Genomic DNA, 63,281 nt, shown 5'->3' with positions numbered 1-63,281 from the left:
GTTTTTGGGACTTACACTCTATTAGAGGCCCAGTACTTTACAGTACTGGTGTAAAAGTAATTTAAAAAAATGATCTGGAATGATACAAGGTTTTGTTGTTTGAAAACCTTAATCATCCGTTTAATCGGAGACTGATAACAGCTTTGAAAATTGACAAAAGTCAACTTAATTAAGATAAAAATAAAGATTTTTACTTAATTAAGACCTAAACAATTAGGGTTTTATCTTAAAATTATTCACAAAGTAATTAGGTTAAAACAAAATGAAAATATATATATATATAAGTATTTAAGAAAACATTTAAAATATACTATTTTAAACCTAATTAAAATACATGAAATAAATAATATTTTTTATAATTTTTTGATTATTCACAAAGTAGGTATATTAAATAGCAAGTGTGTGAAAAATGAAGTGAAAATGATTTAATTTGATAGGTTTATTAATTGTGTGAAGTTTGTAAAAAAAAGAAATGAAAATGGGTGTTAAAAAATTGGTTTGGCCCTAGAGAGGTTCGAACCCACGCCCTTCATGATCACATTTCAAAACTTAACCAACTGAGCTGCGCGCGCAGCTTGTCAACTATATACACTCAATATATTATATTTTCAAATAAGCCAGGAAATTCAAATTTTACGCGCGCCATGTTCATCTTCTTCCTCGAGCTTCAGATTTTCAAATTCCTAACTCTCTGGTTTCTCAACTAAATGGCATGATGTAAACATCAATCTCACTCGTTTTTGGACAAGGAACATGATTATGGGCTCAGAATTCATTTATTATAAGTGTAACTAACGAATTTCATCATGAACACGAAGAACACATAAACCCTAATTTTAAAATTAAATGATGCACAAGATGAATAAATGAACAATGATAGAGGGTTTTCAATCCTCTGGTGATGCTGAACAAGATAGAATCGAGCTTTAACACAAAGAGTACTTAAATTAGAGAGGTGAAGTTCAGAAACTTACCTCTGAAAATGGAGGTCGTGAGGATGATTGAGAGCACCTGGGCTTGAATGAATGATCTCAATAGCTTCCCTGAGACTCAATGATGCTAACTGGATGCTTGTTGTAGCCTGAATCCTTCTGAATTGTTCTATGGACCTCCCTCGATTTCAGCTTCAAGTGAACATGGAGGTTGTTGAATTTGGAGTTACAGATGAGCTGCAGCCATCTGGTTAGCTTCACTAGGACCTGAGGAGTGTGCCTGGATGATTGGCTTGGCTCAGAACCTCCTGAATTACTCCATGGACCTCCAACTGCAGATGCTCCAAAGTGAGAGCAACAATGGTGTTCCTCCACCTACAGAAGTGATCCAGGTGCTTGGATCACCTCAAATGACCTCCCTTGAGATGTTAGAATGCTCACTTCCCAAAGATAAGCTCTGGTTTGAAGAAATCGATTCTTCTTGCCAAAGAACTTTGAAAAACAATGAACAAGAGAAGAGAAAGAGAAAGCAAGTAATATGGTTGCTTTGGTGTCTTTTTGAATGAGGAATGCATCTGTATTTATAGGCAAATGGATCAGTATAGCTGCAGAGGAGTGAGCTTCCTTAGTGAAGTTGATTTGCTTTCTTAGCCATGAAGGAATTTTGCAAATATCTCTTATGCAATGATGAGAATTTTGATTCCATTTGATCAATCCCCTAGCCCTCGATTTTGCTTGATCTTAGGGGACAATTCTGAGCCAGAAATGAGCTCTAATTGGTTGGTGAGAAGATTCCTTGGGTGATTCATCAATTTGCCATAAATTCACAAATGTAATCATTACATAATCACATGTTCTTGTTTTTAGAATCTTCTTCAATCCTTATGGCATGGTAAAAATGAATGCATGGCATGGTTTCAGATGTGTTATGGGTCGTGTAGCATCCATAAGAGAGGTTATTTGCACAAAATTTGCAAAGTCCAAAAGTGTCCATGACCTATAATTTTACTTCATGAGGCCAACTTTGAACAAGCATAACTCCTAGCTCAAATTGAATTTGGAGAAGGTTGAACACAATTTGGAAAGCCCTAAACATCTACTTCAAATCATTAGTTTATATCTTCTTCAGAATCATTTAGGAAATTTGTGAAAAATGAGCCCAAAGTTGGATGAAAACTAGGTTAAAACACTTAGAAAAATTTCTAAGTGTTTATGACCTAAACTTCAAAATTTCCAAAACTTCATAAATGGTTGATCTTTTGAAAAAAGTTCCTTTGTAAGATGTTGTTTTATTTTGCAAGATCTACAACTTTCATGTTGGAAGTTTTTTGAGTTGTGTAGGTGAAATTTTGAGATCTCACCATGCCTTCAAAAACCCTAATTCCCGACTTTTCGCTCCTTGATGAATTTCTTTGAATTTCTTTGGCCAAATGACTTTGACATCCATATATTGATGATATTGATCTTTGAAAGTCATTTTTTGACCAAAAACCTTAAAAGTCAATGATGATCCTTCACAGTTGACTTTTTCCTGACAAAGTGAATTTTTGGGCTTTTGTGTAGAAATAAGATCTTCTCCCCAAATGGATGATATAAATGGATTATATGGAGGTAATAGAGATCCTTGAATCATGTCTTGAGTTTTGGATTCATGCCCTGATCAGAAGTCAACTATCTTGGTGAATTAGGTCAAAACCCTAATTTGTCGACCATGTGAAAGTAATGACTGTAGACTTTGAATTGAAGTGTGATGTCCAGTAGACCTTGTAATATGGGTTATTTGAAGATGATTGATGTCTTTGAATGACCCTCTGAGGTTTTTTAGGGTTTCCCAAATGTGATCCCTGATTTTAGTCCTTGATAGGTTCAAAACCCTAGTCTGGTAACCTGAGTAAACCTGTACTCATATGACTGGATGTCTAATCAATCATAGATGAGAAAAGTGAAGTTTTTGAGCCCCATGATTGTATTAGAGACTAGTCTTTGTATTGATTGATCCTTTGCCTGAGCTTTCTTGTCTTTGAGCATCCTCGATTAGGTACCAGATGGAGAAATGACTGCTCTGGGTACTTGTCTTGACCTGATGAACAATCCTGAAGATATGTCATCTCAGGGGGGTCAAAAATTAGGGTATGACACCAGGCGCATAACATCGATCCGAGGAATGTCATTCCAATGATTTATCCTAATCATGGAAGAGAGTGTGGCTAGTGCATCAGCCAAGTTGTTTTCTTCACGAGGAATGTGATGAAAATCTACCCTGTCGAAGAATGGTAATAATCTTCTCGCGTAGTCTTTGTAAGGAATTAGCCCTGGTTGGCGTGTTTCCCATTCTCCTTTGATTTGATTGATGACCAAAGCAGAATCTCCGTACACATCCAAGTGTTTGATTCTTAGATCCATGGCTTCTTCGAGACCCATGATGCAAGCTTCATATTCGGCCTCATTGTTTGTGCATTTGAAAGTTAATCTGGCAGTAAATGGAATATGGGTACCCTGAGGTGTAACAATGATTGCCCCAATTCCTCGTCCATAAGCATTGACAGCTCCGTCAAAGATTAAGCCCTACTGGGATCCTATCTCAGGTCCTTCGTCTGGTAGTGGCTCATCGCAATCTTTCATCTTGAGGTACATGACGTCCTCGTCCGGAAAGTCGAAACTGGTTGATTCATGACCATTGAGTGGGTGGTGAGCCAGATGCTCAGCTAGAATGCTTCCTTTCACGGCTTTCTGTGCGTGATACTCAATGTCATATTCTGATAACAACATCTGCCAACGGGCAATTCTCCCGGTTAAAGCAGGCTTCTCAAAGATGTACTTGATTGGATCCATATGAGAGATCAAACAAGTAGTATGTCGAATCATGTACTGGCGGAGACGCTTGGCAGCCCAGGTCAAAGCACAACACGTCTTCTCGAGCATGGAGTAGCGGGATTCACAGTCAGTGAATTTCTTGCTCAGGTAGTATATGGCATGCTCTTTTCTCTTTGTCTCGTCTTGCTGTCCAAGGACACAACCCATGGAATCTTCTAAGACGGTTAAGTACATTATCAAAGGTCTTCCTTCCACTGGAGGAGATAAGATGGGTGGTTCGAGCAGATATTCCTTAATGCTGTCGAACGCTTTCTGACAATCGTCTGTCCAGACGCAACTTTGATTTTTCCGTAGAAGTTTGAAAATAGGAGCACAAGTTGCTGTCATGAGATATATGAATCTCGAGATGTAATTCAGACGTCCAAGAAATCCTCTAACTTGTTTCTCGGTTTTGGGTGAAGGCATTTCTTGAATTGCCTTGACTTTGTCTGGATCTACTTCAATTCCTCGTTTGCTGACAATGAAACCAAGGAGTTTTCCTGAATAGACACCAAAGGTACACTTGTTGGGGTTCAGACGAAGCTGAAACTTTCGTAAGCGTTGAAATAACTTTGTCAGATTCTGTATGTGATCTTCTTCATTTTCTGATTTGGCAATCATGTCGTCCACATAGACTTCCACTTCCTTATGCATCATGTCGTGGAAAAGCGTAGTCATGGCTCTTTGATAAGTTGCCCCTGCGTTTTTTAGTCCAAAAGGCATAACGCGATAGCAGAACGTGCCCCAGGGGGTAATGAAAGCTGTTTTTTCCATGTCTTCAGGTGCCATTTTGATCTGGTTGTATCCTGAAAATCCGTCCATGAATGAGAAAACTTTGGATTTTGCTGTACTGTCTACCAACATATCAATATGTGGTAAAGGAAAATCATCCTTAGGGCTAGCTTTGTTCAAATCTCTGTAGTCGACGCACATGCGGACTTTTCCGTCTTTCTTAGGAACGGGAACAATGTTAGCTAACCACTGAGGGTATTCTGAAGTGACGAGGAAACCTGCGTTAATCTGCTTTTGAACTTCCTCTTTGATTTTCATGGCCATCTCCGGATGAGTTCTTCTCAATTTTTGCTTGACCGGAGGGCATTCGGCTTTTAACGGCAAGTGATGCTCCACTATACTGGTATCCAACCCTGGCATATCTTGATAAGACCAAGCGAAGACATCTGAGAATTCTTTGAGTAGCTGTATCAAACTCTCTCTGATTTCTGAACTGAGCGAAGCTCCAATCTTAACCTCCTTCCTGTTTCCATTGGAACCAAGGTTAATGATCTCTAGAGGCTCATTGTATGGCTGAATGGCCTCTTCCTTTTGTTGAAGTAATCGTGAAATTTCCTTTGATATTTCTTCGTCTTCTTCTTCCTCTGCCTCGAATACAGGAAACTCAAAGCTTGGAGAAGTCATACGGTCGTACGTTTCAACGGGGTATTTTATGATTAATCTGCATATGTGTGATAAGTTTTATTTAGACAACGAGGGAAGACTCGGTGTATGCAGTTAATGAAAATTTGATGTTTTTTAGGGTGTTTTTTAGGATTACCAATTTCCGAAAAACGAAAAGGGAAAACTAAACGAAGGAACAGAATGACATTTTTATTTATGGACAGTCATTTCTTGAAACAAAGACCCTATAAAACAAAACTCTGTTGCTTTGGGCGAAGCAAAGAGGGACATTTAACTAAGAAATAGTAAAACGCAAAGCCCTATGAAACATCTCTTCACCCTGGGCTATGGTGAGCGGACAAAATAACGGTGAAAGTTCCTACTTAGGAGTGCGAACAACAGTTGAAACTTCAACAGCTGTCCAATAGTGGCGAACCCCATTGTGCACTAAGTAATCTGGAACCTTAGGCTTAAGCTGGCCTGTGGTAGGTCTTGATTTACCAACCACTGTCTTTGCAACACTCAGACGATCTTCTTCTACTTCAGCAGACTGAGCGGTGTGAGCATACCCATTTCCAAGTGGAGTATGTCGAACTTTCTTTTGAGGAAACTTCCAATCTTCTGAATGGAGAGACTCGTTGTCGGAGACACTTTCGAGATCATCCTCTTCTGTATTTTGGTCTTGCTCTTCTCCCAAGATGGCATTGACTAGATATGTGAACTCTAGATCCTTAGCCTCGGAAGGTGACTTGGGGATATAATCCTCAATGATGACTTCACCAGTAGGTGATGCTGAATAGCAAGGGTTATACATCTCTTTTGGCTGAGAGAGGTACTCAAAAATCACTGTTCCATCCAGTTGGAACAATATCTTCAAGAGAGATTCTTGAACTTTCAGGAGCGGAGTATTTCACCATGTAGTCGAATTTTCCGCTTGGTTCTCCTAATGTATCCCAAGTTTCTTCGGGGATAGGAGGAACTTCTTCTGATGGACCATGACTTCTGGTGGTGAAGCTGTCAGTAACTTCATCACTGCTTGGTTGAGTCTTACTTTCAGATCCTTCATTTGGATAACAGCAAAGTGGTTCTGATTCTGGTAGGGAGATATATCCTGCTTTGTGAAGATAGGATAACCATTCCTCTTCATCGGTGTTTTCCGTACCGATGGTATTGACTGTTTGTTGAACAGGTTGAAGGAAACCTCCACTGCAGAAAGTTTCTTGAATAAGGAGAACTACTTCAACCCCTGGGATAGCTCTTGATGATGTCGGAAAGAATCCAATTCCTGTTCTGTTCTTGTTGTTGGTAGGAATATTAATGTGACCCCAACCACTGGTAGTGCCATCTTTTACAACTTGGATTGCATCTTTGTATGAAGAAATAGACGCTGCTTTCTCCTTTCCTTTGTCTAAGGAAAGTGCTTGGAATTTAGTTCCAACAACTTCTTTTGGTTCTATGTCGGAGAATGATGACAGGTTGCTGACGATTAGAGCTCGTTCTCCACATACGGTTACCAATTTGTCATTCCTTATGAACTTCAATTTCTGATGAAGAGTTGAAGTAATTGCCCCAGCCTCATGAATCCATGGGCGACCTAGCAAACAGCTGTATTGTGCTGGAATGTCCATAACCTGGAAAGTGATTTTGAACGTCTGAGGTCCAATAGTTATGGGAAGATCCACTTCTCCGAAAACTGACTTTCTTGATCCATCAAACGCTTTGACGATGACATGACTTTTTCTTAGAGGGTAATCTTCGAAAGATAATCTTGATAATGTTGATTTAGGCATGACGTTGAGCGAGGATCCATTGTCTATTAGGACTCCTGTGAGTGTATCACCCATGCAGCCAACTGAGATGTGAAGTGGAAGATTGTGGTCCACCCCTTCTTCAGGAAGATCTTCGTCACAGAAACTTAGGCTAGTTCCCGCGGAGATGTTGGCAACGATGTTGTTGAATTGACTTATAGTAACACTTGGTTCTACGAAAGCTTGTTCCAAAACTTTCTGTAGAGCTTCCCTATGAGCTTCGGAACTCAATAGCAGGGAAAGAACAGAAATCCTAGACGGAGTATGTAGTAATTGATCTACAATGTTGTATTCACTCCTCTGGATTAACTTCAAGATCTCATCATTTTCTTTCGCTTGAATAGCATTGGTCGGAAGATTGTCTTGCCTATGTGGTACTTCCTCCGAAGGTTTCTCCACATTTTCTGTCGTTCTGTTGAAGACTCGTCCACTTCTGGTGACTCGACTAACATCAGCAATGTTGACAACAGACGGTAATGGTATTTCCTTACCATTTTCAATGAATGTAGCGTTGTACTTGTATGGTATAGCCTTGCTGGACTCATACGGTACAGGACCTGGTAAGTAGATGACTAGTGGTGCAACTGCTGTCTTCCTGCTGTCGTACTTGACTTGCATAGGTTCAACTTGATTAATTTGAGGAGATACGGTAAAGACTTCGTCATCTTCTCTGTTGGCAAGAACAGTAATGGTATTGTCATCCATCAGCTTTTGAATGTCGTTGCGAACACGCAAACATCCTTGTGAATCTCTTCGGCAGATTCTGCATCTACTGTAAGCGTGGAAATCTGTTCCAAAGTAGGCAAGTCCATTTAAAGTTTTGTGGAACCTGACTACCGATCCTTCAAGGTCTTCAACTTTGTAGATTTTGTATTCTCCTGGACATCCTTGAACCATGTTGATGTCATGTTCAGTTCTGACTCGGATATGTTGAATCCATCCCAAGTCCATTTGTTCTTGTAATGCAGCTTGAACTACGGCACATCCTTGATTATTCTTTGGACAAATTTCGCATGTGAAGTAGTTGTGAGGTGGTACATGACCGTACCCAGCTTGTCTAGCGTGCATTTTAACAAGATTTTCCCCTATCTGACGAATGTCGTAGATTTGAATGACATTGGGGTGTTGGTCTACCAGATTTACTGAAGCTTCTTTGTGCTGCGGCAAAGGATTTGCTTGGACGTTTGGATTAGTATCTTTGAAAGATAGCATTCCGCTCTTCACTAATCGTTGGACGTCAATCTTGAAAGGGAAACAGTTCTCAATATTGTGACCTGGTGCCCCCTGATGATAGGGACAAGATTGGTCAGCCTTATACCATGGTGAGGAACTGTTTGTAGGATTTGGAGGACTTCTTGTCTGAATGAGTCCTTTTGCCAGTAATGTTGGAAACAATTCTGCATACAGCATTGGTACAGGGTCAAAGGCAGGATACCTTGGAGCCCGATTGTTGTAATTTGGAGGTCGAACCTGCTGCTGAGGTTGCTGCGACCTTTGTTGAATTTGTTGTTGCGAAACCTGAGGTTGATAAGCTGGCGCTGAGTTAACAACCGGAGTTATTGTTGCAACTTGAGGTTGGAATTTCTTCTTGATTTTGTGCAAGACATTGCTGACATCTTGATCCTTTTTCTTCTGGAAAGAACTTCCATACTTCCTTGGACCAACAGAGGATTCTGGTTCTTTGTTCAAGCGTCCTTCCCGAACTGCTTCTTCTAAACGCACACCCATGTTTACCATCTCGGTAAAGTCACTTGGTGCACTTGCAACCATTCGTCCGTAGTAAAATGGACTCAAAGTTTTGAGATAGATTTTTGTCATTTCTTTCTCTTCAAGTGGTGGACAAATTTGAGCAGCAACTTCACGCCATCTCTGAGCGTATTCCTTGAAGCTTTCTCTATCCTTTTGAGTCATGGCCCGGAGTTGATCTCTGTCGGGAGCCATGTCCAGATTGTACTTATACTGTTTGACGAAGGCCTCTCCGAGGTCTCGAAAAGTACGAATCTCTGAACTGTCCAAGTTCATGTACCATTTGAGTGCAGCACCAGTCAGGCTGTCTTGAAAATAATGAATGAGCAATTGTTGATTATCAGTCTGAGTTGACATTCTTCGAGCGTACATCACAAGATGACTTTGTGGGCATGAATTCCCTTTATACTTCTCGAATTCTGGTACTTTGAATTTGTGAGGAATCTTAACATTTGGAACCAGACAGAGGTCTGCAGCATTCTTTCCAAATAGATCTTGTCCTCGGAGAGTCTTGAGTTCCTTCTGCATTTGCAGAAACTGTTCTTGGAACTCGTCCAATCTTTCATACACGCCAGCGTCCTCACTTGGAGCGTGATGATATACTTGTCCGCCATGCGGGGGAAAAGTATGCATAATGGGCTGTGGAGAAGCCATGACAGCAGATCTTGGTATCTCAGCGTTCTGTTGTGCGAAACCCCTTGCCGTTGCTCTTGGAACTTCAATTTCCAGAGGTTTGTAACCCTCCGGTGGACGCATATCCATGGTGACTTTTGGAGCTTCAGAAGCTGGAGGTATGTACCCTTCTGGAGTAAAGTTATACGGCATGCCCCAAGGTCGATCAGGCGGCATGGTATACTGAGGAACAGGAGTAGAAACAATCTCGGAAACCACAGTCCTTTGTGGTTCTTCTGGCGTTGGTCGATTCTGCGCAACTACCAGGGCTTCTACCATACTATTGAGTCTTTCAACAGTACCTTTGAGAGTATTAATCTCTTCTCTGAGTTCTTCATTCTCTTGCTCAAAGTCTTCCATTCTTTTCTTGCGACTTGAACGAGTGTTGTATGGATGAGACAGCTTGAAAGTCTTGGTTCACCTCCTTCTCCTCCTCTCTTTCTGGAGAAAGGAAAGTGACTATTAGATCCGCGACAATTCTCGTGTCAGTGCGTACGACTAAAGCGATGCATGATATGCAATTAAGTTATTATTTTTCAAGGAAACACCATAATTACGTTATGAAACATCAAACTTTTATTAATTAAGCGAAAACGCCGTTTTACACACTTTGAAAAGGGAAATACAGAGAAACTGAGAGAAAGGACTCTAAAACTTTGATGAAGAGCCGACTTCACGTTCTAACATCTTCTTCTGTTTCTTGAGCTGAGCGTTCTCTGACGTGAGCTGATCGATGATCCAGGAAGCAGGAGGGATATGATGAGAAAGTGACGTTTGTGTCACTTGTCGATCGAGTACTTCAAGTAACTCATCCTTCCTTCTTAGGATGTTCTGAATTTCAACATTTTCCGTGTTGACAATTCGATACTTGTTCCTCCAAGCATTCCTTTCTTGGCATACCTTGTTTAATGCCGTTTGCAGCTTTTCAACATCGGTGGAGAAAGGGTAAATTGGTTCCCTTAGGGGAATAGGTTCTTGATGTTGATATGGCATCCTGAGCTTGAATGCCCTGACGCGTACCCATTGAAGGTAAGGATCCAGGGAGATGCAAAGATGTTTTCCTAACAATCTTCTCCCTTTGCTGTGAACAAGACGCCAGGCTTGGACAATTTCTTTCTTCAGCATGTTGCCATGATCGTCAATGTTCTTGAAGAACAGACCCTCCAATTGAATATTACTTGGAATGTTTTTCATGGGATAGCCGTATTGACGACGGGCTAAAGCTGGATTGTAACTGATTCCTCCCTTAGTTCCAATAAGGGGTACGTTGGGGAAATTTCCGCAACTGAAGATGATCTTGGTTTCGTCGTTGTCAGGACTACACCAATCAATGTCTGTATGAGTGAGAGACATGATTTTCTGTGACCAGTAAAGGCCATCCCTCATGTTCCAGAAAGTGCTAGACTTTGGCAGGTGCGAAACGAACCATTCGTATAACAACGGTACGCAGCATGTGATTGATCCTCCTCGCTGCAGGTTTCTTGAATGCACAGAGTGATAAGCATCCGCAAGCAAGGTTGGAACTGGATTTCCAATTAAGAAGATCTTAATTGCGTTGATGTCGACGAAATCGTTAATGTTAGGGAACAAAAACAATCCGTAGATAAGCAAAGCCAAGACTTCCTCAAAAGCGCTCATATCTTGGATGCTGACGAAGTACCGAGCTTGATCAAACAGGAATTTGGAGGGCAATCCTTGAATTCCTCCTCTACTCACCATATGAGTTCTGATGTCGACTACGTTCAAAGGAGTAGTTGCAGCAATGATAACGTCGTCAGGATTCTTTTCCAAACCGGAGTACGGATCTTGCGCGTACACGGGTATTCCAATCAGACGAGAGTACTCCTCTAACGTAGGCATGAGTTGATAATCTGGAAAGGTGAAGCAGTGATACGTTGGATCGTAAAACTGTACCAATGTGGGAAGGATCCCATCCACAATGTTGGTATTGAGCAAAGGCAGAAGTTTTCCATACTTCTCCTTGAAAGCCTGGGGGTTGACCACCAGTTTTCCGAGCTTTCCCAGTTCCTCGACCTGGGGAATCTTGAAGGCGTATTTCCTAGCTCTCTTTCTTCCGTAATCCATGGTATAGATCCTTAAGTCCTTTCTCCGTTTCTCTCTTTCTATGAAGTTCAAAAACGTTCGTTATTCAGTTTCCTTGAAAAATGACTCGAAAAAGACTCTCTTTTTTTTTGTTTTTAGTTGTTTATTAATGAATGATGCATGAATGCATGAATGCACACACAAGAGTTTTAAACAAACATGGCGTTGAAGGGTATAGTGGTCATGAAGTCCAAACGCAATCCCCCGCCCCAATGGTAAACTAAGGATAAGGATTTTTGTACCTGTAGAACGGGTTCTAGGGGTCTCAGAGTTTTTGCTCAACCTTAAAGATACGTTGACTGGTATCTATAAGAGAGTTTTCTCTGAGTGTAGTATCTGCGTGACAATTACTTCCGTAATCACCGCTCTACATCCTAAAAAAAAGGCTTTAAGTGGGGTTAATGTGTTTCTAGGTCCTCCTGGTACAAATCAGTCTCGGAATGCAGTGGCGCAGTTAATCACAACCAGCCAGGCAAATCCCAAGAGTAGAATTGTGAACCAAGATTAGAGGGCCTTCACCGGGAAGACATCCTCCATCCTATCTTATGTTGCACTCAAATCCGGGTATAGGATTTCTCACCACAAGGGGGAATCAAGCCCTTTCCCGATACCGAATAAACAAAATAAACAAATATATATGCAACAAACACATGATATGACACAGAGGTTAGGCAGGACCTCTCTTGTTTGAGGGGGAATTTGGCATCCCTAATTCCTCATTGGGGCTGGACCAGCAACAGGTCAACCATTGGTTTGGATGAAAAACCAAGGTTTTTAACACTTATATCCCCAGCAGAGTCGCCATTTTTCTGTGGTGGTCGTTTTCTTTACCTCCCCGTTTCACTTGGGAGGACGGCACGCTAAACCCTTCACGCGAAATTTGGAAGGAGAATGCGCCCGTGGTGGGATGAATTTTGTTTCAGTTCTTCCTACGATATCACACGAACTTTCTTATTTGTCCTACGAGTAGGAAAGGGGAAAAAAGATCTCAACTAAACCCTAAGAGTTTGCTAAGTGTGGGGATTTCACCTAGACTAGAAATTCTGGAGTCCGGGAGGTCGGTTATACATAGGGAAGTGTTTAAACACCCTACATATCTGTAGTACTCTACAGGAACCTTCTCTGTGTCATTGTGTTTGTGCTTATTGCTAATGATTGGGAAAGTTTCTCCTTTGTATTAGGAGAGAGAATTGAATTGATTTTAAAAGACAGACAGACAGACAAACTGACTATTTTTGGTATTTTATTAGCTCGCTGAGATTCCTTGTGAACCTCATGCCTACATATCCCTAGTGGAAGTCAGAGCTTAATGTAGTTCGGGGAACTAACTAGGGAAATTAATTATTTTTGGTGCCTTGTTTGAAGCTCAAGGTTGAAGCTTGGAATTAAATCTCTGTTTACAGTAAAGAGACATGAAATTATCTCTACAGAGAGGTATTAATACTATTCTACCACAAACATTTTAAAGGAGTGACAGAATAACTGAATTCATTTCATTCAAGAGGGGGACCTTACTTGTGTATGTGCAAGTATACCAGTCAAATGCCTCTTAAATGAAAGAAAGATGCTCATTCAAATTAGGGAAAGTTACCACATGTCTGGGTTTTACTGCCAGCTCATGCCTTTCAAAATCCTAAATGGGAGACTTGATTAAAATTGAAATGAAATGTTTGTTTGTTTGAATGTGGTAGAGTAGTAAAAATATCTCTCTATGGAGATAAGCTATGTCTATCTACTGTATAAAAGATTTGACTTTAGCTGGCTTGTATGAGGCCCAAGCTTGAGGCTTTTTGATTGATTTATTAATGATTATTTGACTCTGAGAGATGACTCCACTGGGGGGTTAATTACAGGGTATTTTTGTGTTCTGTACAAAGCCCAGAATTGAGGCTGACTCTGTTTAGGGAAAGTCTATTTGATGGATTTTATTTGGTGTTCTGTACAAAGCCCAGAATTGAGGCTGACTCTACTTAGGGAGACTTTATTTGTGTGCCTTGTACAAAGCCCAAGGTTGTGGCTGACTGCTGAGAAAATTGGGTTTTTTATACTATGACTCTAGTTAGGGAAAACATTATTTTCTGCCTTGTACAAAGCCCAAGGTTGTGGCGGACTCTTTTTTAATGAATTGAGTATGGATGACTCTATGGGGAAAAGATCCTAAGTGTTAGGAATCTTTGACACATGAAAAATATGGTTTATCTGCCTTGTACAAAGCCCAAGGTTGTGGCTACTGAGTGGTGAAGGACTCACTGGGGAGACTCTATTATCTGCCTTGTACAATGCCCAAGGTTGAGGCTGACTCTTGACAGGGGAGTTTTATTGTTTGGGTGCCTTGTATGAAGCCCAAGGTTGAGGCTAACTGTTTTTGTTGGTTTTGACTCTACTGAGGAGGTTTTATTTATTAAAAGACTGTTTTTCTTTGGAAGCTAACCCTTTCCAGGGATTTTGACTCAGCTGGTGAATTTGTCTGTTAGAAGACTGACTTTTATCATGTTTTTTGGAGGCTGACCCTTTCCAGGGGTTTTGACTCTTTTGGGGAAATTATCTCCTAAGAGAAATGAATCTTTATTTATTTTGACATTTAATAATTGACTTTGGAGGCTAACCCTTTCCAGGGATTTTAAAAGAATAAAAGAATGTGTTGGAGGCTAACCCTTTCCAGGGGTTTTGACTCTTTTGGGGAAATTATCTCCTAAGAGAAATGAATCTTTATTTATTTTGACATTTAATAATTGACTTTGGAGGCTAACCCTTTCCAGGGGTTTTAAAAGAATAAAAGAATGTGTTGGAGGCTAACCCTTTCCAGGGGTTTTTATTAAAAGTGATTGATTTGGGTAGCACTCCATTTATTATTTAAAGGATGAAAAAAAATGGCAGGAAGATTATCTAGTGGAGACTTCTTGTTTAAAGCCTAAGATGAAGGCTGACTCAATGCTGAGGATGACCAAACATGGATCCTAGACTCTACTAAGGAAGATTGATGAAGATAAGGGTGACAGAGACTGTCCATGTCTCTCATTCCAAAAAGTGTACTCAATGCAAAATTGAGACAAACTTAGCTTGTTTAAAGTCTGGTTTAAATTGGAAGAAACTCACCAGGGTAGGCTAAAAGGTGACTAAAGACCTGTTCCTATGTTTATAAGAAACCTGATGGGTCCTTGTATACAAGCTCAAGAGAAAGCTGGAAATGCTTTTAAGAAGCATGTGGGTCCTTGTACAAAGCCCAAGAGGAGGCTAATCGAGGGTCCTTGTTATAGCACAAGAGAAAGCTATGTAGTTTTGAACTTATTTTGGCTCTAAGCAAATGGGTAAGAGGTTTCACCGGGAATAATTCCTCTTTGGGTGGATGTGTCCTATTTATTTGGATTCTAAGGTATTTGCCAAGATGTTTCACCGGGAATAATTCATCTTGGGGGTTTGAACTACAGATCTCTAATTAGGAAAGAGCCTTCACCGGGAAGACATTCTCAATCCTAGGCCATATTCCTATAATATATATATAGTTTCACTGTCCTAAGGTTTATACTCAAACGTAGTTCTAAACTAATATATGCACAATTTATATTTGACAGTAATTTAAATAAAGACTGTAAATTGAAAGCTTGTAAAGCCTAACCTGGATGGAGTGGAGGCCATTGAAGAAGTATGTACAGAGCCTCAACAGTATTTTTATTGTTTTTTGTTGATAACAGTTGAATGTATATGATAAACAGTTAATGGTTTTTGAAAACAGAAGAAGTGAAGATGGACAAAGGTCACATAGGTATCTGAAGAGTTTCACCGGGAATAATGCCCTTCAAATACCAGAAGAATGTTTTTGAAAACAGAAAGAAGATTTTGAAAATACAGTTTTGAAAACAAGCTAAGAAGAGAAGGTTTTTGGGACTTACACTCTATTAGAGGCCCAGTACTTTACAGTACTGGTGTAAAAGTAATTTAAAAAAATGATCTGGAATGATACAAGGTTTTGTTGTTTGAAAACCTTAATCATCCGTTTAATCGGAGACTGATAACAGCTTTGAAAATTGACAAAAGTCAACTTAATTAAGATAAAAATAAAGATTTTTACTTAATTAAGACCTAAACAATTAGGGTTTTATCATAAAATTATTCACAAAGTAATTAGGTTAAAACAAAATGAAAATATATATATATAAGTATTTAAGAAAACATTTAAAATATACTATTTTAAACCTAATTAAAATACATGAAATAAATAATATTTTTTATAATTTTTTGATTATTCACAAAGTAGGTATATTAAATAGCAAGTGTGTGAAAAATGAAGTGAAAATGATTTAATTTGATAGGTTTATTAATTGTGTGAAGTTTGTAAAAAAAAGAAATGAAAATGGGTGTTAAAAAATTGGTTTGGCCCTAGAGAGGTTCGAACCCACGCCCTTCATGATCACATTTCAAAACTTAACCAACTGAGCTGCGCGCGCAGCTTGTCAACTATATACACTCAATATATTATATTTTCAAATAAGCCAGGAAATTCAAATTTTACGCGCGCCATGTTCATCTTCTTCCTCGAGCTTCAGATTTTCAAATTCCTAACTCTCTGGTTTCTCAACTAAATGGCATGATGTAAACATCAATCTCACTCGTTTTTGGACAAGGAACATGATTATGGGCTCAGAATTCATTTATTATAAGTGTAACTAACGAATTTCATCATGAACACGAAGAACACATAAACCCTAATTTTAAAATTAAATGATGCACAAGATGAATAAATGAACAATGATAGAGGGTTTTCAATCCTCTGATGATGCTGAACAAGATAGAATCGAGCTTTAACACAAAGAGTACTTAAATTAGAGAGGTGAAGTTCAGAAACTTACCTCTGAAAATGGAGGTCGTGAGGATGATTGAGAGCACCTGGGCTTGAATGAATGATCTCAATAGCTTCCCTGAGACTCAATGATGCTAACTGGATGCTCGTTGTAGCCTGAATCCTTCTGAATTGTTCTATGGACCTCCCTCGATTTCAGCTTCAAGTGAACATGGAGGTTGTTGAATTTGGAGTTACAGATGAGCTGCAGCCATCTGGTTAGCTTCACTAGGACCTGAGGAGTGTGCCTGGATGATTGGCTTGGCTCAGAACCTCCTGAATTACTCCATGGACCTCCAACTGCAGATGCTCCAAAGTGAGAGCAACAATGGTGTTCCTCCACCTACAGAAGTGATCCAGGTGCTTGGATCACCTCAAATGACCTCCCTTGAGATGTTAGAATGCTCACTTCCCAAAGATAAGCTCTGGTTTGAAGAAATCGATTCTTCTTGCCAAAGAACTTTGAAAAACAATGAACAAGAGAAGAGAAAGAGAAAGCAAGTAATATGGTTGCTTTGGTGTGTTTTTGAATGAGGAATGCATCTGTATTTATAGGCAAATGGATCAGTATAGCTGCAGAGGAGTGAGCTTCCTTAGTGAAGTTGATTTGCTTTCTTAGCCATGAAGGAATTTTGCAAATATCTCTTATGCAATGATGAGAATTTTGATTCCATTTGATCAATCCCCTAGCCCTCGATTTTGCTTGATCTTAGGGGACAATTCTGAGCCAGAAATGAGCTCTAATTGGTTGGTGAGAAGATTCCTTGGGTGATTCATCAATTTGCCATAAATTCACAAATGTAATCATTACATAATCACATGTTCTTGTTTTTAGAATCTTCTTCAATCCTTATGGCATGGTAAAAATGAATGCATGGCATGGTTTCAGATGTGTTATGGGTCGTGTAGCATCCATAAGAGAGGTTATTTGCACAAAATTTGCAAAGTCCAAAAGTGTCCATGACCTATAATTTTACTTCATGAGGCCAACTTTGAACAAGCATAACTCCTAGCTCAAATTGAATTTGGAGAAGGTTGAACACAATTTGGAAAGCCCTAAACATCTACTTCAAATCATTAGTTTATATCTTCTTCAGAATCATTTAGGAAATTTGTGAAAAATGAGCCCAAAGTTGGATGAAAACTAGGTTAAAACACTTAGAAAAATTTCTAAGTGTTTATGACCTAAACTTCAAAATTTCCAAAACTTCATAAATGGTTGATCTTTTGAAAAAAGTTCCTTTGTAAGATGTTGTTTTATTTTGCAAGATCTACAACTTTCATGTTGGAAGTTTTTTGAGTTGTGTAGGTGAAATTTTGAGATCTCACCATGCCTTCAAAAACCCTAATTCCCGACTTTTCGCTCCTTGATGAATTTCTTTGAATTTCTTTGGCCAAATGACTTTGACATCCATATATTGATGATATTGATCTTTGAAAGTCATTTTTTGACCAAAAACCTTAAAAGTCAATGATGATCCTTCACAGTTGACTTTTTCCTGACAAAGTGAATTTTTGGGCTTTTGTGTAGAAATAAGATCTTCTCCCCAAATGGATGATATAAATGGATTATATGGAGGTAATAGAGATCCTTGAATCATGTCTTGAGTTTTGGATTCATGCCCTGATCAGAAGTCAACTATCTTGGTGAATTAGGTCAAAACCCTAATTTGTCGACCATGTGAAAGTAATGACTGTAGACTTTGAATTGAAGTGTGATGTCCAGTAGACCTTGTAATATGGGTTATTTGAAGATGATTGATGTCTTTGAATGACCCTCTGAGGTTTTTTAGGGTTTCCCAAATGTGATCCCTGATTTTAGTCCTTGATAGGTTCAAAACCCTAGTCTGGTAACCTGAGTAAACCTGTACTCATATGACTGGATGTCTAATCAATCATAGATGAGAAAAGTGAAGTTTTTGAGCCCCATGATTGTATTAGAGACTAGTCTTTGTATTGATTGATCCTTTGCCTGAGCTTTCTTGTCTTTGAGCATCCTCGATTAGGTACCAGATGGAGAAATGACTGCTCTGGGTACTTGTCTTGACCTGATGAACAATCCTGAAGATATGTCATCTCAGGGGGGTCAAAAATTAGGGTATGACACTTAGAACCGGCGCTCTGATGCCAATTGAAGGATAGAAAAACACTTAGAAAGGGGGGGTTTGAATAAGTGTAGTCTTAAAAACTTGAACTATAAAAACAAATTGCACAGTTATTTTTATCCTGGTTCGTTGTTAACTAAACTACTCCAGTCCACCCCCACGGAGTGATTTACCTCACCTGAGGATTTAATCCACTAATCGCAACAGATTACAATGGTTTTCCACTTAGCCCACGACTAAGTCTTCTAGAGTATCCTGATCACAACCTGATCACTCTAGGAACAAATGCTTAGACACAAGCTAAGACTTCCTTAGAGTATCCTGACCACCACGTGATCACTCTAATTACAACTGCTTAGACACAAGCTAAGACTTCCTAGAGTATCCTGATCAACACTTGATCACTCTAGTTACTTACAAATTAATGTAATCAAATAAGAGTTTTACAATGCTTCTGAAAAGCTATAATCACAACAGTGATATTTCTCTTAACGTTTAAGCTTAATCTCACTAATATATTACAACAGCAATGTAGTGAGCTTTGATGAAGATGAAGTTTCTGAGCTTTGAATTTGAACAGCGTTTCAGCAAGTTAATTGTTAGCGAAATCGTCAACCTTGCTTCTCATCAGAACTTCATATTTATAGGCACTTGAGAAGATGACCGTTGGGAGCATTTAATGCTTTGCGTGTTCCGTACAGCATTGCATTTAATGTTTCACGCTTTTGTCAACTACCTCGAGCCTTGTTCACGCTGTGTCTACTGACGTTACCTTTAATAGCTTCCAACGTTCCTTTTGTCAGTCAGCGTAGCCTGCCACCTGTACTTTCTTCTGATCTGATGTTTGTGAATAAAATATTTGAATATCATCAGAGTCAAACAGCTTGGTGCCTAGCATCTTCTTGTCTTCTGACCTTGAAGTGCTTCTGAGCGTGATACCATGAGAACTTCAGTGCTTCTGCTTCTGACCTCAAGTTCTTCTGATGCTTCCATAGACCCATGTTCTGATTCTGCCTTGACCATCTTCTGATGTCTTGCCAGACCATGTTCTGATGTTGCATGTTGAACCTTCTGAGACAAAGCTTCTGAGCGCTGATTTGTGCATACTCTTTATATATTTCCTGAAAGGGAAATTGCAATGTATTAGAGTACCACATTATCTCACACAAAATTCATATCCTTGTTATCATCAAAACTAAGAATATTGATCAGAACAAATCTTGTTCTAACAACATCGTCGAAAGAGCAATATAGTTGAAATCTGTCGGTGTTGCAGAAATGGACATTGATGTGAGGGATATGTGGTGATTCTGATGAGTATTGTAGATTGAGTACGGCGGAGTGATAAATCTAAGTTTGTGAGGAGTAGTTTAGATTCAAGCTAGATAAGCTATTCTCTATCAAGAATGAATTTAGTTTATGTTCAAATGTTATATTTTTACTTGTTTGCTTAAAACCCATTTTAACCCAAACTTAAGAACTAAGAATCCGTCGAACGGCAGTTCAGTAGCACCGATCTCTGTGGACACGATAAATTCCCGGATAAATACTTCCAAAACTTTTGTTGCTTGCCGCTTTACCGCTCCAACAGCTCTTCCAAAGAGACTTCATTCAGATTCTTTGCTTTCTTGAATGCAGTCACCAATGGGCCCCATCTTCTGGGCAAGTTTTTGATGATCTTCTTGACGTGATCAGCCTTTGTATATCCCTTGTCAAGTACTCTTAATCCAGCAGTTAGAGTTTGAAATCTTGAGAACATTGTTTCAATGTTTTCATCATCCTCCATCTTGAAGGCTTCATACTTCTGGATTAGTGCAAGAGCTTTAGTCTCCTTGACTTGGGCATTTCCTTTGTGAGTCATCTTCAAGGATTCAAAGATGTCATGGGCAGTTTCTCTGTTTGATATCTTCTCATATTCAGCATGAGAAATAGCATTCAGCAGAATAGTCCTAGACTTGTGATGATTTTTGAATTGTTTCTTTTGATCATCACTCATTTCTTGTCTTAACATCTTTACTCTTCTAGCATTTAGAGGATGTCTGTAACCATCCACAAGAAGATCCCATAAGTCACCATCAAGACCAAGGAAGTAACTTTCCAATCTATCTTTCCAGTATTCAAAGTTTTCGCCATCAAATACTGGTGGTCTAGAATATCCATTTCCATTGTTGTGTTGATCATTTGAAGTAGAAGTGGATGTAACAATATCAGCCATAGCGTTTTTCTCTTCTTGAATATTTTTCTAACACGGTTAAATGCTTGCACCAAGAACCGATGCTCTGATGCCAATTGAAGGATAGAAAAACACTTAGAAAGGGGGGTTTGAATAAGTGTGGCTTTAAAAACTCTTAAGATAAAAACAATGAACACAATATTTTTATCCCGGTTCGTTGTTAACGAAACTACTCCAGTCCACCCCCTTAGAGTGATTTACCTCAACTAAGGATTTAATCCACTAATCAATCTTGATTACAATGGTTATCCACTTAGAAACACTCTAAGTCTTCTAGAGTATACTGATCACACCTTGATCACTCTAGGAACACACCACTTAGAAACTTCTAAGTCTTCTAGAGTCTACTGATCACACCTTGATCACTCTAGGAACATTTTATAAATCAATGTAAAATAAATGTTTACAAGAGTATTCAAATGCTTCTTAGAAAGCTATAATCACAACTGTGATATTTCTCTTAAGTTCTAAGCTTAATTCTCACTAAGATATTACAAGGGAAGTGAGGTTAAAGATGAAGTTCATATGTAATGAATTCAGCAGCGTTTCAGTATTTTGCAAGAGTTGTTCATTTTTTTTGTGCTTCTGATCAGAACTTCATATTTATATGCGTTTTGAGATGATGACCGTTGGGAGCATTTAATGCGTTGCGTGTTCCGTACAGCTCTGCATTTAATGTTTCACTCTTTTGTCAACTACCTCGAGCCTTGCTTTTGCTGCTTCTACTGACTTTGCCTTTTGTAGCTTCTAACGTTCCTTTTGTCAGTCAGCGTAGCCTGTCATCTTGTACTTGCTTCTAATTCTGATGTTTGTAGATACAACGTTTGAATAATCAGAGTCAAACAACTTGGTGCAGAGCATCTTCTTGTCTTCTGACTTTGTAGAGCTTGAGCGTGATACCATAAGAACTTCAGTGCTTCTGCTTCTGATCTCATGTTCTTCTGATGCTTCGTAGACCATGTTCTGATTCTGCTTGATCATCTTCTGATGTCTTGCGAGAGCATGTTCTGATGTTGCAATCTTGAACCTTCTGAGTCAGTGCTTCTGACGCTGAATTGTGCGTACTCCTTATATAATTCCTGAATTGGAAAATGTAAAGGATTAGAGTACCACATTATCTTATACAAAATTCATATACATTATTATCATCAAAACAAGAATATTGATCAGAACAAATCTTGTTCTAACAGATGGGTTTCGGGCTACTCGGCCCTAAACGGGCTTTTTTAATTAAAAAGATTAAAATAAAATCTTCATAATATTTATTATAAATAAAATTAAAAATTATAATATTTTAAACATAATACATTTTTAAGTACTATATTATCTCTTATAAATACTATAATGTGCTTTTAAATACAATATATGTCCAAATTGTATAAAATAATACTTGAACATTTAAAATAACGGGAAAACTAACATAATACAATCTAAGGATATTGATTATATTAATGTATTATATTTAAAAGTGAAAGATCGAATAGGAAAGAGATAAAATTTAGTGAGGAGAGAAAAATCAATATGATATTTTGGAGTAAACATTATAAATATTAATATATATTTTTTAATTTTATAATTATGCGGGCCTAATGGGCTACCCACAATGTGTCATACCCCAATTTTTGCCCCATACATTTTATTCACTTAGACGTGTCGCATTTTAATTCATCATTTCATATTCCATTAAAAAAAAATCATAAGAAATGTAAAGTTTGCATCTTGATACTTTAGTCGCATTTCTTATCACTTTAATACAAGAATCTCAAAAAATATTACTCAAGTCTTTTTTAGTCTTTTACATTTTTATTGTTAGTTTGTTTTAATTCAAAAAAAAGTGTAAAAAAAATTGGTTTTATTGTCTATTTTGTACTTTTAATATTTTTATTTTTATTGTAATTATTATTATTATTTAGTTATTATTATTATAGTCTATTTTTTTTATATTTTATTCTATAGTTATTATTATTTTCTTTGTTAATATTAATTTTATTGTTATTATTATTGTTATTACTTTTATTTTATGTCCAAATGGTCCATTAATCCACTTCCAAAAAGCCCACAAAGTTTAAAAATTATGCTGCTCCAATGTGCTGCAAAAGAAAACGTCCAAAAACTGCAATCAGGCCCTGCACCTTGCTGTCCCTGCACATCACCATAACAGTCCAAAAACACCTGCTCCTTGCTGCACATAATTGTCCAAAAATTTCACTAATTCAGCCATACCATAACCTGCATCAAGAAATAACAAAAACAGAGCATCAAAAGTGTTCAAATTCACCAAGTTTCCCCCTCAAAGTCTCATAAAAAACCCTAATCTCCTCCCTATATAAACAGCCTCATTCTTCAGCAACGGGGAGACAACCAACAATCTGCATAACAAAACCTTGTTGAAATCTAAACACAAATTCCCCCAAAAAAACCTCTGCATAAATCCCAACTCCCCTAGAATCACTCCACAACCAAACCTACCAACACTCAACCTTCAAACAGCCAAACTCACCCTCAAAACAGAGTTATTCAACTCACAAACATACAACTTCATATCACAACCGAAAATACATACACAGCAGTCCCAGCACAACAGAAAAACACACACAAGCAGTAGCAAAAGCAGAGAGCGACGAAGAAGAAAAAAGACGAAGGAAGTCCCAACACAACAGAAAAACACACACAAGCAGTAGCAAAAGCAGAGAGCTACGAAGAAGAAAAAAGACGAAGGAGAAATCGAGAAGCAAGGTAAGTGAGAAAACAAAGCATGTACCATGATATTTCTTGATTTCGTCCATATCTCCATACCAATTTCTGCTTTAATTGTGCTTGTGTAACTTGTAAATACTGAATCGTTAAAGATTGGGGTTAATATTGGGATTGCAAGGGATTGAAGGTTTCTGTGTTGATTTACTTCGATTATGTTTGGGCTCAACCACGATTCATGAGTAAGTGATTGAGAGCGAGATCGAGAGAGGCCGAAACTGAGAGAGAATCGTAAGATTCGGTTTGAACTTTAAAGCTCCGTCCATGGTGATTCGAATGAGAAATCGAGAGAAGAGAAAGCTTGAGTTGTTATTGTTGTAGCCATGGCAGAGAGAGAGAGAGAGATCGAGAGAGAGAGAGAGAGAACAAAGAGAAACCGAGAGAGTTGATTGAGAGAGGAAGAGATTTTGCGTTTTTTTCTGGAAAAAGAGGAACTGGGTTTCACGTTTTGTTTTTGTCCTCTCCACTTGGAATCCGAGTTGGGCCTCTGATATGGGCCCAAGCTTGTTTTAATTCACCACCAATCTATTTCAGCACCCCATAAGCACACCATTGGGGCTTTCACCTCTTCTAGCCCATATTTTAATTCAGTCTTTTTATTTTTTTTTAGTTAAACCTTCATTTTGTTTGATTATTTGATTAGAAAGTATTTAGTTAATTAATTTTATCAATTATATCTTAGCTACATCTTTTGGTTAATTAAGTTGACATAAATGATTAATTTTCCTAGTTAATTTAAAAAAAAAAAAACAAAATTTTATTTCCATTCAATAAACACTCGATCCAATGTCGAGCCCATTTCATATTCTCACAAAAAACTTCAAAAAACAATTCAAACTCGCTATTTCATTTTTTTTCGCCCAAGCGCGAAGTCTTTTCATTGCCCAAGTGCAAATCTCGCCCAAGTGCGAGTTTCATTTCAAAAATTGTCTTTTTCGCCCAAGTGCGATTAGACCCGTTTCATAAACCCTAAAATGCTTGATCCAACGTCAAGTTGTTAATCTTTTTTTAATCAAAGTGATTGAGTGACAAGAAGTGAACACCTCTTGAATACCTTTGATCCTTTGAATCAAACATTAAAAGTTTCGTAAGTACATCAAAGTGATTAAGTGACAAGAAGTGAACACCTCTTGAATACCTTTGGTCCTTTGAATCTCTAAAACCTTTTTAAATCAAAATCAAGAGAACAAGTGACAAGAAGTGAACACCTCTTGAATACCTTGATCTTTTGAATTAAAATACATCAATCAAATTAAGAGAACAAGTGACAAGAAGTGAACACCTCTTGAATACCTTGATCTTTTGAATTAAAACACACTAAATAAAAAAATATAATTTCGTAGCCTTGAACTACGATTGCTCTGACTTTCCCCATTGGGAATACGTAGGCACAAGACACAAATGTCTTGGCGAGCATAATAATAAAAATCTTTTCTTTTTCTCCATATTAAAAAACCTAAAACATGTCCTTTCTCTTGAATAAAATAAACGTAGACTTAAGCTAACACTCGATTGCAAAATAACTAAATGGGTCCCATCGAGTACGATGGAGGTAAGGGGTGCTAATACCTTCCCCTTGCTTAACCGACTCCCGAACCCGAATTTGGTTGCAAAGATCATCTTTGTCCATTTCATTTCATTTGTGGGTTTTATCAATATTTTCCCATTCCCACTGGAATAAATAAAATTTGGTGGCGACCTTTGTTCAATTTCGTGGCGATTATTTTTTGACCCACGACAATATGGGCTAGCCCTAATGGGTAGCGGGCTTTTTAGGGCTGGGCTAAAAAAGGCCTGAACAATATGAGCTGTAATTTTAAGGCCCAAACCCTATAATTTTTCGGGCCTGGCGGACAGGCCCATATGTGCTAGTCCATTTTGACAGCTCTAGGTACCTCAATACTCATATTTGTGTCCGTTTACCTGCGTTTGTAGTAAAATTAAATCAGTTAATTAAAAAAATTTCTTATAATTTAATTTTTTTTAACAATATTAAAAAAATTATGGATGTTATTGTTGAGTTAAAAAATAAATAAACATTTTTATTAAAATGTGTAACAATTTAATAGCGGTATACATTTTTTTAAATTGATAAATATTTCATATATTAATATAAATGATATTATATAAATATGTACCCGCTTATTTTAATGGTTAATTGCCCATGCCTATACCCGACTCATTTTACTGGTTTTTACTCTACTTATTATGGACATTTTTTATGAGTACCTATAGAGTATGAGCCAAATTGTCATCCTAACATTAAATCTTTACTGCGTGCCATACTTTTTACATTCCATTCCCAAATAAAATTAATTGTTATTATTGATATTATACAAATTATACAAGAGTCATATTAGTAATAAAAATGTATGAAATAAATATAAATAAATTTTGTTTTTTTTTGTTTATTTTGGGTAAAACTTATTTGTTTCTCATTATTAATATTAATTATGCCAATACAAAAAATTCTCAAGGATAGTCACAACATTTGTCTTGTTTTGAACAAAAAAATTTGTAATGAATTTATTACAACTTTTTTCAATTATATAAATTCTATTTAAGAGAAATATTAGTAATTTATAATAAGATTTAATGATAATTTTAGTCCTTCTAGTTTTATCTATTCACGAAATTGTCTCCTCATTTTAAAATCAATCAGTATTGGTCCATTACCCAAATTCTTAGACTAAAAAATTGTGAAGGTAAAATATTTAAATTGCTCAAAATACATCCTCGTGATATAAAATTAATCAAATGGATTAATTAGGTACTTATTATCAATTATGAAGTGGAAACTAGAGTTTTTAAGGGAATCAGATTCTCTAACTTCCTTTCTTCTAACTTCTTCTAACTTTAGGCTTATTTCATGAGAGAGAAATAAAAAAGAGGTAAAAAAATGGAGGGAGAATTGACAAGAGAGACTTGTTATTAGAGAGAGATAGAGTGAAAGGTAGGGTGCAGTTCCCTCAATAAAGTCAGAGGATCCACACCAGAGGATCCACACCAGTTTTTAAGGGGTTATCTTACCATTTTATGAGTGTTGGATCATTCAAAATTTTATGTCAGGTCATTTAAAATGTGTCGTGTTGCCATTTTTCAATGCAAAAATTTGAATGAGAGGTCAAATCGATCGGATTTTAAAATGAGATAACCAATTCTTTGTGTTGTGCAAAGTCTAACAAATCTAGTAAATTTGTTAAATTTGTTGATAGTTTTAAGCACATCGATAAACTTGATATGTGAACGAATATGGCAGTCAATGTAAATGACTACAAATAATACAATAACCAGGTAATTTGTCAGAAGTGAAGGCAAATCCACGACATCAAGAATATAAAAGACAAGAATATTAGGAAATTTGAAATTCTTCAAGAAGAGTTTCAATTCTTTTCTTCTGCCTATCAATTAATTGAGATTCTTCAATCCACTTAAAATAATTTTTTTATAGAATACAACAAGGGCATCGTCTAATAACTCATCTTCATCACTTATATTTCCATTATCATTAGAAAATACATTAGCACTAACTAACTCAGTGTTAGAAATCTATTTGATGCAAGTGATAAATGGCACGACACACCTTGTATGATTGGATTCACTTCCTTCGTCATATACACATCATCCAAAAAGTTGGCTTTGTAGCCTTTTCTTTGTTTTCTCACAAAATTAGAACATTTAGCTTGGATCCAAACAATTCATCAACTTTCATTGTGGGGACATTTTGTACTTTCTTAATGGAAGTAACCTTCATGTTAAACATCTTCGGTAGAGATCTCAAAATCTTTTTCACAAGTTTCTCTTTTAATATCCTATCACCAAAAGAAAATGAGTTATTGGTGAGTCACGAAGACTAACATTGAACTCAACAATAATTTCTTGTTGAGTAGTACAACAAAACTAAGTGTTATCGTATTTACAGGAATTGATGTGATATTAAAGTCTTTCAATAATCTTTATGATTATATAATTTGTGTTTGAAACGATGTTTGTTTATATAACTATATTAAATGGATGTAATTAAAAATAAGGTTAACAAATGAGATGAGATTGTTGAGGTTAGAGTTTGTTATCATATCCTTATGTATTATCGTGATTAATTATACATATTCTAGTCAACGAATAATATAATTACATATCGCTATGCATATGTTGTCTATGTCTAAACAACAACGTGAAATTAATCGTATTGCCTAACTGCGATCTCAATCAGCTAACAAATGTGATAACATTTAGTGTAAACAATGTATGTGAATGTTAAACTTAAATCTGTCTCCAAAGTTTAGTATTTAACCGATAAAAATCATATATCTAGTAATTAAAACTATTTTTCAATATCAATTCAAAACCACATATCAAGTTATAATTAGCTAGGTTATAAAAATCATTAAGAACGAGGATACACAACAATATTAATGAATAACTAGAACATATGTAATGTCACGATCAAGATGAATACATGACTATTTGAATAATTACATATAACTCTAACAAAAGAGATTTTAGCTTTTCTTACTCATAGTAGGTTTACAATGATGATCAAGAAAGAGATGAAAAATCATTAGCCACGATTTCTTTGACCGGGCGAATACACCACCTTGGATCTCTCTCTGTCGCTGTCTCTCTCTCTCTGTCTCTCTCTCTCTCTCTCTCTCTCTCTCTCTCTCTATATATATATATATATATATATATATATATATATATATTAATTCGATATTTTGTAAAAAAAATAGTGTTGATTGTGTCGAAATAGCTAGTTAAAGTAGTAGGATTCAGTTGTATTCGACAAGGTTGAATACAATATTTAACTGTTGTGTCGAAGCCAAAATATAATTTGTAATTGGGCTTGGGTTGTAAGTTTAGGCATGGATATTGATACCCTATAAATAGGTATGACTTGTATAGTTTTATATAACTACACACTTGACATAAATAACAAATTTTCAAATACATTTTCTCTCTTCTTCTCTCATCTTTCTTGAAAATCATTTTGTCCCAACAAATTGGAATCACAGAGCCTAGGTTGCGATTTAGAGAGAATTTGTAATGGCAAACAAAATTACAATATCAACGCAGTTTCCACCGAATCTACCGGTTTTCAAAGGTGAGAACTACGTGAGGTGGGTTGTGCATATGAAGGTCATCTTCTGATTTCAAGATGTGTCTGAAATCGTGAACGGTGGAGTACCAAAATTGGAAGCGAATGCGGATGATGAACAAAAGGTTATGCACAAGGATAAAAGGAAGAAAGATGGGAAAGTTCTGTTCTTGATTCACTAATGTGTGGATCCTAACGTGTTTGATAACATTATTGAAGAAGAAACAACTAAATGAGCATGGGACAAGTTAAACAATTTGTACGACGGAGATGAAAAACTAAATAGGGTGAAGTTGCAGACATTGAGAAAGAAAATCGAGATGACTCAGATGAAGGAAGATGAATCTGTCTTAGAATACTTTTCACATGTGGTGCTTTTAATGAACCAGATGAAGCCGTGTGGTGAATCAATCAACGATTTACAAAAGATTGAGAAAGTGTTTAGATCTTTGACTGTAAATTTTGATTATATTGTCGTGTCCATTAAAGAGTCCAAAAACCTAGCTTAGATGAAGTTAGAAGAACTTCAAGCTTTACTATAAGATCATGAGATGGTGCTGAAGCAGAGAAACTCACAAAAGGAGTAGGTGGTTGAATAGACACTATAATAAAGATTCACCAAGAAATCTGGAAAAGAGAAGGTGAAGCAGGGAAAGAATCTTGCTAATGATGAGAAGTCAAGAAAGAATTCAAAGAATCACTTTGATTCCACCAAGAAAGGCATGGGCAACAATTATTCTAAGCAGAAAGTTGACATGACTAGTAATAAAAATTGGTTCATCAAGTTAGATGAGTCAGTTAAAAGGTGATAAAGTTTGGAGATGGAAAACACATCACATCAGTTGGAAAAGGAATCATATTTGTGGTGAGAAAGGATGGTCGAAGGTCCAACATCACTGGTGTGTTATTTTTACATTCGATGACAAGTAACTTTATAAGCATAGGTCAATTATTTGCCAAAGGGTACAACCTGAAGCTTGAAAAGTATCAGATGAAGGTTATGATGGTGATGAGAGGTTGATTATGAAGGCACTGTTGGCATACAACAAAACTTTCAAGGTAGAGATCAACACGGTTGATCACAAATTTATTGCTTTAACTACAAAAGAAGACAATAATTGGCTACGAAATCACATGTATGAACATCTAAAATTCAGAATTTTAGGAATGCTCAACCAGAAGAAGATGGTGTATGGTTTACCTAAGGTGAAGGAACCAAGTCAGGAGTGTTGCAAAGAAAAGCAGGCTAGGAAAGCATTCATGCATGACTTTCCTATAAGGTCGGAGAAAAAAGGTGGAGCTAGTTCATTGTGATGTGTGTGGACCTTTGGAAGTAAGGTTGAATGGAGGTAATTGTTATTTGATAACTTTCATAGATGAATTCACCAAATATATATGGATTTACCTTATTGAAAGGAAGAGTGAGGTATTCACACAGTTTAAGAAGTTTAAATTGCATGTCAAGAGACAAAGTGGATACAAGTTGAAGAAACTGAGAACTAATGGTGGTGGTGAATACACTTCTCGAGAATTTTCCATATTTTGCAAGGAGGAAGGTATAGAGCACGAGGTTATTACACCTTATACACCTCAGCACAATGGTATAGCTGAACGAAAGAACATAAGTATACTGAATATGAAAAGGAACATGTTGAAAGATAAAGATATGCCAAAGAGATTTTGGGGTGAAGCAGCTTCATTAATAGTATACATTCTAAACAGATGTCCAACAAAGAAGATAGTCAAGAAGACGCCTTATGAGGCTTGGAAGACATACGCCAAATGTTAATCATCCTAGAATTTTTGGATCAATGTGTTTCAGGCATGCATGAATAGTTGAGGATGAAGCTAGATGATCCAAGTTAGACCATGGTGTTCATAGGTTATCATTCGATTGGTGCATATAAGTTATATTCGCCAGATGATGATAAGCTAGTGATCAATATAAATGTTCTGGTAGACGAAAGCAAAGGTTGGGATTGGAGTCATGGGTCAGTTTGATAGGAGTCAAATACAGTCACAATTTTGTTTGAAGAAGACCATTAAATTGAAGTCACAACCAATCAAAATGAAAAACCTTCTGAGCAGAATGTCAAAAGATCCATTAGAATGATAATTGAGTCGACAAGGCTAGCTAGATATGAGAGATTTCCAGATCAAGCATTCGATGCAGATGCTCACTTAATAGAAAAAGTGATGATGATAGCTGAAGCAGAACCAATTAATTCGGATCAAGCCATGAATGATTCAAATTGATGTGAAGCCATCAAAGAAGAACTCAAGGCAATCAAGAAGAAGAAGAAAAAGAAGAAGAAGAATACTTGGGAACTTGTTGAAAGAGCTAACAAGAAGCCAATTGATGTGAAGTGGGTTTACAATTTGAAACGAAGGCTAAATGTTGAAATTGCCAAGCATAAGACAAGACTATTGGAGAGAGATTTTCTGCAAAAACCTAGTATTGATTTCAACTAAGTTTACACACCTGTTACAAGGTTGGAGACAATCAGGATTATGGTATTGACGCCACCATACAGAGGGTGGAAGATACATCAGTTGGACGTAAAATCATCATTTCATAATGGAACTTTGGAATAAGAAGTCTTTTTCAATCAATCATTGGGATTCGAAATCAAAGGGCATGATTCAAAGGTGTACAGATTGAGGAAAAGTCTATTTGTCTTGAAGCATGCCCCAAGGACTTGGAATAAGAAAATAGATGGCTTCCTGATCGAAGCAGGTTTTACAAAGTGTGTCTTTGAACATGGAGTATATGTCAAGGATGCTGACAGGGTTAATCGAATCATTTTATGGTTGTATGTAAATGATTTGCTGATTACTGGTGCATATGAAGCTGAGATAAGAAAATTCAAGTCGAAGTTGATGCAAGAGTTTGAAATGCCTGACTTAGGAAACTTGTCATATTTTCTACGGATGGAGTTCAAAGGCACAAGTGAAGGAGTATTCTTACACCATAATAAGTATTCCTAAGACATCTAGAAGAGGTTCAAGATGAGAAACTGTAATGTAGCTGCAACACCATTAGAAATTGGAGCAAAGTTGAAGAAGGTTACAAATGATGAGTTTGTAAGTGCAACACTATACAAACAAATCATTATACATATTCATGATCGAAGGCGCTCCAATCTCTTGGAGCTCAATGAAGCAAAGCATTGTGACTTTATCATCATGTGTAGTTGAGTACGTCGTTGCATCGTATGCATCATGTTAAGCAACATGGATAGAGATGTTACTCGAAGAGCTTAAGATTATGAAACATAAGAAAATGAAGTTGTTCGTGGATAACAAGTCATTTATCGACCTAGCCAATCATCCTATGTGTCATGGTCGAAGTATACACAAAGAGAAAAGGTATCATTTTGTTAGGGATCTAGTGAATAAAGGAAAGCTTGAACTTGAGCATCGCAAGTCAGAATTGCAACTAGCTGATATACTCACCAAACCTCTGAAGAAAGTCCAATTTGACGAGTTGAAGAAAAACATTAGGATGAGAAGTGTCATAAACATGAATTAGGTGGTGTATTAGAAGTTATAATTCGACGTTTTGTGAAAAAATAGTATTCGACTGTGTCAAAGTAGTAGGATTTAGTTGTAGCCGACACGGTCGCATACAATATTTAGTTGTTGTGTCGAAGTAGTAGGATTCAGTTGTACCCAACATGGTCGCATACAATATTTAGTTGTTGTGTCGAAGTCAAAATATAATTTGTAATTAGACTTGGGTTGTAAGTTTGAGTTTGGACATTGATAGCTTATAAATAGGCACGACTTGTATAGTTTCATATATAACTACACACTTCACAGAAATAACAAATTTTCAAATACAATTTTCTCTTTTCTCCCTTATTCTTCTTCTCTCATCTTTTTTGAAGATCCTTTTGTTCCAACATATTTCTACATTTGAGGTCCTTTTGTTCCAACATATTTTTGCATTTGAGGTTTCGCATTTGAGGTTTCTCTCTGATTTTATCTATTTCTCCATTTGAGGTTTCTCTTTTGGTATTGGTTATAATTTTTTATTGATTGTTGTTTTTTTTATGGCAATTAAATTGGTACATCTTATGACTAAGTGTTATCGTGTTTGTACTTTTTTTTTTGATGGAAAAAGAGATTTCATTCAAACAGAAACAGAAACATAGTCTGATACAGGTCCTCTCTCATCAGAGAGCATGACAGGATAGGCATCCTCCCACAAGCCATCTCCTTCCCTATGTCCAAGTCTAACAAGATTATGAGCATCCATGTTTTGTGATCTAGGAACAAAAATAACAGAAGCCATTCTAAAACTAGAACATAAAACTCGACAATCGTCAGCAATTGGTTCTAGAACCGCTAATTTCAAAATGCGATTTATACAATCGACCGCTACTGAGCTGTCCGACTGCACTAGAATCTTCTCACACTTAGTATTTCTTGCTAGCTGCAGGCTCCACCTTATTGCCAAGGTTTCAGCCAGTGCCACATCAGTACTCCTCAACTCCTTTTTGCACGCGGAGAGAACGGTCTTTTCCCCATCTCTGATAATGCATCCAAAGGCTATAAAACCATCTTCAAAAACACCTGCATCCACTTGGATCTCGCATACTTCCTGCTCCTTTTTGCCAACACAATCTGGAATTTTATTCTTTATACAAACCTCCGGGTTCCATTTGTTAAATTCCGCCGCAAAATCAAGCGCTGACCTCGCTACTTCTATGGGAGAAAGCTTTTTAGACTGAAAAACTATGAGATTCCTCGCACGCCATAGATTATACAACACGGAACAAACTAACTGCACTGCCCATTTATCCTTTCCCGCCAGAGCACTTTCCAGCCAAGGAAGCAAATCAGGGTCATCTTTCAAACGAATCCCTAAGACGGAGGATAGGAAAGTTTGTCTCGCAAACACACAGTTTAACATAATATGTTCAACAGTTTCCATCTTCATATCACAGAATGGGCATGAGGGGTCAATAAGCATACCTTTTTTCATCAGGTTCCCTCTAGTGGGTAGTATATTCTTGGCAGCTCTCCAAATGAAATTGCTCACTTTATTACTGACAGGAGCTTTCCAGATAAGTTGCCACAGTTTTTTGTTGTTCACATTGGATGGGCCAGGTTGTTTGCTAGCTTTTTCCTGCCTGCACAAATGGTATGCTGTTTTCACCGAGTACTCCCCGTCTTTCTCGTAATGCCATATCAGATCGTCTTCTACATTCTGCATTGACAGTGGAATACTTAAAATAGAGGAGATTTCCGGAGGATCGAAATATAATTCAACTAATTCCCTATTCCAGCAGCCACCTTCATGGTCAATTAGCTCACTGACTTTGCAGTCCCTTCCCAAAAATCTACCCTTCGATAGCGCCTTAAAACCTGGGTTACACGGAATCCACCTGTCTTCAAAGACTTTTACTTTCTCCCCGTTACCTATGCGCCAACGAGATCCCAGCTGAACCAGATTCTTAGCACTAAGTATACTCCTCCATGCAAAGCTTGGAGAGTAACCCTTGGAGCATGACTCAATGTGGGATCTAGGGAAATATTTTCCTTGAAAAACTTTCTTCACCAGAGAGGTATTGTTGTTTGCGAGTCTCCAGAATTGTTTTCCCAATAAGCTGGTGTTAAAAGCACTTATCCCCCTGAAACCCAATCCTCCATCGCCTTTTGATCTGGCCAATTTCTCCCAACTCATCCAATGAAGCTTTCTTTCGCCATTCCTCGAGCCCCACCAGAACTTCGCAATGATACTTTCGATTTCATCACATATCGCTTCCGGTAATTTGTAGCAGCTCATAATGTAGCTGGGAATTGCTTGAGCAACCGCTTTGATTAAAACTTCCTTTCCGGATCGGGACAGAAACTTCTCCTTCCACCCTTTTACTTTTTTCCAAACTCTTTCAACCATCATGGCGAATACCTCTTTTTTAGATCTCCCGAAAATAACCGGCAATCCTAAGTACTTGGTGTGGCTTTCCACTGTCTTAACTCCCATCCTGGATCGGATCAAATTTGTGACTTCTTCATTTACATTTCGACTAAAGGAAGCCTCGGACTTATCTAAGTTTACCACTTGCCCAGAACTGCTTTGATACTTCTTCAGGATTTCCAGGATACATGAGGCTTCAGTGAGGTTTGCTCTAGCAAATAAGAGGGAGTCATCTGCAAAGAAAAGATGTGAAATGCTGGGTGCCTTCTGCGCAATCTTCAGCCCATGTATTTTCCCTTCCGCCACCGCCCGCTTCAGAAGCCCCGATAGTACATCTGCACAAAGAACAAACAAATATGGTGAGAGAGGGTCTCCTTGACGGAGACCCCTGCTTGGTGTGAAACTTCGACACGGTTGGCCATTGAGAAGAACCCGATAGGAGACAGTTGATATGCATCTTCCAATGAGGCTTGTTAATTGTGGAGGGAACCCCATGGAATATAGAACTTGAATTATAAACTCCCACTCCAATCTATCGTACGCCTTCGACATATCCAGCTTGAGTGCCATATACCCCCGTTTACCTTTCACTTTCTTCTTTAACCAGTGGAACCCTTCTAGTGCTATCAACGCATTGTCAGTAATCAGCCGACCTTGTATGAATGCACTTTGCTCCTCATCAATCACCTCTGGAAGGATCACTTTGATTCTATTCGCAATAGCCTTTGTTACCAATTTCATCACTACGTTACAGAGACTGATTGGCCTGAAATCCTTCGGTACGGATGGATTCTTCCCCTTAGGGATCAAAGCAATATTCGTGCTGTTAATGCTACTTGGATCTCTCCCATTGTTCAGGACCTCCAGCACATAATTACTTACCTCTCTCCCCACAATATTCCAATACTTCTGGTAGAAAAGTGCCGGCAAGCCGTCTGGACCGGGGGCTTTTAAGGGGTGCATTTGGGACAAAGCTTCTTTAACCTCCTGCGCCGTGAGGGGGGTTTCACACCATCTTCTATGATCCTGGGTTAACTTGTTACCAACCACACTACATACCTCCTCAATCTCACTTGGGTTGGAAGATGAGAAAAGATCCTCAAAATATGTTGTTAACAGTCTCTCACAGTTTCCCTCCCCTCTCCACCAATTTCCATGATCATCCTTCAGCTTAGAGATCTTGTTTGTTTTCTTTCTTTGCTCAGCTTTTTTATGAAAGAATTTGTTGTTTTTATCTCCATGTGCCAACCATAAAGCTCTACTTTTTTGTCTCCACGCGACTTCTTCGATTCTCAATAGCTTATCTCTTTGTTTCTCCATAGCTTTGTATTGACTAATCGATTCTTCACTTGCATCCCATCTGCTGTCTTCTTTAAGCTTGTTTTCAATTCTATGCAGCTCCTTACGCACTGCCCCGACTCTGTATGCTTTGAAGTGGTCACTCAACCTTCTCATCTCATTTAATTTCCCCGTTACATTCATCGAACTACCCTGCCAAATACTCCTAATCACTTCTTCACACTCCGGATCTCTACTCCAGTTCTCCTCAAACTTGAATTGGTAGATTCTTCTCCTCTCGCTTTCCCCAGAATCTGCCTCCAAATCAATTCTGATAGCGGAATGATCGGAATCAAATCTGGGCAGATGTGTAACTCTCATTGGGTTGAACCTGTTAATGAAACTATTCGATGCTAATACTCTATCAAGCCTGCATTGTATATTTTCTGCTCCACTTCTCCCATTGGACCAGGTAAACGGGTAGCCCTCGAAACCAACATCAACAAGACCACATGCCTCCACAGTCTGTCTTCCCCATGACATTTGAGATGATGATCTAGTGTTACCTCCTTTCTTTTCCTTTTCCGCTAAAACGTCATTGAAGTCTCCAAAGCTGATAGAGGTTTCTCCCCCCTTACTGATTAGGCGTTGAAGTAGAGCCCATGTTTCCTTTTTGTTCTGCTCCTTAGGGAATCCGTAGACTCCATTGAAATCCCACCCCTGCGTCTCCATCTCGTCCGCCACATGCCCGCTAATGTGATTTGCAGAATAGGACGTGATGTTCACATTCACGTGATCCTTCCAAAGAATCCATAAACCACCTGCCCTATCCCGCCCCATTCCGGTACAATCCACAGCTAAACTACCAGAAATCTCAGTTCTCCTTCTTATCATATGACTCTCTTGTTGCTTCAATCTGGTTTCCATCAAGAAAACCAAGTCGGGGTTTTCGCTTCTAATGAGCCTCAGCAAGGCTCGAACTGCGCGAGGACTCCCCAATCCCCGGCAGTTCCAACTCACCATTTTCATTGTTGTAGGCGGTGTTGGGTTTCCAACACCACCTCTGGTACGTTGTTGTTTGTATCTCCATCCTTCTCCTGGCCCTTGAGTTTCTTCTCCCCTTTCCCAAATGACTCCAAAGTGCCATCCAGAATCATCACTTCCACCAGGTTCCTCTTCCCACACTCCACCTCCTTCTCTATAGTCTTTGATGTTGCCGCCTTTCTCGCATTTTGGCGTCGTATCCACTTGCGGCGTTTGCTTTTGCTTTCTCCCAAATTCTCCTTACTACCCGTTCCTGTATTAGATATGTCCACCGCTCCTAACGATTCTGCCATCTCCTCTATCTCAAGCTGTGCTTTACCAGTGTTCGGGTCGTTCTGTTTAGTCTTATTCACTTGCGCTTGTATCCCTTTACTACTTTCTTTGTTAACCTCGGGTTTTTCCCCTTTCTCCACCGTTAGGACTCTCCCTTGTTTTTGTTCCACTTCTCCTTCTTCCTTGTCCTTGCTCCTACCTTTTGTTTCACATCTGCTTTGGCTTGAAGAGATGTTAAACAGGTTCTTACTACAAGAGCTAGATGTGGAGTCCTTCCGCTTAGCTTCTTCTTGGATCTTCGGAAGAGGGGAGGCTCGCAACCAGGTACCAAAGGCGAGATCTTGTTCTTCGATATCTTCAAATCCTTCTTCGCTCAAGTCTCCCACAGACTCGCAATCTTTGATTTGGTGCCCTAACTTCCCACACACAAAACAGAATGTTGGTAGTCGTTCATATTTGAAGTGCACTCGCAGGTTTTTCTCCTTAAATCTCACCACTGTTCCCCTCTTTAGTGGTTTATTTAAGTCGATGGTAACCTTTATCCTCAAAAATCGTCCATTGCGGTGAGCCTCCTTTGTGTCAAGTTCCTCAAATGTTCCTAGAATACCCCCTAGTTTCTTCGCCATAACCTCAGATCTAAGCATTAATGGAAGTTCATACACACGAACCCAGAAGGTACCATAATGCATGCTCAAATCAGAAGGTTGTTCTTCGCCTGTTATTCTGCTGAGAACCAACAAGTTCCTATCAAAGCTCCAAGGACCAGTTTTGAGTATGTTCTCAAGATTCCTCCTTGTCGCGAAACGAAAAAGGAACAAATTTTTGTTTAGTTCCTGCACTTCAACGGGGTTCTTGAGCTTCCAAGCCCCCAACATTGTGCTGGTGAACGCCTTGGAATTAAAACTATTATCCGTCCAAAGTCTGCCCGCTAAGGTCCTTTGGAAGACTTCTCCTTCGCACACTTCGCTGACATCCGCCGTAATGCCTTCTTCTTCTTCTTTTGAGAGTTCGATTGATTTCCATTTGTCCATATTGAGAACAGAACAACGAATAAATCGGAACAGAGAATAAAGGGCTTTAAAGAGCTTGAGAACCACAGTGGGTGGTGGATATACCAGAAGAATCTGGGAGTATACTCAAAAGTGAGAGAGAAACTCTTAAACCCTAAAGGATAAGAGGGGGGGACACGATAAGTTTTAGAGAGAAGTAGGAGAGTCTCTCTCTAGAACACGTGAGTTTGACCACTTCGTGTTTGTACTTTAGTGGGTCTTTTAGTTGTCATTTCTTTTATTGTATGTAATATATATTTTTTGTTAAAAAAGATTTTATGTAAAAATAAGAATGGAATTCAAAATTGAAGAAATGAGACGAATCAGATTGAAATTGAAAGCACACCTCCAACATTACCTCCTTCCCATTATTCTACTCACCTGGTCACCTCATTTTCCTTCACCTCATTTCCCTTGCATTCTCGTGCCCTCTCTTACGTTGATAGTCCCGTCGTAATCAAGGAGGCTTGACAAAGTTGAAGAACCTGTGATCGCAATCTATTATATTTCACGTAGTAAAATGAGATTTTTGAAGAGCCACTAAAAAATGTAAGGAGTAAATTGAAAAACACCCTATACAAGAAGGTAAAAAAACATAAAGCCCAAAAGGACCAAAACTCAAAACAGAAAAATAAACAATACTAACCCGAACTAACTAAAAACAATTATTATATAATATTGGAATTAACGTTTTATAGATGGAATACAAAGAAGGGAACAAGTATTTTCCCAATCTAACAAGAACAAACAAGACAAACAAACTTTTACCATTCAACAAATTTAAACATCCTGTAACACACATACAAATACTTTCTGAAAATTGGGAGAAGAAAAAAATATTCCATGTCTAAAAAATGGTAAAAGGTAACATTTTTCAAACAATATTTTGGTGTAGTTTAAGATATTTGTCTATATATGAAATCAACATTATGCAGCTTCCTTTAGTTTCTTTGTGATGGTGGCAAGGTATTTCCCTTGATGGAATGCTTGCTCCAATTCAAGTTCACTCGGCTGCCTTGAGCCGTCGCCGGCATATGTTCCTGCACCATATGGACTTCCACCTTTCACTTTCTCCATCTCGAACATGCCGGCTCCAAATGTGTACCCAATTGGAACAAATATCATTCCATGATGAACCAGCTGAGTAATAGCAGTAAGCCTGTAACATATAGGATTCCACAAATTGTAAAACATCACTATCTGTTATCAAGGTAATGGAGTAAGGGTCTGTTTGGATTACTAATATAAGTACTTGTAAGAGCTTATTGAAATACGTGATGACATGTATATAAAATGTTTTCAACTTATTTCAATAAATATTTCAGGATAGCTTATGACAACAGCTGATAAACGTATATGAAAACAGTTTGATTATATTTTATCTTATGGTATGGATTATAAGCTATTACTATTATATAAACACTAATATAAGTTGTTTAATCATGTAGGATCTTAGAAACCAAATAATGAGACAGATGCTCTTACGCTGTAGTCTCTTGGCCTCCGCCTTGAGAACCGGTGCTGTAGAAGAGTCCGGCAGGCTTGCCTGCGAGCTGTTGTGTTCTCCATAAACCACCAGTAGCGTCTAGAAAAGCTTTGAATTGAGCAGCCATCATTCCAAATCTTGTTGGGAAGCCAAACACAAACCCATCGGCTTCAGCGAGTTCGTTTGGGGTGATGATTGGTACATCACTCTTGGGTGGTGCACTCATCTTACCAAGCACATCCTCTGGCAGTATCTCAGGTACCTGTTCACAGATTAAGTAAGGTTAGCTATTAATCAGAGATAAAAGGCAAGAGACCATCCTTCATTTTGCAATTATATATAAAGATTTGAAATAAAATTGGCATTCAGAGGTTAAAAAGAGAATTATCTTAAAGCTCAAAAGCAACATGATCTGGGGTCTATTTGGATTGGTTTATTCAAGCTAAACTAGTGACATGAACACTTACGAGATTGTTTGAGAGAGCTTATAGAAACAACTCATAACATATGCTCAACTGTTTGTTTACAACTTATTCCAAAATCTCTACAAAATAGCTTAAGAAAATAATTTATATAAAAATAATTAGATTTTACTTTATCTGTAGTTATAATAAAAGCTTATATAATAAGCATTAATGCTATAATTGTTTAACTAAGTTTGGCCAACAGAACATTGAACTAACCATGTAACAGTTGTATGGCAGGAACAATAACATTTAGTTCAAAACCAATTATTGACCTTAAATAATAGTTTAATCAGTGTTAGGCAAGCAATTCTTTCACTTAATTAACCGATTTATACATCTCTATGGACGACGAGCCTTAGCTCAAGGACTGATGTTGCTCAATTTTGTGACATTTAACAATGTAATGCAGCAAGAAAATGTAAATTTAGTAGAACAAAAACATGCCTGCCACAGTTTGGGCTCAACACCTTCCACAGAAGCAGCTCCTTTCTTTATCTCTTCTGCTAGTTTCTCCACATGTCCATACATGGAGTAGTACCTGTCAAAGGAAAAAATAATCCTTATAAGTTAGGCTACCAAGAAATTAGACAAAGGGCATGTTTGGATGATTGGATGAGCTTATTTGAGTTTATCTACTGTCATAAGTTTTGTGACACTCTTTGATCGACTTAATCAAAACAACTTATGACATTTTTCATAAGTTTTTTTTAATTTATTTTTATAAAATTTTCAAGATAGCTAATGAAAACACCGTATAACATATATAAAAACAATTTAAATTTATTTTATCTTTTGTTATAGGAGTAATAATACCTTATGCAAGCTTATTCATAAGCACTTATTTTAATAAGCACTGAAGCTATAAGCTGCAAATAAGTTGTTTATCCAACCAGGTCCAAAGTCAATAAAACATTTTAACAAAAATTTCATGGCTGAACTAAACATACATACATATTTGAAAGATCAAGATCAATTTTTGTGAGAATATGATCTTGTCTTACATGATCAATCTTGAACATTGCAAAAGAAAGGACGAACTATCATTGAAACAAACTACCCTAGTTAACAACAACATTCAGATTTTCTTGACGATCTGAACCAAACTAAAATGTTGATTTAGTGCAAAATTGCAAATCATCAATACTTCAACAATTACAAAATTGTGCTTTTTGTGGCAGAGGATGATTCCAAATAGAACCAAACAAAATGCAGAACAAGCCAAACACATCAAAACCAATGCAATATACAATCATCACTCATCAGAAAAATTCAGCACAATTCTTTCCCTTAAAGATCAAAGAAAATCAAAACACTCCCAAGATCTTAACTGAATTGAAATTCAAGAATCAAACAAAGAAAAGAACAAATCAGAGATTAAGAAATAAGATAAAGAAAGTGTAAAGAAACTTACACGATGTAAAGTTTGACTGCCATTGATGAATTCTTCAAAAGTCTCTTTCTTTCTCTTTTTCTCTGTGATTCGAATTCTGCAATTGAGAAATGGTAGGGGATACTGCTATATATACGCGTGATTATGATTATGGTTTTGTACTAATTTGAAATTGGATTAATTAGCTTACTTTGGTTAATAATGATATTTAATAATGATATTTAATAATGATATTTAATTAGTGGTTAATTTGTTTAATTATTTGTAACTTGAATGAAACGACACCGTGTTAAGAGTATCATTGTTGATGATGATAGGATGGTGTCACGCTCTTCATCATCATTATGGTCTTCATGTGCTGGAAGCAGTCAATTTTTGCGGAACACTTTTATAAAAGTTGTATTAAAAGTAAGTATTTAAATTTTTGGAAAAAAAATTAGTTTTAAATATTTTTAATATGCGCCTTAGAACACAAATTAAATTTATACATATTTGTTATTTTTATTTTTTTCAATTTTATCCTTTAATTATTATTATTATATTATTTTCAAATTATTATTTTACTTTCCATTAATAAATGATGGAACTCATCGATAAATGATAAAATTAGTTTAATAAAATTTGTTATTTTTCTTTTAGTTATTTTATTATATTTTAATTTGTACGAAAAAACACTTAAATGTTGGGGTTTTCTTTTTATGAGTAACTCACTTTACGAGAGACACACTACACTCATTCAAAATCTTTAATATAATAGGTGTGTGAGTTCTCACACTTCTAAATGCTAAAGTCTCAACTTTTCTAACAAACACGGAACTTAAGCGAAAGTTCTTTTTTATCACATACACTTGTACCGTCGTTGCCATTTTTCAACGGACCACCTCTTACATAATAGAAAATTTTGATACAAGTAAACTGGTCTCTTCACTCGAACCAAAGGCTCTGATACCACTGTTAGAACAATTCAGAGGAGACAATATGATGAAGGATTTTTTTTAACTTTGGGGTATTTTTTTTTTGAGCAACATACCTTTGTGAGAGACACACCACATACTCACTCATAACCTTAAGGTTTTGGGTGAATATGAGGTGTCTCTCTCAATTGTTTGAGTGAGTCTTTAACCTTTAGGTGAGTGTTTGACCCAATGTGAATGCTCCTCCCTCATGATGACTCATCAGTGGTATCAGAGTAGATGGTTCGAGTAAGGGACTGACTCATTGTAACAAAAGTCTTCCTGACATGGTGGTGGTCAGACAACGCGTCCTGTTGTAGCACCCATGACAAGTAAGGGTGTTTGCAAACGCCAGTACAAGAATATGAATGAAAGAGCTTCTACTTGAGGGTAACATAATAGATAAACACACAATTAAGGGGGAGAATGTTGAGAAACAAATGTGCGTTGTAAGTTTCACATAGCTTGAAAAAATGAAGGTTGAGCATTTTATAAGTGAAATGATTTTTACACGTATCATTTTAAGGTTTTGGATGACTATGTGGCGTGTCTCTTAATTATTTGGGTGAATATTTGAACTTTTAGATAAGTGTTTGACTTATGTGAATGCGCATCAAAACTTTTCCAATGTTTAAATCAATTCTACTTAAATTAGTTAAAACTTTAAATGTAATATAAAAAAATTGAAAATAATATTTTATTATAATTTTCATCAATATATTTTATTTTATTCACGAAAATAGTATTTATATTTTAAATTCAAACTATTTTAATTTTTTAAAATATATTTTTACACATAAAATTGTTGATGTATCTATTTTTAAATGATGTATCATTTGTTAAACATTAAAAATCATTGTAGAATTTTTTTATAGAATTTAGAAAATAAAAAGTATAAATTATACATTATTAAAAAATTGACATGTCTTGAATTTTCAATGCAAAAACATGAGGAAAAAAAACCTTTGAAAAATTTTAAAGATAAAATATATAAATTATATATCTTTAAAAAATAGATATGCCATTACTTTGCAGTGCAATTATTTAAAATAAGAAAATTATTTAAATTTAAAAAAAAATTATTTCGTAAATAAATAAAATAGAAAAGTCAAAATTGTTATTAAACTTTAAAATAAAATAAATTAAAATATAAATTGAATTTAAAATTTTTTATTGAAAGCTATAGTAAAACTAATGAAAATATTGATAAGTGACTTAAATCACTCTTCAAAGATATAAAATAATAAGACTTTATATCAGTATTACTTAAATATATTATTAAAGTTTGAATTCTAAACTTTAAAGTGTATGTGCGATATTTTAATAATTATTATTATGAAATTGTATGGAGAAAAAAAAATTATATCAATGTAATAAAAAAAATTTAACATTTTAAATAAATAACTTTTCCATTTGAACGTTTTTTAAGAGAGCATTCATCAACAAGACTATAAAGCTAATAATGTTACTTTGTAAAGAAAAACTAGTTTGTCAAACATAAATGTAAAAAGAAGTGATGAGAGCCATTAGTATAAGAGCTATAATCATGAGATTTTTAAAACTTGTATTTGAATTAGGAAAACCAATGAGTAATGTAGGACAATAATTAAGGTGTTGTTTATGAGATCAAGCCGTTGATTTGTTTGCTGGTAGGTAGGGGCGCCGTCTATGGTGCGAGAGGTGCCTAGGTCTCTCACGTGAGAGATTTTTTTTTTTTTTTCAAATGAACAAGAGCCATTAGATATGAGATACACCATTGTTATCCTAAATCTCTCCACACCCAATAAATCACTTATTAATAATTTCTCCACCACCCAATAAATCACTTATTAATATTTATTATAATTATTAATTTTTGTTTCATCTTCCCCAGTTTCGTTCTCAATTTTTCTTTAACAGTCTTCTCAATTTCTCGAAACAATCTTTTCGTTTCGTCATTCCTTCCCGTTTCTTTCCAATTTCTCATTTTTCATTTTTCTATTTTTAGCTTCTTATTTAGGGTTTTTTAACTTCTGATTTCTTTCCAATTCATTTTTCAAAGCTCGATTCGAAGATGGATGGTGGAGATGTTGATGGGCATGAAGTAATGAAAGCTTACGATGTAAGTGAAATTAATGGGTGAGATTCTACCTGGCTCATCAATTTTTCTTTATTTTTTGTTAATTTCTTCAATCAAATTAATGGTTTCATGTTTCAATTTCAGTAGGAAATTAGGAATTTGTGAACACGAGAAAGAATTAAATTAGGTAATGAAATCTTTTACCTTTCTTTTATTGTATAATTGCTATCTCAGATCCAGGGAATTGGTTGTTTTATGTGGAAAATGGTGTTTTTATCTTTTTAGGGACATGGGTTTCTTTTTTTTCGGAACTTCATGAAAAGAGATCAGATGATCCTGAAAAGAGCAAGGTTGAGAAATCTATGTACTTAATCTTAGTGAATATTTTATTTGTCTGCAAGAAGTAACTGATTTATTACCCCAATCTTTCTACTCTTGTTACCTGTGTTGTCTGTCATGTTAGGCCTGTTTAAAATGTGTTTTATTTGATGTGTTTGCAAAATGATTGTATAACATGTCTACTTGCTTCATACACAATTGCTTTTAACTTGATAGCTATACAATATTTCTGCCTTTCTCTAGGCCACGTAACACCATGATTCATTCATTGAATCTGATAAATTTTTATATGCATATAGTGGAGATATGTCACCAACAATAGCATTTAAAATGAAGCTTGAGTATGTCTAATAACATATATGGGCATATGCAGCATACTTGTCATTTGCAAATAAGCATACTTTGAGTTAGATATGTACATGATTCTATGATTGTTCAAGTTTCCTGCTAATTATTATTTTAAATTTTGTCCAATCATCCTAGTCCGAAAAGATATGTTGAGGAATTCGCCGTCACCAAATATTTTGTTTCCTTCTGTCAAGAAAATCATTAGAGATGCATTTTGAACTGAGATTGAAATAAGATTTGGTTTTACCATTCCAATTTAATGACATATTTTTTATCGAATGAAATAGTACTGGTGTTTAAACCTCTAGATGTTGTGCTTATGATAATTAATCATAAGTTTTGGTTGCTCATTCGACTAAATTTTTTTTGCTCTTCATTGTTGTGGCTTTCAGGTGATAGATATTTGAAGCCGTGTTATTATTCTTGAACCAGAAGTTACATTTCTACCTCGTGCAAAAGACGACGAATGTCTACGAATGAAGAGGCATGTAACTTAACTCGTAGACACATACTTCTCTGGCATAAGAAAAATGGCTCAGAATTGTTCTCAGTAAGGGGAGAGGGAATCGATCCTGCTGCATAGGCAGCTGCAGAATACCTATCCAACTGATGATGAATTTGGCGTGCCATATACTTAGGAGAACCAACATTTGATGAATTCGTCAGACTTTAATTTTTTTTTTCTTTTACCAGTGAAACTCTACATTTCTTTGAAAAATTGATTTCAATATTACTAAGATGTATTGTTGTTAAATTAAACAAGTGTTGTATTAACCTTACAAAAGTAATTACACCAATATCAGACTATCCGTACATACATAAATTTTGTACTGTCTTGCCAACCTCTTGCTTTTATCTTCAAACATGTAATTGGAGACTAGGACTAGAAGAAAAGGTTCACAAGGAATTCTCCAAAATGGATATTTATAAATATTTTAATTCAATTTATATTACAGAATATGTGTAAACCGAAACAGAAAAAAGAGAGGGGTGATTTGGAAATGTTAGCCGCACAAAATAGGTGTACATGGGTGGACGATAATGGAATTTCTCCGGCACTGAAAAATCATGGCTCAATTATAATAGGAGTATCATGGCTCAATTGTAATAGAAGTAATGTGCTTCCTGGCTGGCTTATTTGAGACAGGTTGTTTCACTTTGTTTACTAAAAATCTTCCATTTGGTACCCACATTTGTGTAGAGCTTTGCTGATATTGTCCACCTGCATTACAGTAGCAAAATATCATCAGAATTTTAAGTTGGAAAAAAAGCCATCTTGAACTTAATCCATAAAGCAAGATTTCTACCATGATTTTATAAATGAGCAAATAGAGGAATCACTTTGACTAAAGCCTTTTAAAAAAGATAGAATCTATACATCATAATTAGATTCAACGTTAGCTTCACCAAATTTATATATCAAAAGGACAAGAGCTCCACCAAAGTAAAGCTTCGACATAGCTTCATCAAAAGCTGATGACGTAAAGACAAGGTGATAAATTCTTGTAAAAACCACTAAAATGTTCAACGTTAGAAATATAACCGAGTTCTGACGAGCAGCATACAGAGAATGCGTGTCTGATAAAGGTGGTTGGCAAAGAATCGAAAGTAATGCTGCGAACAAAGTGAGAAGAGGAACAAACGCGTTTAGGAGAAGATAAAGCTGATTTATTGAAGAGTTTGTCGAATTTTCCGGTAGTGTATAAAGTGTTGCACTTACACCATTGAAACTCACAGTGAGTGATAATGCCAAAGGTCTGTTAACTGGAAAATTTTAAATGCAGAGAACAAAACATACTGTGTTGAACTAATATATGTTGCAGCCACTTAACAAACACAGAAGAAAAACCTGAAACATGAAAAGTAAATAAAAAAAACTAGTTAACTTCACTATAATTTTCCTTATAATTCATAAGCTTTTATGAAAAATAGAATTAAGTACATGTGAATGTATCATTAATATTATCATTATTTTTTCTTGAGAATCTACCATTATCATTATTTTAGAACTTGTTCATTTCCAAATTTCACCACAGAATCATAAATGGCTTTTGAGGATAGTACAATACATAGGCTAAGGTATCCTAAGCAATGAAGCAAAAGTAACAAGCAGAGTACACTAGAAGAATAACACACTTTTAATCATTTAAACAAGTGAACATTAGCATTTGAAATTGATAGTTGGTAACATATATTCCCATTGCTTATTTTTCCCATTGCATACTGGTATGTTTTCCAAAATCATGAACTTGAGAAGAAATTGGCATGCATAAGAAAAATTCCGCAAAAAAACTATATAAACGGTATTTATATAGCAATTAAGAATAGAAAGAAAATATGTGGTGCGTACCTCAAGAACACCTCCGCCGTAAATATGTCGGGGATATCTTCGTTATAAATTTTTGGATTTAAATCTTTCTTCAATTGCCGAACACCTAAGGCCATTGTAGACACTAATAGGTGAAATTGTTCAGAGAGATACAGAGATAGCTCTTTGAAGGAGGGGGGGCTTTGAGAAAGATAAAATAGAACATACAATATGAGGATATCAAATTAAAGAGAAAATGAACGTGGAGACTGGTTTAGAAAATTCAGAAATTATCTTTTTTATATACTAATTTTTTTCATCTAAGCTAAAAATAGGAGGGAAAGTTTTAGAATGAGAGGGAAAGTAAAAAAAAAATAGGTGGGAAAACTTTTAGCATCTACGAGGGAAAGAAAACTAAATGTGAAATTTATTTTCATCTAAAATTCCAATTTTTTTTTAAATTCATTAAATTTATATATATATATATATATATATATATATATATATATATATATATATATATATATATATATATATATATATATATATATATATATATATATATATATATATATATATATATATATATATATATATATATATATATATATATATATATATATATATATATATATATATATATATATATATATATATATATATATCAGTAACAAATAACTTGAAATATAAAAGACAAAATTAAATTTCTTGGAGTATTTTAATGTTAATTTTTATGCATATTATTTTTAAAGAAGATTTTAATTAAACTGTCTAATAAATAATATCTCAATTGAAATGTATTTTTATCAAAAATAATAGTCACTTTAAAATATCAATGATGAAATATTAATTTATTTTTTCTTTAAAATAATAATATCAATTTCGAGAAAATTCAAATATGATCTTTTATGCATAGTCGAATGTCTTTTATGCATCCCTAACATGGTTCACACATAGTCGACCATCATCAGTTGGTTGTCTGACATAGTACACACATAGTCGACCATTGTTAGTGCATCTCTGACATTGTTCACACATAGTGGACCTTCATCAGCGATTGTCTGACATGTTCCACACATGGTTAGACATCATCAGTAGAATCCCTGACATGGATCAAACATAGTTTACCATCGCCAGTTGAATCTCTGACAAGGATCACACATAGTTTACCATCGTCAGTTGAATCCCTGACATGGATCACACATAGTTCGACATCATCAGTTGAATCCCTGACATGTTCCACACATGGTTCGACATCATCAATTGAATCCCTGACATGGATCACACATAGTTTACCATCGTCAGTTGAATCCCTGACATGTTCCACACATGGTTAGACATCATCAGTTGAATCCCTGACATGGATCACACATAGTTCGACATCATCAGTTGAATCCCTGACATGTTCCACACATAGTTTACCATCATCAGTTGAATCCCTGACATGGATCACACATAGTTTACCATCGTCAGTTGAATCCCTGACATGGATCACACATAGTTCGACATCATCAGTTGAATCCCTTACATGTTCCACACATGGTTAGACATCATCAGTTGAATCCCTGACATGGATCACACATAGTTTACCATCGTCAGTTGAATCCCTGACATGGATCACACATAGTTTACCATCGTCAGTTGAATCCCTGACATGTTCCACACATGGTTAGACATCATCAGTTGAATCCCTGACATGGATCACACATAGTTTACCATCGTCAGTTGAATCCCTGACATGTTCCACACATGGTTAGACATCATCAGTTGAATCCCTGACATGGATCACACATAGTTTACCATCGTCAGTTGAATCCCTGACATGTTCCACACATAGTTTACCATCGTCAGTTGAATCCCTGACATGGATCACACATAGTTAGACATCATCAGTTGAATCCCTGACATGGATCACACATAGTTTACCATCGTCAGTTGAATCCCTGACATGTTCCACACATGGTTAGACATCATCAGTTGAATCCCTGACATGGATCACACATAGTTTACCATCGTCAGTTGAATCCCTGACATGTTCCACACATAGTTTACCATCGTCAAATGAATCCCTGACATGGATCACACATAGTTTACCATCGTCAGTTGAATCCCTGACATGTTCCACACATGGTTAGACATCATCAGTTGAATCCCTGACATGGATCACACATAGTTTACCATTGCCAGTTGAATCCTTGACATGTTCCATACATGGTTAGACATCATCAATTGAATCCCTGACATGGATCACACATAGTTTCCCATCATCAGTTGAATCCCTGACATGTTCCATACATAGTTTACCATCGTCAGTTGAATCCGTGACATGGATCACACATAGTTTGACATCATCAGTTGAATCCCTGACATGGATCACACATAGTTTACCATCATCAGTTGAATCCCTGACATGGTTCACACATAGTTTACCATCATCAGTTGAATCCCTGACATGGATCACACATAGTTTACCATCGTCAGTTGAATCCCTGACATGGATCACACATAGTTCAACATCATCAATTGAATCCCTTACATGTTCCACACATGGTTAGACATCATCAGTTGAATCCCTGACATGGATCACACATAGTTTACCATCGTCAGTTGAATCCCTGACATGTTCCACACATGGTTAGACATCATCAGTTGAATCCCTGACATGGATCACACATAGTTAGACATCATCAGTTGAATCCCTGACATGTTCCACACATAGTTTACCATCATTAGTTGAATCCCTGACATGGATCACACATAGTTGGACATCGTCAGTCGAATCCATGACATGGATCACACATAGTTCGACATCATCAGTTGAATCCCTTACATGTTCCACACATGGTTAGACATCATCAGTTGAATCCCTTACATGGATCACACATAGTTTACCATCTTCAGTTGAATCCCTGACATGTTCCACACATGGTTAGACATCATCAGTTGAATCCCCGACATGGATCATAAATAGTTTACCATCGTCAATTGAATCCCTGACATGGATCACACATAGTTCGACATCATCAGTTGAATCTCTGACATGGATCACACATAGTTTACCATCGTCAGTTGAATCCCTGACATGTTCCACACATGGTTAGACATCATCAGTTGAATCCCTGACATGGATCCCACATAGTTCGACATCATCAGTTGAATCCCTTACATGGATCACACATAGTTCACCATCGTCAGTTGAATCCCTGACATGGATCACACATAGTTCGACATCATCAGTTGAATCCCTGACATGGATCACACATAGTTTACCATCGTCAGTTGAATCCCTGACATGTTCCACACATGGTTAGACATCATCAGTTGAATCCCTGACATGGATACCACATAGTTAACCATCATCAGTTGAATCCCTGACATGGTTCACACATAGTTTACCATCATCAGTTGAATCCCTGACATGGTTCACACATAGTTTACCATCATCAGTTGAGTCCCTGACATGGATCACACATAGTGCGACATCATCAGTTGAATCCCTGACATGGTTCACACATAGTTCGACATCATCAGTTGAATCCCTGACATGGTTCACACATAGTTTACCATCATCTATTGAATCCATGACATGGTTCACACATAGTTGGACATCATTAGTTGAATCCTTGACATGGATCACACATAGTGCGACATCATTAGTTGAATCCCTGACATGGTTCACACATAGTTCGACATAATCAGTCGAATCTCTGACATGGTTTACACATAGTTCGACATCATCAGTTGAATCCCTGACATGGTTTACACATAGTTTACCATCGTCAGTTGAATCCCTGACATGGATCACACATAGTTCGACATCATCAGTTGAATCCCTGACATGGTTCACACATAGTTTACCATCGTCAGTTGAATCCCTGACATGCTCCACACATTGTTTACCTTCGTCAGTTGAATCCCTGACATGGTTCACACATAGTTTACCATCATCAGTTGAGTCCCTGACATGGATCACACATAGTGCGACATCATCAGTTGAATCCCTGACATGGTTCACACATAGTTAAACATCATGAGTTGAATCCCTAACATGGTTCGGACATAGTTAGACATCATCAGTTGAATCTCTGACATGGTTCACACATAGTTTACCATCATCAGTTGAATCCCTGACATGGTTCACACATAGTTTACCATCATGTGTTGAATCCCTGACATGGTAGACACATAGTTGGACATCATTAGTTGAATCCCTCACATGTTTCACACATAGTTCGACATCATCAGTTGAATCCCTGACATGGTTCACACATAGTTTACCATCATCAGTTGAATCCCTGACATGGTTCACACATAGTTTACCATCATCAGTTGAGTCCCTGACATGGATCACACATAGTGCGACATCATCAGTTGAATCCCTGACATGGTTCACACATAGTTAAACATCATGAGTTGAATCCCTAACATGGTTCGGACATAGTTAGACATCATCAGTTGAATCTCTGACATGGTTCACACATAGTTTACCATCATCAGTTGAATCCCTGACATGGTTCACACATAGTTTACCATCATTAGTTCAATCCCTGACATGGTAGACAAATAGTTGGACATCATCAGTTGAATCCCTCACATGTTTCACACATAGTTCAACATCATCAGTTGAATCCCTGACATGGATCACAAATAGTTCGACATCATCAGTTGAATCCCTGACATGTTTCACACATAGTTCGACATCATCAGTTGTATCCATGACATGTTTCACACATAGTTCGACATCATCAATTGAATCTCTGACATAGTAGACACATAGTTCGACATCATCAGTTGAATCCTTGACATGGTTCACACATAGTTTGACATCATCAGTTAAATCCCTGACATGGTTCACACATAGTTCGACATCATCAGTTGACTCCCTGGCATGTTTCAGATATAGTTCGACATCATCAGTTGAATCCCTGATATGGTTCACACATAGTTCGACATCATCAGTTGACTCCCTGACATGTTTCACACATAGTTCGACATCATCAGTAGAATCCCTGATATGGTTCACACATAGTTCGACATCATCAGTTTAATCCCTGACATGTTTCTCACATAGTTCGACATCATCAGTTGAATCCCGGACATGTTTCTCACATAGTTCGACATCATCAGTTGAATCCCTGACATGGTTCACACATAGTTCGACATCATTAGTTTAATCCCTGACATAGTTCACACATGGTTTACCATCATCAATTGAATTCCTGACATATTCCACACATAGTTCGACGTCATCAGTTGAATCCCTGACATGGATCACACATAGTTCAACATCATCAGTTGAATCCCTGACATGGATCACACATAGTTCGACATAATCAGTTGAATCCCTAACATAGTAGACACATAGTTCGACATCATCAGTTGAATCCCTGACATGGTAGACACATAGTTCGACATCATCAGTTAAATCCCTTACATGGTTCACACATAGTTCGACATCATCAGTTGAATCTCTGACATGTTTCACACATAGTTCGACATCATCAGTTGAATCCCTGACATGGTTCACACATAGTTCGACATCATCAGTTGAATCCCTAACATGTTTTAAATATAGTTCGACATCATCAGTTAAATCCCTGACATGGTTCACACATAGTTCGACATCATCAGTTGACTCCCTGACATGTTTCTCACATAGTTCGACATCATCAGTTGAATCCCTGACATGGTTCACACATAGTTCGACATCATCAGTTGACTCCCTGACATAGTTCACACATGGTTTACCATCATCAGTTGACTCTCTGATATTGTTCATACATGGTTTACCATCATCAGTTCATCTGTAACATGGTTCACACATAGTTCACCATCATCAGTTGATTCCCTGAGATGGTCAACACATAGTTCACCATCATCAGTCGACTCCTCGACATGGTTAACACATAATTTACCATTATCAGTTCATCTGTAACATGGTTGACCATCTTCAGTTGACTCCCTGACATGGTTCATACATAGTTTACCATCATTATTTCATCTATAACATGGTTCACACACAGTTGACAATCATCAGTTGACTCCCTCGCATGGTTCACACATAGTTTACCATCATTAATTCATTTATAACATGGTTCATACATAGTTTACCATTATCAGTTGACTCCCTTACATGGTTGACACATAGTTGACCATCATAAGTTCATCTGTAACATGCTTCACACATAGGTGACCATTATCTGTTGACTCCCTGACATGGTTCACACATTGTTTACCATCATTAGTTCATGTGTAACATGCTTCACACATAGTTGACCATCATCAGTTGACTCTCTGACATGGTTCAAACATAGTTTATCATCATTAGTTCTTCTGTAACATGGATCACACATAGTTGACCATCATCTGTTGACTCCCTGACATGGTTCTCACATAGTTTACCATCATCAGTTCATCTGTAACATGGTTCACACATAGTTGACCATCATTAGTTGATTCCCTGAGATGGTCAACACATAGTTTACCATCATCAGTCGACTCCTCGACGTGGTTAACACGTAATTTACCATGATCAGATCATCTGTAACATGGTTGACCATCATCAGTTGACTCCCTGACATGGTTCACATATAGTTTACCATCATTAGTTCATCTGTAACATGGTTCACACACAGTTGACCATCATCAGTTGACTCCCTGGCATGGTTCACACATAGTTTACCATCATCAATTCGTCTGTAACATGCTTCACACATAGTTGACCATCATCAGTTAACTCCTTGAAAATGGTTCACACATAGTTTACCATCACCAGTTCATCTGTAACATGATTCACACATAGTTGACCGTCACCGGCTGACTCTTTGACATGGTTCACACATAGTTTACCATCATTGGTTCATTTGTAACATGGATCACACATAGTTGACCATCATTAGTTGACTCTCTGACATGGTTCACACATAGTTGACCATCATCAGCTCATCTGTAACATGGTTAACACATAGTTGACCATCATCGGTTGACTCATTGACATGGTTCACACATAGTTTACCATCATCAGTTCATCTGTAACATGCTTCACACATAGTTGATAATCATCAGCTGACTCTCTGACATGGTTCACACATAGTTTACCATCATCAATTCATCGGTAACATGCTTCACACATTGTTGACCATCATCAGTTGACACCCTGACATGGTAAAACATAGTTGACCATCATCAGTTCATCTGTAACATGGTTCACACATATTTAACCATCACCAGTTGACTCCTTTACATGGTTAACACATAGCTGACCATCATCGGTTCATCTGTTACATGCTTCACACATCGTTGACCATCATCAGTTGACTCCGTGACATGGTTCACACATAGTTCATCATCATCAGTTCATCTATAACATGGTTAACACATAGTTGATAATCATGTGTTGACTCCATGACATGGTTCACACATAGTTGACTATCATCAGTGTATCCAGAAGTGGTTCACAGATAGTCGGACATCGTCAATCGATTGTCTGACATGGTTCACACATAATTTAAAATAATAGTTTTTTTATCAATAATGATTTAAATTTCTATTTAAATTTAATATTTTCTTTTAATTGATATAATTTTTTTTTTGTAAATTGTCGAATTAAAATACATTATAACATAAGCAAATTAATGAATGGTGAAAATTGTGAAACATGTATCTATGTGATTTAATTAAAAAATTATTTATATAAATAAAAAATTTGTTTATATAACAAAGCTATCAAATTAATTAATATGAAAATTTATTGTAATGCAAACAAATTAATTAAACCATTTTTTAAAATAATTTAACGTAAAATTTATTCTAATATATAATAAATTCTTTATGCTTGAAAATTGTTTATATAACAAAGCTGCCAAATGCATTATAATAAAAATTCTACTCTAATGGAAATATATATTGTTTTTATGCTTTTAATAAATTCAATCATTTTAAAAAAGCTGTCATATCAGTTTAAAGTACAAATTAAAAAACAAATAGTCAAATAGTATAAGGAGTGTTATTGTGTGTGAGAGTGTATTTTACTGCTATGCAATCTGAAGCAATCTAACGGTACCCCAATTCAATCCAATGGCAGAAAATCATTTAAAACCAAAAAAAATAAAAAATTGAAGTCTCTCACGGTGAGAGACCTAAACAGGTCTCTCACCCTAGCCTGAGCCGTAGGTTAAGTGCAAAACGTGATCATGTGTTAAGTGTTATGATTGGGGTCCACAAGATATGATTTTGTCATAAAAATGATGGAAACCATAGGTGTTGAATAAGGTTTGATCATGTTGATGTCATTTGACTTTTCTATAATTTGATGTTTGGCTTACACAAAGGGAATTTAAATGACGTACTATGTGGTGCATGCTGACCAAAAATCATATTATTGATGCGTCTTTATTACAAAAGTGTTATCCTATTATCGACTTGAACCAATGAGAATCATATGACTGGATATCCTTGTCTTAAATTAAAACAAACTGTATGTTATTTTCAAAATACTTTTCATTTAATCGAAAGAAATCGATTCTCTTTTTTTTTATTTAAAAAAACTAAAAATGACATACTCTCTCTTAATACAAATTTAAGTTTGATCACATTCTCAAAAAAAGTTAAAGTTTTAATAAAAAAAAATCATTAAGATATAAATATTCGTAAAATATAAGAAACACTTAAGAGAATTACGAATAATACAAATAAGTATTCAATAGGAAAACAACATCAAAACAACACAACAAACGAAAAAACACAAACAAGCTAAATCAGGCAAGAAGAGTTTCTGAGTAGGTAAAGACCAACTGATAAGATAAGACTACAACTCATATCACTAGAATAACCATTAATAGATCAGACTCCACTAAAAGAACTACAAAACTACACACCAAAATCAAACCAAGACAAATACTTGATCAACTATTGATTAAGACAGAGGATACATTTCTTAAATTAGTTAGAATACATGCATAAGTTCACCCCCGCCTACCTATAAACTATTTTAAGGCCAAAAAGACACTATTATCCTCCATCTCTTTTACAAATTTGTAACACTTTAAAGATGATAATATTATGGGTTCTCCATATAGTCCATACTATTGTATGTTAAATCAAAATAAAACCATTCATAGATTTGTCCTACCACCTAAAGCAATAAAAGACTAAATGGACACTTATGATCAATAGGAAGAATCATCTGCTAACAGTGGCGGTTCTTGAAAACGTTTCTTGGGGGTGCCATAAAAATATGGGATATGTTAAAATTGTTTCAGATAAGTCACATAAGTTAAATTTTGTTTAGTAGTTAAGTTACTTTTAACTCATCCCTTAGATTAAGGTTGAAGTCTTGACATGATCAGTTTTTTTGAATGATAATACTAAAAAAAGGTGTCACAAAGAATTGAACACAAGAACATATTACCAAAATTATTATACATACCACTGCACCAGATGCAAACACAGTTACATAAATGTCTAAAATAAAATCTATATAAAAATGTGAGGGGTGCTATGGCACCCCCAGCTTCTTAATAGATCCGCCCCTGTCTGCCAACCCATCCAAAGAAAGATCTCATACCACACAAAAGGGTTAGCTCAGAAGTGACAAAAAGATTGTACACTAATTCAAACGACTCTCCACGAAAAGGACAATCGATACCACTTGGATCATAAATCACCCTCTTTCTATATAGGTTTTCTCTATAGGGGAAAATTTGGTTCTCAACTGTAATAGACAGCGAGTGGTCATCAAATTGAATAAGGTAAGCACAAACAACAAGGAAACAACCCTCTATCGTATGCCCCTAAACCCACTTGTCTCTATAGGAGAAAGAATAACACTTTTGAGCAGAGAGAAGATTATCGTAATGATATCTCCTACCAAAGCATTTGATTGAATGAGGTTAAAAGTTAGACTAGAAATCATATCCTTTAAAGAGAATGAGACTCAACCAAGGTTCATTCCAAAAGGAGGTATGGAGACCCGAACCAGCTTTCCTAAGGATACGAGTAGCAAACTAGTCTAAATGGTCATTTTCCTTACACCCAAAGAGAGACACACATTTCAACCAAGTAGAAGAAAAACAAAACCCCAAAGTTGTCTCTCTCGAAGAGAGAAAACAACTTAAGAACAATACCTACCTCCAAAAATATCCTTCCACAAATCTAAGGTACATGTAAGAAACATTCATCTCCATTTAGTCAAAAGAGCTAGATTAAATAGCCAAAGACCCTTAACACCTAAATTCCCTTTACTTTTAGGCTTGCAAACTAAATTCCAATTGATCTACAAAATTCCAAATCTAAGATACATGTAAGCAACATCCATCTTCATTAATTCTTATTGTTAAATTAGGGTATTTCTAATCCAAACACTCTTTCAAAGTTCAAATTTCAGTAGTCGCAAAGTGTAATTGATATATTGTCAAAATCTAAAATTTGGTCTTTAATATCTTGTGTCAATGATTTTGAACAAGTTTAGGTGTTTTCAAAAATACTTATTATGTCCCTCATTTGAGTTGTTATCTTTACTCAAATCTTAATTTCCAAGTGAATAACTAGGATTAGCTCAATTTCTATTTGTAATTCTAGATCAATATGATTATTGATTATAGAATTATTTTTAATTATTTTTCTTTATTTCCTTAATTAATTTGACATGCATTGGTATTATTTTTATACATCTATTTGAAGTTTTATTACAAAATAATTTTTTTATTTTCTCAGTTAATATATCAGTATTTACAAAAATAAATATATAAAAATAATATCTATAAGTTCTAAATCAACTAACAAATATTTCAAATCCAAAATTACAAAATTTTGTGTGACTTTGTAAATAATTTTAAAGAAAAATATTTTTTATACCTCCAGCTTCTTTTCATGTAAATTTTATCATATTTTATCATGAAGTTATTTGCAAAAATATTTTATAAACTATGACTAAAAACTTGTATTTTAATCTAGTTTACTTAAAAAAGAAAGAAGGAATGGTGTGGTTGACTACTTGTTGGAATCTTAGGACGGTTAGGAATGACATTGTTTTTACAAACGATTTGTGAAATAATTCGCGACATTGTTGGGGAGCTAAGGCATTGGTATGGAGATGAGCATTTATAAAAAAAATTATTCAACTCAATTTTAATTTTTACGAATTTAGCAAAGACCATCATTCATAATAAAAAAGCTAGATGGGAACTTTGGCAAGTTTGCCAAGTGTCATCATTTTAGAGAGTATTCTATTTTTGTTATTTCTATTATAGGAAAGGTTTCCATTTATATCAATCTTATTAAAATAATTATTAATTATTAATTATTTGTTATTAGATTACATTCTCTTAATTGTTGGGCTTTTGTATTGAATATATTGCTGTGTTGGTTCACCTTCGCCAAGCAAATAATCATCACCCCCAAAAAGAAAATATGCACGCTTGGAAACATGTGTTCTTGAAGACATCAACAACTGAATCCATCCCTTCCACTTCCAATCATCCTCGAGTCCTCCATAAATCAATGTTTTTTCTTTCCAATTCTTGACTCATCAAATTTTTGATGTTTTCAAATACATTAGTGAATCGATTCACTACATTTGACATCAATTGGGAAGCTATTTCCAGTGTACTTTTATAGTCTATAAATATTGGGAGCATCACAATTCATTCTCCAACAAAACCCTAACCATCGAAACTGCAATAGCGCTATAAAATCCTCACCCTCCGCCGTTTTCTCCGATCAAATCACAACGACGACTCATCCTTTTCGTCTCCTTCTCTCAATCTCAAGAGCGGTGGCGGCTCTCTTCATCTTCTCCGGCGATCTCAACCTCGACTTCATCTTCTCTCCTTCTGATTCGATAACGGTGGTGGCGGTGATGATTCACCATTTGGGAACTGATGATGATGTTGCTTGCGTTTTTTAGAACTGATGATTCACGTTGTTGATGTTGAACGGTCTGGTCATTCGTTGAGATATGTAGATATGGGTTAGATCTTTCTGATTTTGTTGTTCTTTCTTAATCTCTCTTCCTAGAGCTTATCCTTTCCATGAAATTGAACCCAAGTGGCAGCGGTTTTGGGAGCAACACTGCACTTTCAGAACCCCCGATGATGATATCGATATGTCAAAACCTAAATATTACATTCTTGATATGTTCCCTTACCCTAGGTTTTGAATTGTAGTTACTTCGATTATTTAATTTTTCGATTCATATTGAGAATTACGATGAAATTTAGATTATGGTTTGTGCTTTTTTGTTGTTGTAGTGGAGCTGGTTTACATGTTGGACATCTGCTTGGATACACTGCCACTAATATTCTAGCTAGGTTTAAATGAATGCAAGGATATAACGTCTTGCATCCAATGGGGTGGGATGCATTTGGATTACCTGCAGAACAATATGCAATTGAGGTCTCTTTTTTTTTCTTTTTTTCTTGCTTCTTATTATAATATTACTGCCATATATGTGTTTTTACAATCTTTTTGAGTTATTTTTTGTCTTTTTAATTGCCTTTGTTTCAGACAGGAACTCACCTGAAGCTCACCATAATGACGAATATTAATCGATTTACCTCTCAGGTAAACTGATGACAAGTTAGTTTTACTCTAATTAAGGAAGACATTTTATTTAGGTATTGATTTAAATGATTAGAAGTATCCTAGAATTATTAAAATTTGCTGCTGCTGTTGTGCCAGGAATGAACTTATGTGGCCAATTTTGGTCCATATAAAGATCACTATTCTTTAGAAAATTTTGTGAAGTTGTAGTCGTGAATATTTAAGTAGTTTGCTAAGTCTCACTGTCCCTCTATCAACTAGAACCTATTCGGAAAGAAAACTGATTTTGTTCTAAAGTAGGTTCAAATTTGATGCGAAGATTGGGAACTTTTACCTCCAAACATCAATTTTAACATCAATTTTACCGTTCATCTCATTTTAGTTCATGACCATAAACATGAATCATTTTAATATCTAACCTAATCTCATGTTACTAATAGGAACTTCAATAGTATGGATGCTATTGCAATGGCATGCACACCTGAAAGTTTGATCGAAGTGTTCTAATAGAAAGCATTAGCAAGCAAAATGTCTTGGGATGAAGGTGTGATGTGATTGATACTAAGACTCTGCATGATTGAATTTGTGGCGAATTTGACGGAATAGAAGCGAGCTACTGTGATTTTGCAAAAACTATATAGTGTATCTTATACAAAACTATGGTGGCAAATCCGTGATACGAAACACGCATTGTCTGTTAGGAAATCAAAGAGATGAGTCTCTAATTTCTCATTGTTGTCATTCTACTTCACTATAAGAGTAGATTCAATATTGTAACAGTTATGTTATTTTTCTTTAAAAGACAAACTTGGATCAATTATTTCTGAACTGTAATTATTATTTTCTAATCAATCTTGAGGACAAAATAATGTATTCTGGTATGTACACTGACAAACATGTACACAGGCCGCAACCTTTCAAAACCTGCTAACAATAACCATTTTTGTTGTTATATATTTGAGGGTATTTGAATTCGAATATGAAGGAAATTAACTGTCAAATACTCCTTTTCCAAAGAATAAATTAGCCACGGATGGATCGACTCTTGTAGGTAATTCAAATATAATCACTTATTGACATGCTTATATGTTATATGTGTGTATGATACATGTTATGTGGCTGTTTTGTGGTGTTTAATCAACTGGAATCGATTTGGTCGAGGTTGAGGAATTTGGGATTCAGGTTCGTATCCTGTCATTTGCGATTGGGATCTCTGATCTGGTCAGTTCGCGCCGCGTCCAATTGTTGGCGCCGAGAACTGCTTGGCAGAAAGCTTAAGGAAAATTATTTCACTCAGTTCGCTCCGCGTCCCTTGTTGGCGCCGCGAAGGCGTCGTTTCCTGGCAGCACATCGCGAACAATGTTTGGCGCCACGTGCTGCTAGTAAATTTTGAAAAGTTTAAAGATGCATAGCTTTCGAACCGTTGGCCTGTTTTAAGTGCCGTTTCGAGTATGATGAAGCTTATGAAATATTATTTGTGTTATAATGATGAAATGAGCAGCATCTTGAATTTATTTTATCATCATTTGCTTGTTTTGATGTATGATGTGTTGTGGATATATATTATAAGATATGACGATGTATGCTATGTTTAAAATGTGAGTCGTATGATGATTTTTTTTTGAATTATATGACGAGGAGTATGAGACATCCTATGCGAGGATATGAGTATGATGTGAATATTTTTGTTAGTTTGATGAATGATGTATTGTTGACATATACGACGAAATGTGACAATATAAGATGTGTTTTGAAAACATTATTATGTGATGATTGTTGAGAATTATATGATGATGATTGATTTGTTTTGGAATGATGTGGATACATGTATGTTATTTCTTATTGATGATGATGATTGATGCGAATACATGTATGTTCTTTAATGATGATGATGATGATGATTGAATTGTAATTGAATGATGCTAATATATATGAACATACTTGATGATGATGATGATGATGATATTGATGATGATGATGGTATAAGTATCACTACAAGAAAAAAGGTCTACGGCCACGCTAAATTTTTCCACAACTCAAAAATTGTGGCCACATACAAGCTTTGGCCAGGGTTTTTAAACCGTAGACATATGTTTAGAAATATTGAATCCGGAGTGTGAAACTGTGGCCTTTTCATCATTTGTCACGGTTAACAAACTGCGGATAGTTTAAGCCGCAATAGTAAAACCGCGGCATTATAATTTTCACTTCAAATTATGGTCCAAACCCAAAAAATATAGCCCGCCAGAATTTCCCCCTTTTTTTTTAGTTTCCCTCTCCTTAATTTTTTTAGATTAAAAAAAAAGTTAAAAATGTAAATACAATTTCAATCTTAGTTTTCGTTCACAAATGGAAATAGGGTTAGAGATAGTGAAATCCAAAACTCTCTCCCTCCTTCAAGAGAAGATCGTAAACGGCGATTCCTCTCCTCCGATCGACAACAACTAACATTTCCTTCTTCTCTTTTCATCACAAATGGCAGCGCGACCTCCATCTCCAGCGATATCTCCTTTTCGTCTCCGTTTGATCCTCTCCGTCTCTGATTTTTTCGATTCATGTTAGTTTTTGTTCAATATCATGTTTTAGTAACCTAATTTGTTTGATTTTACAGAGATTAACACAAATTCTAAAAGGGAAAACGAAACCCTAGTTGTAAGCAGAATAGGGTTCGAGAAGAAGAAAGTCGCACTGTAGCGCGCCATCTCCTGTGTACGATTCTTCTCCCCAACCTTCACCTTTCTCTTTTCTCTGCGTACAAATCTAACCATTCTTCGCCTTTTACTTGAATCTTGTGGACTGGTCCTCACAAAATACTCTAGCAGTGGGGCTTGACACTTGTGTTTATCTATGGAGTGCTTCAAACAGCAAAGTGAGTATGAACCTATAAATTTCCAACAATACCACCTATTCCAAACATGTGAAATCATAGTTAACATGTATATTTGTGTGGCTTTCAGGTGACTAAGCTTTGTGACTTGGGGCCTTATGATGATGTTTGTTCTGTCCAGTGGACCAAGGAGGGTTCTTTCACATCTACTGGTATAAACCTTGGTTAAGTTCAGGTACCTTGTTAGCGATTAGCTTCATTAGATTTTGTTTTATCCACCCATGTATTTGAAATAACAGATTTTGTTTCCAAGAAATCGCCGAAAGGGGTGTTTGGAATCGAGAAAGATTCGTGCATGATTGATATGAGGTGCAGTAGTTACAAAGGTGTTAGGAGTAAATTAATGGTAAATTCATGTGTTAATAGAAGTGATTTAGTCTCCAAACCAATGCAAAATG

At 36.3% G+C, this 63,281-nt stretch overlaps 2 protein-coding genes and 2 long non-coding RNA genes across 4 annotated transcripts; 3 read left to right on the top strand and 1 right to left on the bottom strand.

Annotated features, from left to right (window-relative positions):
• The first annotated feature begins 30,405 nt into the window (after positions 1 to 30,405).
• LOC131651158 (uncharacterized) lies at positions 30,406 to 31,008 on the top strand. The gene is made up of 2 exons (XM_058920826.1): positions 30,406 to 30,508; positions 30,800 to 31,008. The coding sequence occupies exons 1-2, from the start codon at positions 30,406 to 30,408 to the stop codon at positions 31,006 to 31,008; spliced, it is 312 nt and encodes a 103-aa protein (XP_058776809.1).
• Positions 31,009 to 38,758: 7,750 nt separating this feature from the next.
• On the bottom strand, positions 38,759 to 41,625 carry LOC131648043 (probable NAD(P)H dehydrogenase (quinone) FQR1-like 1). Its single transcript, XM_058917842.1, has 4 exons — positions 41,471 to 41,625; positions 40,504 to 40,597; positions 39,592 to 39,854; positions 38,759 to 39,265 (listed from the first exon to the last, which is right to left on the bottom strand). The coding sequence occupies exons 1-4, from the start codon at positions 41,491 to 41,493 to the stop codon at positions 39,034 to 39,036; spliced, it is 612 nt and encodes a 203-aa protein (XP_058773825.1). The 5' UTR covers positions 41,494 to 41,625; the 3' UTR covers positions 38,759 to 39,033.
• Positions 41,626 to 44,343: 2,718 nt separating this feature from the next.
• Positions 44,344 to 45,837, top strand: LOC131648042 (uncharacterized). The gene is made up of 4 exons (XR_009298032.1): positions 44,344 to 44,520; positions 44,606 to 44,648; positions 44,747 to 44,811; positions 45,541 to 45,837. It is a non-coding gene; the product is annotated as an uncharacterized LOC131648042 (long non-coding RNA).
• A 16,515-nt stretch (positions 45,838 to 62,352) lies between these two features.
• On the top strand, positions 62,353 to 63,210 carry LOC131648041 (uncharacterized). The gene is made up of 3 exons (XR_009298031.1): positions 62,353 to 62,865; positions 62,954 to 63,035; positions 63,123 to 63,210. It is a non-coding gene; the product is annotated as an uncharacterized LOC131648041 (long non-coding RNA).
• The last annotated feature ends 71 nt before the right edge of the window (positions 63,211 to 63,281 follow it).

This window comes from Vicia villosa, linkage group LG2 (genome assembly GCF_029867415.1).
Source record: "Vicia villosa cultivar HV-30 ecotype Madison, WI linkage group LG2, Vvil1.0, whole genome shotgun sequence".
In the NCBI taxonomy this organism is placed as follows: Eukaryota; Viridiplantae; Streptophyta; class Magnoliopsida; order Fabales; family Fabaceae; genus Vicia; species Vicia villosa.
This window is presented reverse-complemented; position numbering and strand designations above follow the sequence as displayed.

What these genes read in the sequence shown, in the direction of transcription:
- LOC131648043 (XM_058917842.1), bottom strand. Translation starts at nt 41,493, where the DNA reads ATGGCAGTCAAACTTTACATCGT. An exon ending in TTGAGCCCAAACTGTGGCAG is followed by an intron (nt 39,855 to 40,503) that starts GCATGTTTTTGT and finishes ATCTGTGAACAG; the next exon opens with GTACCTGAGATACTGCCAGA. An exon ending in GGAGGCCAAGAGACTACAGC is followed by an intron (nt 39,266 to 39,591) that starts GTAAGAGCATCT and finishes TATATGTTACAG; the next exon opens with GCTTACTGCTATTACTCAGC.
- LOC131651158 (XM_058920826.1), top strand. Translation starts at nt 30,406, where the DNA reads ATGGTGTTCATAGGTTATCATTCGATTGGTGCATATAAGTTATATTCG. An exon ending in TCTGGTAGACGAAAGCAAAG is followed by an intron (nt 30,509 to 30,799) that starts GTTGGGATTGGA and finishes ATTGATGTGAAG; the next exon opens with CCATCAAAGAAGAACTCAAG.